Source organism: Oncorhynchus clarkii, chromosome 9 (genome assembly GCF_045791955.1).
Source record: "Oncorhynchus clarkii lewisi isolate Uvic-CL-2024 chromosome 9, UVic_Ocla_1.0, whole genome shotgun sequence".
Classification (NCBI taxonomy): domain Eukaryota; kingdom Metazoa; phylum Chordata; class Actinopteri; order Salmoniformes; family Salmonidae; genus Oncorhynchus; species Oncorhynchus clarkii.
The window spans coordinates 76177331-76249419 of NC_092155.1; the positions used below are offsets into that span (position 1 = coordinate 76177331).

General features: G+C 42.8%; 1 protein-coding gene across 1 annotated transcript; it reads left to right on the forward strand.

The window, feature by feature from the left end:
- Positions 1 to 24535: 24535 nt before the first annotated feature.
- On the forward strand, positions 24536 to 49039 carry LOC139417427 (transcription elongation factor A protein 2-like). The gene is made up of 10 exons (XM_071166709.1): positions 24536 to 24726; positions 29307 to 29369; positions 29549 to 29654; positions 32999 to 33095; positions 36071 to 36225; positions 40370 to 40426; positions 41052 to 41206; positions 42222 to 42368; positions 45141 to 45212; positions 47991 to 49039. The coding sequence occupies exons 1-10, from the start codon at positions 24658 to 24660 to the stop codon at positions 47997 to 47999; spliced, it is 930 nt and encodes a 309-aa protein (XP_071022810.1). The 5' UTR covers positions 24536 to 24657; the 3' UTR covers positions 48000 to 49039.
- Positions 49040 to 72089: the final 23050 nt, after the last annotated feature.

Sequence of the window (72089 nt, forward strand, 5' to 3'; positions counted from 1 at the left end):
AACATATCTCTAAGGTCAGGGCGTGACTTCTGGCTTGACTCCCCCCCCCCCCCCCCCCTCAAATGATTTTACCCATGCTCCTCTATTGTTCCAGATGCTGCTAACAACTTTTATTTTGATGGATATTTTCTAGTGTGAAAAGTAATCATTCTTTTGTAGAGTTTTGGTTTTCTGGACGTTTTGCAAACGCCGATATGGTGTGGTGTAAACACTGATTGACCGTGGAAAGAGGAAGAGACTTACTGACAGCAGGGTAGCCAGCCACATAGGAGAGAGTCAGTCTGAGGTAAGGTGCATGGTGGAGCCCATTGTTTGGTTGTATTACTGTATTTCCTGCCACTGTCCAGGCCAGATCGGCCACCGTTATGTCCCAAATGGCACCCCGTTTCCCTATAGTGTACTACCGGAGCCCTATAGACCCTGGTCTAAAGTAGTGCACTACATAGGGAATAAGGGTACCAATTTGAGACACGACCCCACCACATTCCGCCAGTGTGACTCAAATCTCAGCTTCGGAGACAGGAACATGGTGATATCATCGTTATGGGCTAGCAGAATGAGGACATGAGAACATCTGTCGTGACACGGGTTGGACAACGGGCAAGCTATACACACACACACACACACACACCACACACCACACACACACCACACACACACACACACACATACAAACCACCACACACACACACACAGGATAAACCGACTGCCTCGTTGTTGAAGAGTGGAATCAGAGCCAGCAGCAGAGAGGGTTGTTGAAGGCTGGGCAGAGAGCCAGAGGGTTGTTGAAGGCTGGACTCAGAGCCAGCAGCAGAGAGGGTTGTTGAAGGCTGGACTCAGAGCCAGCAGCAGAGAGGGTTGTTGAAGGCTGGACTCAGAGTAAGCAGCAGAGAGGGTTGTTGAAGGCAGGACTCAGAGTCAGCAGCAGAGAGGTTGTTGAAGGCTGGACTCAGAGCCAGCAGCAGAGAGGGTTGTTAAAGGCTGGACTCAGAGCCAGCAGCAGAGAGGGTTGTTGAAGGCTGGGCAGAGAGCCAGAGGGTTGTTGAAGGCTGGACTCAGAGCCAGCAGCAGAGAGGGTTGTTGAAGGCTGGGCACAGAGCCAGAGGGTTGTTGAAGGCTGGACACAGAGCCAACAGCAGAGAGGGTTGTTTAAGGGTGGACAGAGAGCCAGCAGCAGAGAGGGTTGTTGAAGGCTGGACTCGGAGTAAGCAGCAGAGAGGGTTGTTGAAGGCTGGGCAGAGAGCCAGAGGGTTGTTGAAGGCTGGACTCAGAGCCAGCAGCAGAGAGGGTTGTTGAAGGCTGGGCAGAGAGCCAGCAGCAGAGAGGGTTGTTGAAGGCTGGACACAGAGCCAGCAGCAGAGAGGGTTGTTGAAGGCTGGGCAGAGAGCCAGAGGGTTGTTGAAGGCTGGACTCAGAGCCAGCAGCAGAGAGGGTCGTTGAAGGCTGGACTCAGAGCCAGCAGCAGAGAGGGTTGTTGAAGGCTGGGCAGAGAGCCAGAGGGTTGTTGAAGGCGGTAATCAGAGCCAGCTTCCGAGAGGGTTGTTGAAGGCTGGTTAGAGAGCCAGAGGGTTGTTGAAGGCTGGACTCAGAGTAAGCAGCAGAGAGGGTTGTTGAAGGCTGGGCAGAGAGCCAGAGGGTTGTTGAAGGCTGGACTCAGAGCCAGCAGCAGAGAGGGTTGTTGAAGGCGGGACTCAGAGTCAGCAGCAGAGAGGTTGTTGAAGGCTGGACTCAGAGCCAGCAGCAGAGAGGGTTGTTAAAGGCTGGACTCAGAGCCAGCAGCAGAGAGGGTTGTTGAAGGCTGGGCAGAGAGCCAGAGGGTTGTTGAAGGCTGGACTCAGAGCCAGCAGCAGAGAGGGTTGTTGAAGGCTGGGCAGAGAGCCAGAGGGTTGTTGAAGGCTGGACACAGAGCCAACAGCAGAGAGGGTTGTTTAAGGGTGGACAGAGAGCCAGCAGCAGAGAGGGTTGTTGAAGGCTGGACTCGGAGTAAGCAGCAGAGAGGGTTGTTGAAGGCTGGGCAGAGAGCCAGAGGGTTGTTGAAGGCTGGACTCAGAGCCAGCAGCAGAGAGGGTTGTTGAAGGCTGGGCAGAGAGCCAGCAGCAGAGAGGGTTGTTGAAGGCTGGACACAGAGCCAGCAGCAGAGAGGGTTGTTGAAGGCTGGACTCAGAGCCAGCAGCAGAGATGGTTGTGGAAGGCTGGACTCAGAGCCAGCAACAGAGAGGATTGTTGAAGGCTGGGCAGAGAGCCAGAGGGTTGTTGAAGGCTGGACTCAGAGCCAGCAGCAGAGATGGTTGTTGAAGGCGGGACTCAGAGTCAGCAGCAGAGAGGTTGTTGAAGGCTGGACTCAGAGCCAGCAGCAGAGAGGGTTGTTAAAGGCTGGACTCAGAGCCAGCAGCAGAGAGGGTTGTTGAAGGCTGGGCAGAGAGCCAGAGGGTTGTTGAAGGCTGGACTCAGAGCCAGCAGCAGAGAGGGTTGTTGAAGGCTGGGCAGAGAGCCAGAGGGTTGTTGAAGGCTGGACACAGAGCCAACAGCAGAGAGGGTTGTTTAAGGGTGGACAGAGAGCCAGCAGCAGAGAGGGTTGTTGAAGGCTGGACTCGGAGTAAGCAGCAGAGAGGGTTGTTGAAGGCTGGGCAGAGAGCCAGAGGGTTGTTGAAGGCTGGACTCAGAGCCAGCAGCAGAGAGGGTTGTTGAAGGCTGGGCAGAGAGCCAGCAGCAGAGAGGGTTGTTGAAGGCTGGACTCAGAGCCAGCAGCAGAGATGGTTGTGGAAGGCTGGACTCAGAGCCAGCAACAGAGAGGATTGTTGAAGGCTGGGCAGAGAGCCAGAGGGTTGTTGAAGGCTGGACTCAGAGCCAGCAGCAGAGATGGTTGTTGAAGGCTGGACTCAGAGCCAGCAGCAGAGAGGGTTGTTGAAGGCTGGGCAGAGAGCCAGAGGGTTGTTGAAGGCTGGACACAGAGCCAACAGCAGAGAGGGTTGTTTAAGGGTGGACAGAGAGCCAGCAGCAGAGAGGGTTGTTGAAGGCTGGACTCAGAGCCAGCAGCAGAGATGGTTGTTGAAGGCTGGACTCAGAGCCAGCAGCAGAGAGGGTTGTTGAAGGCTGGACTCGGAGTAAGCAGCAGAGAGGGTTGTTGAAGGCTGGGCAGAGAGCCAGAGGGTTGTTGAAGGCTGGACTCAGAGCCAGCAGCAGAGAGGGTTGTTGAAGGCTGGGCAGAGAGCCAGCAGCAGAGAGGGTTGTTGAAGGCTGGACACAGAGCCAGCAGCAGAGAGGGTTGTTGAAGGCTGGACACAGAGCCAACAGCAGAGAGGGTTGTTTAAGGGTGGACAGAGAGCCAGCAGCAGAGAGGGTTGTTGAAGGCTGGACTCAGAGCCAGCAGCAGAGATGGTTGTTGAAGGCTGGACTCAGAGCCAGCAGCAGAGAGGGTTGTTGAAGGCTGGACTCGGAGTAAGCAGCAGAGAGGGTTGTTGAAGGCTGGGCAGAGAGCCAGAGGGTTGTTGAAGGCTGGACTCAGAGCCAGCAGCAGAGAGGGTCGTTGAAGGCTGGACTCAGAGCCAGCAGCAGAGAGGGTTGTTGAAGGCTGGGCAGAGAGCCAGAGGGTTGTTGAAGGCGGTAATCAGAGCCAGCTTCCGAGAGGGTTGTTGAAGGCTGGTTAGAGAGCCAGAGGGTTGTTGAAGGCTGGACTCAGAGTAAGCAGCAGAGAGGGTTGTTGAAGGCTGGGCAGAGAGCCAGAGGGTTGTTGAAGGCTGGACTCAGAGCCAGCAGCAGAGAGGGTTGTTGAAGGCGGGACTCAGAGTCAGCAGCAGAGAGGTTGTTGAAGGCTGGACTCAGAGCCAGCAGCAGAGAGGGTTGTTAAAGGCTGGACTCAGAGCCAGCAGCAGAGAGGGTTGTTGAAGGCTGGGCAGAGAGCCAGAGGGTTGTTGAAGGCTGGACTCAGAGCCAGCAGCAGAGAGGGTTGTTGAAGGCTGGGCAGAGAGCCAGAGGGTTGTTGAAGGCTGGACACAGAGCCAACAGCAGAGAGGGTTGTTTAAGGGTGGACAGAGAGCCAGCAGCAGAGAGGGTTGTTGAAGGCTGGACTCGGAGTAAGCAGCAGAGAGGGTTGTTGAAGGCTGGGCAGAGAGCCAGAGGGTTGTTGAAGGCTGGACTCAGAGCCAGCAGCAGAGAGGGTTGTTGAAGGCTGGGCAGAGAGCCAGCAGCAGAGAGGGTTGTTGAAGGCTGGACACAGAGCCAGCAGCAGAGAGGGTTGTTGAAGGCTGGACTCAGAGCCAGCAGCAGAGATGGTTGTGGAAGGCTGGACTCAGAGCCAGCAACAGAGAGGATTGTTGAAGGCTGGGCAGAGAGCCAGAGGGTTGTTGAAGGCTGGACTCAGAGCCAGCAGCAGAGATGGTTGTTGAAGGCTGGACTCAGAGCCAGCAGCAGAGAGGGTTGTTGAAGGCTGGGCAGAGAGCCAGAGGGTTGTTGAAGGCTGGACACAGAGCCAACAGCAGAGAGGGTTGTTTAAGGGTGGACAGAGAGCCAGCAGCAGAGAGGGTTGTTGAAGGCTGGACTCAGAGCCAGCAGCAGAGATGGTTGTTGAAGGCTGGACTCAGAGCCAGCAGCAGAGAGGGTTGTTGAAGGCTGGGCTCAGAGTAAGCAGCAGAGAGGGTAGTTGAAGGCTGGGCAGAGAGCCAGAGGGTTGTTGAAGGCTGGACTCAGAGCCCGCAGCAGAGAGGGTTGTTGAAGGCTGGGCAGAGAGCCAGCAGCAGAGAGGGTTGTTGAAGGCTGGACACAGAGCCAGCAGCAGAGAGGGTTGTTGAGGGCTGGTTAGAGAGCCAGAGGGTTGTTGAAGGCTGGACTCAGAGCCAGCAGCAGAGAGGGTTGTTGAAGGCTGGGCTCAGAGCCAGCAGACATTTCTCAGACATGAATGCATAAATGTTCAGTGTGTCATCCCTGTGGGAATGGAACCCATGACCCCAGCATTGATAGATATTATATAATACAATACTGTATTATTAATATTGAATCGTATCACACAATGACCACCACTGTCAGGTTAAGACTGACCGTGAACCAATGAGTCAGTGTTTGACACACTCAGATGAGGTATACAGCACTGGCTTACAGCCACTCTCTTTCATAGAATTCTTAAAAATATATACTTCCTTAGTTCACTGACTTTGGAAGCTATAGCTAGTCATTCTTTCGAAAGGAAAGCTCTGGTACAATAATTATCTTACTGTTGTTACTGTCATTACTGTCATTACTCTTTACTGTCAATACTGCCATTACTGTCAATACTCTTTACTGTCATTACTGTCATAACTAGTTATTACTAATCATTACTGTCATTACTGTCATTACTAATCATTACTGTCATTGCTGTCATTACTCTTTACTGTCATTGCTGTCATTACTCTTTACTGTCATTACTGTCATTACTAGTCATTACTAATCATTACTGTCATTAGTAGTCATTGCTCTCATTACTGTCATTACTAGTCATTACTAGTCATTACTCTTTACTGTCATTACTGTCATTACTCTTTACTGTCATTACTAGTCATTACTGGCATTACTAATCGTTACTGTCATTACTAATCATTACTGTCATTACTAGTTATTAGTAGTCATTACTGTCATTACTAATCATTACTGTCATTACTATCTTTACTGTCATTACTAGTCATTACTGTCATTACTAATTGTTACTGTCATTACCAATCATTACTGTCAATACTAGTCATTAGCAGTCATTACTAATCATTACTGTCATTACTAGCTATTAGTAGTCATTACTGTCATTACTAATCATTACTAGTCATTACTGTCATTACTAGTCATTACTAGTCATTACTAATCATTAATGTCATTACTAGTCATTACTGTCATTACTAGTCATTACTGTCATTATTAGTCATTACTGTCATTACTAATCATTACTGTCATTACTAATCATTACTGTCATTACTATCATTACTGTCATTACTAATCATTACTGTCATTACTGTCATTACTGTCATTACCTGCATTACTAATCATTACTGTCATTACAGTCATTGCTAGTCATTACTGTCACTACTGTCATTACTAGTCATTACTAGTCATTACTGTCATTACTCATCACTGTCATTACTAGTAATTACTGTCATTACTAATCATTACTGTCATTGCTGTCATTACTGTCATTACTAATCATTATTTACATTACTAGTCATTACTAATCATTACTGTCATGACTAGTCATTACTGTCATGACTAATCATTACTGTCATTACTATCATTACTGTCATTACTATCATTACTGTCATTACTGTCATTACTAATCATTACTGTCATTACTAATCATTACTGTCATTTCTGTCATTACTGTCATTACTAATCATTACTGTCATGACTAATCATTACTGTCATTACTAGTCATTACTAGTCATTACTAGTCTTTACTGTCAATACTAATCATTACTGTCTTTACCCTTAACTTCCCATGATCTATTAGAAAAGATTGTTATGATATCCGGTAAGTAGCCTATATTGACTCAGGGATTTCTTCTGCAGTGCAACTCACCTAAAAACCGTAGTCAACATAAACTAAATGTCAACATCAACAACAACATGTCAACCTAAACAACAACATGTTTTGTCTTGTCTGTTTGTGTCTCCAGGCTTGTGAGCCAGTGTGTGTGTGTGTGTGTGTGTGTTTGTGTGTGTGTGTGTGTGTGTGTGAACCAGTGTTTTATGTGCTTTAGTACATGTGTTAGGAATCAAGAACATGTCCTCTCCTCTAATAGACAGAGAGGACTCTAGACAGAGGAGAGGCAGGGAGGATAATGTCGGTTTATCAAATCAGCTTGGATGTCTAAGTCCCTTTTTTTATCATAAGAGAAAGAGAAAGAGAAAGAGAGAGAGAGAGAGAGAGAGAGAGAGAAAGAGAGAGAGAGAGAGAGAGAGAGAGAGAGAGAGAGAGGAGAGAGAAAGAGAGAAAGGGAGAAAGAAAGAAAGAAAGAGAGAGAGAGAGAGAAAATTTCCTAGTTGGTAAAGGCTGGAGTGAAAACTGACTTAGAGCTTCTCAAAATCGCTCACTGAGGTGAGAAAACACCAACACTATGGAGCTTGAAATAGAGACAATTTTAGACAATTAAATCGATGAGTAAATGGAGGACTATCTTTAAAACAAAAAAATATATTTCACATTTATTTAACCAGGTAGGCGGTTAAGAACAAGTTCTCATTTACAACTGCGACCTGGCCAAGATAAAGCAAAGCAGTTCGACACAAACAACAACACAGAGTTACACATGGAGTAAAACAAACAAATAGAAAATGTTTTTATGTACAGTGTATGCAAATGTAGTGAGATTAGGCAATGAATTGGTTCCTAGAGGATACTTCAAGATGATAGGCAGTATTTTTTTATTTATTTAACTAGGCAAGTCAGTTAAGAACAAATTCTTATTTTCAATGACAGCCTAGGAACAACTGTCTTGTTCAGGGGCAGAACGACAGAGTTGTACCTTGTCAGCTCGGGGATTTGAACTTGCAACCTTTCGGTTACTAGTCCAACACTCTAACCACTAGGCTACCCTGCCGGTCCAGTATGATGACTTTGTTGTGCTATAAAGGCCTTTGAAGAAACACCATTTGTATAATCTGTATATCTGTCCTTAAGATGTTATCAACTCATAACATCTTATAAACAACACTAGAAGCCTACTCTGAAGGTTAAACACAAAAAAAATCACACATGATTGACAGTTCAAAAAACGTCATAATGGCTTGCACAATAAAGACAAATCGGTATTTTTTTGCGAGTAGGCCATCTGAAGTATTTCATCATGCAGCGTAGTAAAAGAGGACAGCTTTGAAACGAACTATCTGAAAACTAGTGCCATCTAGTGGTGTAATGAAGCAACTGCCATTGGAGAAATCAACCAAAAGGACTGCCTGGAATAATTCCCATACATTACATAGCATGTATAAATGGCCTACAGTAAAATGGCTAAACAGTTCACGTAACACACAGTCAATGACTTGACCAGATTGCTTGACGGCGTCCCAATACTTTTAGCGTTATTAGTTAAGATACTATAGGACCACTACAATACTTTTACTTTTAGCCTACCGCGTATTAGATGTTGAAGACAGACACACGCAAAGCAAGAAGGCTGTGTGTTCACAGATGAATCTTTCTGCTGAATAACTTTGGTATGACAACAATGTCCTCATCAGTGGGCCCCCGGTGGAGCAGAACATTGTTATGGCCAGGAATAATACAGCCTTGGAAACGGTCGAGAAAAAAATGACCTCACTGCCACTATGGCGGCAGGGCTTCCTCCACAACGCGTGTGTGTGTGTGTGTGTGTGTGTGTGTGTGTGTGTGTGTGTGTGTGTGTGTGTGTGTGTGTGTGTGTGTGTGTGTGTGTGTGTGTGTGTGTGTGTGTGAAGCCTGAACAGTGGCATAGAAGGACTTCCCCCGCTAGCTGAGGTGGAGTTTCCTAACAAAGCAAACACACACACACACACAGACACACACACACACACACACACTACACTGTCAGTGGGTGGCTTACTATCATGGAATTAAATAAAATGAACTGGCAGGCGAACCACCCATCCGCCGCGAGTCAGCCCTAAACAGAGAAACAGCGACGCCCACTGGCTGATGAAGAAAAGGTGTGATTTAGTCTGGTGCCGGAGTTACTTTGTTCTTGAAGAGCATGGAGAGGCCAGACCAGACCCGGCGTCATGATAAATGGACTAAAGGGGCAGTTTAAATCGGAGTTAGTGAGTTCTTGTATATTTGAATTTTGCTTATTGTCACGCTTTACCACAATAAACAAGCTCAAATGCAGAGACTACCGAGACCAATTCGCTTACCACCCCGACAGATGACTCACTCCACACTGCCATTTCCCACCTGGACAAAAGGAACACCTATGTGAGAATGCTGTTCATTGACTACAGCTCAGAGTTCAACACCAGACTACCCACAAAGCTCATCACTAAGCTAAGGACCCTGGAACTGAACACCTCCCTCTGCAACTGGATCCTGGACTTCCCGACAGGCCGTCCCCCAGGTGGTTAAGGGTAGGCAACAACACGTCAGCCACGATGATCCTCAACACGGGGGCCTGTCAGGGGTGCATGCTCAGTCCCCTCCTGTACTTCCTGTTCACCCACGACTGCGTAGGCCAAGCACGACTCCAATGCCATCGTTAAGTTTGCTGACGATGGCCTCCCGGGTGACGCAGTGGTCTAGGGCACTGCATCGCATCGCTAGCTGTGCCACCAGAGACTCTGGGTTCGCACCCAGGCTCTGTCGGCTGCGACAGGGAGGTCCATGGGGCGACACACAATTTGCCTAGCGTTGTCCAGGTTAGGGAGGGCTTGGCCGGTAGGTGTTTCCTCAGACGCATTGGTGTGGCTGGCTTCCGGGTTGGATGCGCACTGTGTTAAGAAGCAATGCAGCTTGGTTGGGTTGTGTATCGGATGACGCATGACTTTCAACCTTCGTCTCTCCCGAGCCCGTACGGGAGTTGTAGCGATGAGATAAGATAGTAGCTACTACAACAATTGGATACCACGAAATTGGGGAGAATTTTTTTTTTTGCTGATGATACAATAGTGGCGGCCCGCCTTTTCCTGTAGTCCACGTGTAGTCCACAGCTGAGCTGAGCTGTGGTCAATGTTGGGGTGGTATGCAAATTGGAGTCGGTCTTGGGTGTCCTAGAGGATGCTGTTGTTGTGAGCCTTCCAAAGCACTTCATGGCTACCAATGTGAGTGCCACGGAGCAGAAATCACTTAGGCAGGTTAACTTCGCTTCCTTGGGCACAGGGACTATGGTGGTCTGCTTGGAACAAGTAGATATTACAGACTCTGTCAGGGATTGAAAATGTCAGTGAAGACACTTGCTTTGAGTACACATCCTGGTAATCTGTCTGGCCCAGCGGCTTTGTGAATGTTGACCTGTTTAAAGGTTTTGTTCAAATCGGCTACCAAGAGCGTTATCACACAGTCATCCAGAACAGCTGGTGCTCTCGTGCATGCTTCAGTGTTGCTTGCCTCGAAGCAAGTATAAAAGGCATTTAGCTCGTCTAGTAGACTCACGTCACTGGGCAGCTCGCGTCTGGGTTTCCCTTTGTAGTCCGTAATAGTTTTCAAGTCCTGCCACATCCGACGAGAGTCAGAGCCGGTGTAGTGGGATTCAATCTTAATCCTGTATTGATGCTTTGCCTGTTTGATGGTTCATCTGAGGGCATAGCGGGATTTCATATAAGCGTTCTTTTGCAAAGTACTGTATTTAATTCAAATAAAATGTTGTATTGTAAAATTTGTTGTAAATTTTGTATTGTAAATTGTTGTATATCTACCTTAGTTGAATGTACTGTCACTCTGGATAAGAGTGTCTGCTAAATTACTCAAGTCTAATGGAAATTAAAATTAACAACTGCAAAGCACACTGGGTATTGTCATTGTTCTTGTTTCGGGATGTGGCTCATCAGAGTAATGCTCAGGATGCTTTGCAGTTGTTACTTTTTACATTAATGTATACATTTACATTTAGGTAATTTCGCAGACACTATTATAACACTGCCATCAGACATTTGATACCAATGTAGGGTGAAAGAGGGCCAAGTTGTGAATCGCTGTAAAGAAATGGTATTGAAAAGTATTTAGCATTTTGAAAATACAAATTACAGCTTTTTGAAAGTATTTGATACAAAACACACGGATGTGTTGTTCATCCCATTGTAATGCAACATACAAAACACACGGATGTGTTGTTCATCCCATTGTAATGCAACATACAAAACACACGGATGTGTTGTTCATCCCGTTGTAATGCAACATACAAAACACACGGCTGTGTTGTTCATCCCGTTGTAATGCAACATACAAAACACACGGCTGTGTTGTTCATCCCGTTGTAATTCAACATACAAAACACACGGCTGTGTTGTTCATCCCGTTGTAATGCAACATACAAAACACACGGATGTGTTGTTCATCCCGTTGTAATGCAACATACAAAACACACGGATGTGTTATTTATCCCGTTGTAATGCAACATACAAAACACACAGATGTGTTGTTCATCCTGTTGTAATGCAACATACAAAACACACGGATGTGTTGTTCATCCCGTTGTAATGCAACATACAAAACACACGGCTGTGTTGTTCATCCCGTTGTAATGCAACATACAAAACACACGGCTGTGTTGTTCATCCCGTTGTAATGCAACATACAAAACACACGGATGTGTTGTTCATCCCGTTGTAATGCAACATACAAAACACACGGATGTGTTGTTCATCCCGTTGTAATGCAACATACAAAACACACGGATGTGTTGTTCATCCTGTTGTAATGCAACATACAAAACACACGGCTGTGTTGTTCATCCCGTTGTAATGCAACATACAAAACACACGGCTGTGTTGTTCATCCTGTTGTAATGCAACATACAAAACACACGGCTGTGTTGTTCATCCCGTTGTAATGCAACATACAAAACACACGGATGTGTTGTTCATCCCGTTGTAATGCAACATACAAAACACACGGATGTGTTGTTCATCCCGTTGTATTGCAACATACAAAACACACGGATGTGTTGTTCATCCCGTTGTAATGCAACATACAAAACACACGGATGTGTTGTTCATCCCGTTGTAATGCAACATACAAAACACACGGCTGTGTTGTTCATCCCGTTGTAATGCAACATACAAAACACACGGATGTGTTGTTCATCCCGTTGTAATGCAACATACAAAACACACAGATGTGTTGTTCATCCCGTTGTAATGCAACATACAAAACACACGGATGTGTTGTTCATCCCGTTGTAATGCAACATACAAAACACACGGATGTGTTGTTCATCCCGTTGTAATGCAACATACAAAACACACGGCTGTGTTGTTCATCCCGTTGTAATGCAACATACAAAACACACGGCTGTGTTGTTCATCCCGTTGTAATGCAACATACAAAACACACGGCTGTGTTGTTCATCCCGTTGTAATTCAACATACAAAACACACGGCTGTGTTGTTCATCCCGTTGTAATGCAACATACAAAACACACGGATGTGTTGTTCATCCCGTTGTAATGCAACATACAAAACACACGGATGTGTTGTTCATCCCGTTGTAATGCAACATACAAAACACACGGATGTGTTGTTCATCCCGTTGTAATGCAACATACAAAACACACGGCTGTGTTGTTCATCCCGTTGTAATGCAACATACAAAACACACGGCTGTGTTGTTCATCCCGTTGTAATGCAACATACAAAACACACGGCTGTGTTGTTCATCCCGTTGTAATGCAACATACAAAACACACGGATGTGTTGTTCATCCCGTTGTAATGCAACATACAAAACACACGGATGTGTTGTTCATCCCGTTGTAATGCAACATACAAAACATACGGCTGTGTTGTTCATCCCGTTGTAATGCAACATACAAAACACACAGATGTGTTGTTCATCCCGTTGTAATGCAACATACAAAACACACGGATGTGTTGTTCATCCCGTTGTAATGCAACATACAAAACACACGGCTGTGTTGTTCATCCCGTTGTAATGCAACATACAAAACACACGGCTGTGTTGTTCATCCTGTTGTAATGCAACATACAAAACACACGGCTGTGTTGTTCATCCCGTTGTAATGCAACATACAAAACACACGGATGTGTTGTTCATCCCGTTGTAATGCAACATACAAAACACACGGATGTGTTGTTCATCCCGTTGTATTGCAACATACAAAACACACGGATGTGTTGTTCATCCCGTTGTAATGCAACATACAAAACACACGGATGTGTTGTTCATCCCGTTGTAATGCAACATACAAAACACACGGCTGTGTTGTTCATCCCGTTGTAATGCAACATACAAAACACACGGCTGTGTTGTTCATCCCGTTGTAATGCAACATACAAAACACACGGATGTGTTGTTCATCCCGTTGTAATGCAACATACAAAACACACGGATGTGTTGTTCATCCCGTTGTAATGCAACATACAAAACACACGGATGTGTTGTTCAGCCTGTTGTAATGCAACATACAAAACACACGGATGTGTTGTTCAGCCCGTTGTAATGCAACATACAAAACACACGGATGTGTTGTTCATCCCATTGTAATGCAACATACAAAACACACGGATGTGTTGTTCAGCCTGTTGTAATGCAACATACAAAACACACGGATGTGTTGTTCAGCCCGTTGTAATGCAACATACAAAACACACGGATGTGTTGTTCATCCCATTGTAATGCAACATACAAAACACACGGATGTGTTGTTCATCCCGTTGTAATGCAACATACAAAACACACGGCTGTGTTGTTCATCCCGTTGTATTGCAACATACAAAACACACGGATGTGTTGTTCATCCCGTTGTAATGCAACATACAAAACACACGGATGTGTTGTTCATCCCGTTGTAATGCAACATACAAAACACACGGATGTGTTGTTCATCCCGTTGTAATGCAACATACAAAACACACGGATGTGTTGTTCATCCCGTTGTAATGCAACATACAAAAACACTCCGAAGCCTTTCTCCCTCTGCTGACAAGTATTTTGCTCCACAATACTCCACTCCGCTCCTACATGAGTGATAAAGGCCCAGTGCACGAATTTGGCGGAGAAATTTTTACAAATATTTCCCGCATTTTTGGATGTGTCAGTTATTCCAAAATAGCTTTGGTGCCTCTAACCCACTAAGGTGTTTCACATGCCAAGCTTACGGTCAGGTTGAAGAAGTGTGTAGGAGGGACAAAGGAATACGTAGAACTTGTGGAAAAAAATGTGTGTCATTTGTGGGGTGCTCATGTTGCTAAGGATCAGAAGATGTGCCCAGTACGAGAGAGACAGGTTGAGATTTCCAGGGTCAGAGTGGAAAAGTGGGTCTTATGTAGTGGCAGTTGGTGGTGTGTAATAGTGGCATTTAGATAGGTGGTGTGTAATAGTGGTATATAGATGGTGGTGTGTAATAGTGGTATATAGATGGTGGTATGTTATAGTGGTATATAGATGGTGGTGTGTAATAGTGGTATATAGTTGGTGGTGTGTAATAGTGGTGTATAGATGGCAGTTGGTGGTGTGTAATAGTGGTATATAGATGGTGGTGTGTAATAGTGGTATATAGATGGTGGTATATAGATGGCAGTTGGTGGTGTGTAATAGTGGTATATAGATGGTGGTGTGTAATAGTGGTATATAGATGGTGGTGTGTAATAGTGGTATATAGATGGTGGTGTGTAATAGTGGTATATAGATGGTGGTATGTTATAGTGGTATATAGATGGTGGTGTGTAATAGTGGTATATAGTTGGAGGTGTGTAATAGTGGTTGGTGGTCTGTAATCGTGGTATATAGATGGTTGTGTGTAATAGTGGTATATAGGTGGTGGTGTGTAGTAGTGGTATATAGATGGTGGTATGCAATAGTGGTATATAGATGGTGGTGTGTAATAGTGGTATATAGATAGTGGTATGCAATAGTGGTATATAGATGGTGGTATGCAATAGTGGTATATAGATGGTGGTATGTAATAGTGGTGTATAGATGGGGGTATGTAATAGTGGTATATAGATGGTGGTATGTAATAGTGGTATATAGATGGTGGTATATAGACGGTGGTATATAGATGGTGGTATGTAATAGTGGTGTATAGATGGGGGTATGTAATAGTGGTATATAGATGGTGGTATGTAATAGTGGTATATAGATGGTATATAATAGTGGTATATAGATGGTGGTATGTAATAGTGGTATATAGATGGTGGTATGTAATAGTGGTATATAGATAGTGGTATGTAATATGTTATATAGATGGTGGTATATAGATGGTGGTGTGTAATAGTGGTATATAGATGGTGGTACGTAATAGTGGTATATAGATGGTGGTATGTAATAGTGGTATATAGATAGTGGTATGTAATAGTGGCATATAGATGGTGGTATATAGATGGTGGTATGTAATAGTGGTACATAGATGGTGGTGTGTAATAGTGGAATATAGATGGTGGTGTGTAATAGTGGTATATAGATGGTGGTATGTAATAGTGGTGTATAGATGGGGGTATGTAATAGTGGTATATAGATGGTGGTATGTAATAGTGGTATATAGATAGTGGTATGTAATAGTGGTATATATATGGTGGTATATAGATGGTGGTATATAGATGGTGGTATGTAATAGTGGTATATAGATGGTGGTGTGTAATAGTGGTGTATAGATGGTATATAATAGTGGTATATAGATGGTGGTATGTAATAGTGGTATATAGATGGTGGTACGTAATAGTGGTATATAGATAGTGGTATGTAATAGTGGTATATAGATGGTGGTATATAGATGGTGGTGTGTAATAGTGGTATATAGATGGTATATAATAGTGGTATATAGATGGTGGTATATAGATGGTGGTATATAGATGGTGGTATGTAATAGTAGTATATAGATGGTATACAATAGTGGTATATAGATGGTGGTATGTAGTAGTGGTATATAGATGGTGGTATGTAATAGTGGTGTATAGATGGGGGTATGTAATAGTGGTATATACATGGTATATAATAGTGGTATATAGATGGTGGTATGTAATAGTGGTATATAGATGGTGGTATGTAATAGTGGTATATAGATGGTGGTATGTAATAGTGGTATATAGATGGTGGTATGTAATAGTGGTGTATAGATGGTGGTATGTAATAGTGGTATATACATGGTATATAATAGTGGTATATAGATGGTGGTATGTAATAGTGGTATATAGATGGTGGTATGTAATAGTGGTATATAGATGGTGGTATATAGATGGTGGTGTGTAATAGTGGTATATAGATGGTGGTATGTAATAGTGGTATATAGGTGGTGGTATGTAATAGTGGTGGTATATAGATGGTGGTATGTAATAGTGGTATATAGATAGTGGTATGTAATAGTGGTATATAGATGGTATATAATAGTGGTATATAGATGGTGGTATGTAATAGTGGTATATAGATAGTGGTATGTAATAGTGGTATATAGATGGTGGTATATAGATGGTGGTGTGTAATAGTGGTATATAGATGGTGGTATGTAATAGTGGTATATAGATGGTGGTATGTAATAGTGGTGGTATATAGATGGTGGTATGTAATAGTGGTATATAGATAGTGGTATGTAATAGTGGTATATAGATGGTGGTATATAGATGGTGGTATATAGATGGTGGTATGTAATAGTGGTGTATAGATGGTGGTGTGTAATAGTGGTATATAGATGGTGGTGTGTAATAGTGGTATATAGATGGTGGTATGTAATAGTGGTATATAGATGGTGGTATGTAATAGTGGTATATAGATGGGGGTATGTAATAGTGGTATATAGATGGGGGTATGTAATAGTGGTATATAGATGGTGGTATGTAATAGTGGTATATAGATGGTATATACTAGTGGTATATAGATGGTGGTATGTAATAGTGGTATATAGATTGTATATAATAGTGGTATATCGATGGTGGTACATAAGAGTGGTATATAGATGGTGGTATGCAATAGTGGTATATAGATGTTGGTATATATATGGTGGTGTGGTATATAGATGGCAGTTGGTGGTGTGTAATAGTGGTATATAGATGGTAGTATGTAATAGTGGTATATAGATGGGGGTATGTAATAGTGGTATATAGATGGTGGTATGTAATAGTGGTATATAGATGGCATTTGGTGGTGTGTAATAGTGGTATATAGATGGTAGTATGTAATAGTGGTATATAGATGGTGGTGTGTAATAGTGGTGTATAGATGGCATTTGGTGGTGTGTAATAGTGGTATATAGATGGTGGTATGTAATAGTGGTATATAGATGGTGGTGTGTAATAGTGGTATATAGATGGGGGTATGTAATAGTGGTATATAGATGGTGGTGTGTAATAGTGGTATATAGATGGTGGTGTGTAATAGTGGTATATAGTTGGCAGTTGGTGGTGTGTAATAGTGGTATATAGATGGCAGTTGGTGGTGTGTAATAGTGGTATATAGATGGTAGTATGTAATAGTGGTGAATAGATGGTGGTGTGTAATAGTGGTATATAGTTGGCAGTTGGTGGTGTGTAATAGTGGTATATAGATGGCAGTTGGTGGTGTGTAATAGTGGTATATAGATGGTAGTATGTAATAGTGGTATATAGATGGTGGTGTGTAATAGTGGTGTATAGATGGCAGTTGGTGGTGTGTAATAGTGGTATATAGATGGTGGTATGTAATAGTGGTATATAGATGGTGGTGTGTAATAGTGGTATATAGATGGTGGTATGTAATAGTGGTATATAGATGGTGGTATGTAATAGTGGTATATAGATGGCAGTTGGTGGTGTGTAATAGTGGTATATAGATGGTAGTATGTAATAGTGGTATATAGATGGTGGTGTGTAATAGTGGTATATATATGGCAGTTGGTGGTGTGTAATAGTGGTATATAGATGGTGGTGTGTAATAGTGGTATATAGATGGTGGTATATAGATGGTGGTATATAGATGGTGGTATGTAATAGTGGTATATAGATGGCAGTTGGTGGTGTGTAATAGTGGTATATAGATGGTAGTATGTAATAGTGGTATATAGATGGTGGTGTGTAATAGTGGTGTATAGATGGCAGTTGGTGGTGTGTAATAGTGGTATATAGATGGTGGTATGTAATAGTGGTATATAGATGGTGGTGTGTAATAGTGGTATATAGATGGTGGTATGTAATAGTGGTATATAGATGGTGGTATGTAATAGTGGTATATAGATGGCAGTTGGTGGTGTGTAATAGTGGTATATAGATGGTGGTATGTAATAGTGGTATATAGATGGTGGTATGTAATAGTGGTATATAGATGGCAGTTGGTGGTGTGTAATAGTGGTATATAGATGGTAGTATGTAATAGTGGTATATATATGGTGGTGTGTAATAGTGGTATATAGATGGTGGTATGTAATAGTGGTATATAGATGGCAGTTGGTGGTGTGTAATAGTGGTATATAGATGGTAGTATGTAATAGTGGTATATAGTTGGCAGTTGGTGGTGTGTAATAGTGGTATATATATGGCAGTTGGTGGTGTGTAATAGTGGTATATAGATGGTGGTGTGTAATAGTGGTATATAGATGGTGGTATATAGATGGTGGTATATAGATGGTGGTTTATAGATGGTGGTATGTAATAGTGGTATATAGATGGGGGTATGTAATAGTGGTATATTGATGGTGGTATGTAATAGTGGTATATAGATGATATATAATAGTGGTATATAGATGGTGGTATGTAATAGTGGTATATTGATTGTATATAATAGTGGTATACAGATGGTGGTACATAATAGTGGTATATAGATGGTGGTATGCAATAGTGGTATATAGATGTTGGTATATAGATGGTGGTGTGGTATATAGATGGCAGTTGGTGGTGTGTAATAGTGGTATATAGATGGTGGTATGTAATAGTGGTACATAGATGGTGGTGTGTAATAGTGGTATATATATGGGGGTATGTAATAGTGGTATATAGATGGTGGTATATAGATGGTGGTATATAGATGGTGGTATGTAATAGTGGTATATAGATGGTGGTGTGTAATAGTGGTATATAGATGGTGGTGTGTAATAGTGGTATATAGTTGGCAGTTGGTGGTGTGTAATAGTGGTATATAGATGGTAGTATGTAATAGTGGTATATAGATGGTGGTGTGTAATAGTGGTATATAGATGGCAGTTGGTGGTGTGTAATAGTGGTATATATATGGTAGTATGTAATAGTGGTATATAGATGGTGGTGTGTAATAGTGGTATATAGATGGTGGTATGTAATAGTGGTATATAGATGGTGGTATGTAATAGTGGTATATAGATGGCATTTGGTGGTGTGTAATAGTGGTATATAGATGGTAGTATGTAATAGTGGTATATAGATGGTGGTGTGTAATAGTGGTATATAGTTGGCAGTTGGTGGTGTGTAATAGTGGTATATAGATGGTAGTATGTAATAGTGGTATATAGCTGGCAGTTGGTGGTGTGTAATAGTGGTATATAGATGGCAGTTGGTGGTGTGTAATAGTGGTATATAGATGGTAGTATGTAATAGTGGTACATAGATGGTGGTGTGTAATAGTGGTATATAGATGGTAGTATGTAATAGTGGTATATAGATGGCAGTTGGTGGTGTGTAATAGTGGTATATATATGGTAGTATGTAATAGTGGTATATAGATGGTGGTGTGTAATAGTGTTATATAGATGGTGGTATGTAATAGTGGTATATAGATGGTGGTATGTAATAGTGGTATATAGATGGCAGTTGGTGGTGTGTAATAGTGGTATATAGATGGTAGTATGTAATAGTGGTATATAGTTGGCAGTTGGTGGTGTGTAATAGTGGTATATAGATGGCAGTTGGTGGTGTGTAATAGTGGTATATAGATGGTAGTATGTAATAGTGGTATATAGATGGTGGTGTGTAATAGTGGTATATAGATGGCAGTTGGTGGTGTGTAATAGTGGTATATAGATGGTAGTTTGTAATAGTGGTATATAGATGGCAGTTGGTGGTGTGTAATAGTGGTATATAGATGGTAGTTTGTAATAGTGGTATATAGATGGTGGTGTGTAATAGTGGTATATAGATGGTGGTGTGTAATAGTGGTATATAGATGGCAGTTGGTGGTGTGTAATAGTGGTATATAGATGGTAGTATGTAATAGTGGTATATAGTTGGCAGTTGGTGGTGTGTAATAGTGGTATATAGATGGCAGTTGGTGGTGTGTAATAGTGGTATTTAGATGGTGGTATATAGATGGTGGTATATAGATGGTGGTATATAGATGGTGGTATATAGATGGTGGTATATAGATGGTAGTATGTAATAGTGGTATATAGATGGTGGTATGTAATAGTGGTATATATATGATATATAATAGTGGTATATAGATGGTGGTATGTAATAGTGGTATATATATTGTATATAATAGTGGTATATAGATGGTGGTGTGTAATAGTGGTATATAGATGGTGGTGTGTAATAGTGGTATATAGTTGGCAGTTGGTGGTGTGTAATAGTGGTATATAGATGGCAGTTGGTGGTGTGTAATAGTGGTATATAGATGGTGGTGTGTAATAGTGGTATATAGTTGGCAGTTGGTGGTGTGTAATAGTGGTATATAGATGGTGGTGTGTAATAGTGGTGTATAGATGGTGGTATGTAATAGTGGTATATAGATGGTGGTATGTAATAGTGGTATATAGTTGGTGGTATGTAATAGTGGTGTATAGATAGATGGTGGTGTGTAATAGTGGTATATAGATGGTGGTGTGTAATAGTGGTATATAGTTGGTGGTGTGTAATAGTGGTGTATAGATAGATGGTGGTGTGTAATAGTGATATATAGTTGGTGGTGTGTAATAGTGGTATATAGATGGCAGTTGGTGGTGTGTAATAGTGGTATATAGATGGTAGTATGTAATAGTGGTATATAGATGGTGGTGTGTAATAGTGGTATATAGATGGTGGTGTGTAATAGTGGTGTATAGATAGATGGTGGTGTGTAATAGTGGTATATAGATGGTGGTGTGTAATAGTGGTGTATAGATAGATGGTGGTGTGTAATAGTGGTATATAGATGGCAGTTGGTGGTGTGTAATAGTGGTATATAGATGGTAGTATGTAATAGTGGTATAAAGATGGTGGTGTGTAATAGTGGTGTATAGATGGTGGTGTGTAATAGTGGTGTATAGATAGATGGTGGTATATAGATGGTGGTGTGTAATAGTGGTATATAGTTGGTGGTGTGTAATAGTGGTATATAGATGGTGGTGTGTAATAGTGGTATATAGATGGTGGTGTGTAATAGTGGTGTATAGATAGATGGTGGTGTGTAATAGTGGTGTATAGATGGGGGTATGTAATAGTGGTATATAGATGGTGGTGTGTAATAGTGGTGTATAGATGGTGGTGTGTAATAGTGGTGTATAGATAGATGGTGGTGTGTAATAGTGGTATATAGATGGTGGTGTGTAATAGTGGTATATAGATGGGGGTATGTAATAGTGGTATATAGATGGTGGTATGTAATAGTGGTATATAGATGGTGGTGTGTAATAGTGGTGTATAGATGGTGGTGTGTAATAGTGGTATATAGATGGGGGTATGTAATATTGGTATATAGATGGTGGTGTGTAATAGTGGTGTATAGATGGTGGTGTGTAATAGTGGTGTATAGATGGGGGTATGTAATAGTGGTATATAGATGGTGGTGTGTAATAGTGGTATATAGATGGTGGTTTGTAATAGTGGTATATAGATGGTAGTATGTAATAGTGGTATATAGATGGTGGTGTGTAATAGTGGTGTATAGATAGATGGTGGTGTGTAATAGTGGTGTATAGATAGATGGTGGTGTGTAATAGTGGTATATAGATGGTGGTGTGTAATAGTGGTATATAGATGGTGGTGTGTAATAGTGGTATATAGATGGTGGTGTGTAATAGTGGTATATAGTTGGTGGTGTGTAATAGTGGTGTATAGATGGTGGTATGTAATAGTGGTATATAGATGGTGGTGTGTAATAGTGGTGTATAGATGGTGGTGTGTAATAGTGGTATATAGATAGATGGTGGTGTGTAATAGTGGTATATAGATGGTGGTGTGTAATAGTGGTATATAGATGGTGGTGTGTAATAGTGGTATATAGATAGATGGTGGTGTGTAATAGTGGTGTATAGATAGATGGTGGTATGTAATAGTGGTATATAGATGGTGGTGTGTAATAGTGGTATATAGATGGTGGTGTGTAATAGTGGTATATAGATGGTGGTGTGTAATAGTGGTATATAGATGGTGGTGTGTAATAGTGGTATATAGATGGTGGTGTGTAATAGTGGTATATAGATGGTGGTATGTAATAGTGGTATATAGATGGTGGTGTGTAATAGTGGTATATAGATGGTGGTATGTAATAGTGGTATATAGATGGTGGTGTGTAATAGTGGTGTATAGATAGATGGTGGTGTGTAATAGTGGTATATAGATAGATGGTGGTGTGTAATAGTGGTATATAGATGGTGGTGTGTAATAGTGGTATATAGATGGTGGTGTGTAATAGTGGTATATAGATGGTGGTGTGTAATAGTGGTATATAGATGGTGGTGTGTAATAGTGGTAGATAGATGGTGGTGTGTAATAGTGGTATATAGATGGTGGTGTGTAATAGTGGTATATAGATGGTAGTATGTAATAGTGGTATATAGATGGTGGTGTGTAATAGTGGTATATAGATGGTGGTGTGTAATAGTGGTATATAGATAGATGGTGGTGTGTAATAGTGGTGTATAGATAGATGGTGGTGTGTAATAGTGGTATATAGATGGTGGTATGTAATAGTGGTATATAGATGGTGGTGTGTAATAGTGGTATATAGATGGTGGTGTGTAATAGTGGTATATAGATGGTGGTGTGTAATAGTGGTATATAGTTGGTGGTATGTAATAGTGGTATATAGATAGATGGTGGTGTGTAATAGTGGTATATAGATGGTGGTGTGTAATAGTGGTATATAGATGGTGGTGTGTAATAGTGGTATATAGATAGATGGTGGTGTTTAATAGTGGTGTATAGATAGATGGTGGTATGTAATAGTGGTATATAGATGGTGGTGTGTAATAGTGGTATATAGATGGTGGTGTGTAATAGTGGTATATAGATGGTGGTGTGTAATAGTGGTATATAGATGGTGGTGTGTAATAGTGGTATATAGATGGTGGTGTGTAATAGTGGTATATAGATGGTGGTATGTAATAGTGGTATATAGATGGTGGTGTGTAATAGTGGTATATAGATGGTGGTATGTAATAGTGGTATATAGATGGTGGTGTGTAATAGTGGTGTATAGATAGATGGTGGTGTGTAATAGTGGTATATAGATAGATGGTGGTGTGTAATAGTGGTATATAGATGGTGGTGTGTAATAGTGGTATATAGATGGTGGTGTGTAATAGTGGTATATAGATGGTGGTGTGTAATAGTGGTAGATAGATGGTGGTGTGTAATAGTGGTATATAGATGGTGGTGTGTAATAGTGGTATATAGATGGTAGTATGTAATAGTGGTATATAGATGGTGGTGTGTAATAGTGGTATATAGATGGTGGTGTGTAATAGTGGTATATAGATAGATGGTGGTGTGTAATAGTGGTGTATAGATAGATGGTGGTGTGTAATAGTGGTATATAGATGGTGGTATGTAATAGTGGTATATAGATGGTGGTGTGTAATAGTGGTATATAGATGGTGGTGTGTAATAGTGGTATATAGATGGTGGTGTGTAATAGTGGTATATAGTTGGTGGTATGTAATAGTGGTATATAGATGGTGGTGTGTAATAGTGGTATATAGATTTTTCTATTCATTAAATCTTTTTGTCTATGTTTGTTCCTGAGATATCTGATTTAAATCTATGTTAAAATTTGCGGACACATTGAATAAGACTGTGTTGATGAGAGTGAAGAGAAGTGGGCCATTTTTTTATTATTTGTTTGTGTGAGTGTGTGTTTCTTTGGAACAGAAAGAGCGTGCTCTGCGCCTCAAGAAGATACCGGTTTGGAACGTGTTGTGTGTGTCTGTGGATCTTCGAAGCAGGGCGCCTAAGAGTGCGTTTGCTTTAGAAGTAAAAACAAAGGACATATTCAAATAATTGGATCAAGTGTTTTGTGGGCACTGACTTACCCGCATGGTGGGTGGAGTGAGGACGCCCACTCAGTCCATTCCCTTCTCACTTGTATTTACGTTTATTTTGAGAGATACCCTGTTAGAGTATTCGTGCCCAAGCCCATGCAGTGTGATAAATGCATAATAGTTGATAATGTGTCAAGTGTACATACGACTGTAGATCACATCGTATGCCAGCTGAGCCTAAATGATGCACTTGTGGTGGTGAACAAGCACACACATTTATTTTACGTTTTCTGTTAGGGTGAAGTAGACTGAGGTGTTGAGAATAAGCATTGTCCAGTAATGACTCCTGGAAGGGAGAGAAGTTGAGGAAGTAATGATAGTAGGAGTAGGATACAACAGATACTCTTATTTGTCAACAGAGGGATCCTGACATGTTACATGTTAAGAAGGTGGATTTTGTAGCGTTTTTAATGACATTGGCTATCAACTCCACAGCACAAACAGAGAGGAAGTCTGAGAAAATAGGTGTCATTTGTGGGCGTGGCTGAGCGGAGGAATCCTACTGATGAACGCTTAGCCCTCACAGGCACCTGAGCCTGTTTAGAGACGTGATTTCAACTGTGACTGAATGAGTGTTTTTGTTGTTGTTGTATGATGTCGAGACCCCCAACCCCTCTTCCCGAAATGAATATTGGATCATTCATTAATGAATTTGTTGTTTCCATACCCCGTACAGCAGGTGGCGCGGCAATACACCAATAGGTATAGTCTGCAACAATGAAGAAAGAAGAAGACGTAGGAACCCGCGCGCCGTGAGGAAACAAGTGGATGGGTTGGGGACTGTGAGGGAAAGGAAAGAGACGATAGAGGGTTTTTTTCCCCAACATAAATGGAGGTTCATCCGTAACGGGAGAGAAGAGCAGCTACAAAAAAATAATACAAGCAAAATGGCGAAAGACCACGAGGTCGAACGCATTGCTAAAAAGCTGGACAAAATGGTGCACAAGAAAAACACGGTAAGTTGGGTTTGCCAGCTAGCGCGGCAGTGGACGCAGGACCAACGCCCCCAGCATCAGAAATCAGGTAGAGGCGAGGCAGTGCAGGAGTACTGTGGTGTTGGTGTGATGCACCTTTGTAGCCATCGAACATTCTGGAAAGCTACTGAAAGGTGTTGGCTATTTGTTGTTCTGAACTCAAAAAAACTAGCTGATTGTTCGGTCGATATGAAATGAAAGGGAATTGTTGCACATTGCAACAGTGTTGCAGCGTAGGTTGTAATAATGGATAGATATAGAAACATTGTTACATTAACGGGTGATGTGTTTTATGAATGGTTGACCACACATCCCAGGCCACTCGTCTTCTCATACTTAGTCAGGCCCAATCGTTGCTTTTTGACGAGTGAAACTGAATTCTGTCGTTGCTGTGTTGTTCGCTACACAGCCCACCCCAGGAAGAAACTGAAGGCCATGGAGGTAGCGTTTGGGGAGGCAGACTAATCAGTGGGATCATTTGATGTCTGTATGGAGCGGCCCACAACGAATCACTTCTATTTCACGGAACTAATCAAATTATTAACACTAACCCCTTCAAGCTAATAGTGTAATTCATGCATTTTATATATGCTATTACAAAAACACAACCAATTTGGTTGTGTTTTTGAAGGTCTTCGGTGGCATTAAAATACATAGTTTAAATATCACAAGCATTTTCATGAGTTTATTTTACCGTAGGAAATGTAAAAACAGTCAAGGGTTCAACACATGACATTCGTGGACTTTCGTCTTAGTTACAACTGTGAAAGAGAAAGGGTTTGTGTTGGAACGCGACAACTGTGAAAGACGAAAGGGTTTGTGTTAGAACGCGACAACTGTGAAAGAGAAGGGTTTGTGTTGGAACGCGACAACTGTGAAAGAGAAGGGTTTGTGTTGGAACGCTACAACTGTGAAAGAGAAGGGTTTGTGTTGGAACGCTACAACTGTGAAAGAGAAGGGTTTGTGTTGGAACGCTACAACTGTGAAAGAGAAGGGTTTGTGTTGGAACGCTACAACTGTGAAAGAGAAGGGTTTGTGTTGGAACGCTACAACTGTGAAAGAGAAGGGTTTGTGTTGGAACGCTACAACTGTGAAAGAGAAGGGTTTGTGTTGGAACGCTACAACTGTGAAAGACGAAAGGGTTTGTGTTAGAACGCGACAACTGTGAAAGAGAAAGGGTTTGTGTTGGAACGCGACAACTGTGAAAGAGAAGGGTTTGTGTTGGAACGCGACAACTGTGAAAGAGAAAGGGTTTGTGTTGGAACGCTACAACTGTGAAAGAGGGAAAGGGTTTGTGTTGGAACGCGACAACTGTGAAAGAGAAAGGGTTTGTGTTGGAACGCGACAACTGTGAAAGAGAAAGGGTTTGTGTTGGAACGCGACAACAGCTTCCTTCTATAACGACACTAAACAAAACGCACCGACCACAAAGACCCGCGGTCAGCAAGACGCCCAGTCAGATGATAAAACACATCAGTAGCCTAAACATCATTATAAGCGTGTCGCTGTGACCGCAGTCAAAAATAGTCCGTTATCTGTTGGAGCATAAACAACGAAAGCTTGTGCGTTGCTGATTCTGCTTGAGCCTGGCTCTCAGTGCTGATAATCGGACAAAAACAGTCCGTTCTTCTCTCCTGTCTCAAGGTTTCGTCTGGGGGGGGCATGGGCACCACCAAAACCGTAAGACTACTTGGATTTGGTGGTCTGATAGAGGCTACATACCATGTAGAGATTTATAATGTCAATGGATCATTACAATAGAATGGCCCGCCATGTTTTTCATTCACAATTAGTGATTACATTGTTTGCTTCCCCATAGGTCATCAACTCACCCTTTCTCCCCCATCGTCATCATCCCCTTCATTTATTTCATTTTGTTTATATGTGTAAAATTTGTTTCGGTTCAGTTTCGAGGCAATTATACGGTCTGGTTATCAACTCTACCATCTACTGGTTATTATCTATCCTAATGCCTTAATCCTAGTTATATGTTCACATCTACCTCAATTACCTCGTACCCCTGTGCATCAACTCAGAAGTGATACTTCCTGTATAAAGCCATGTTATTACCTCGTACCCCTGCACATTGACTCAGTACTGGTACAGTGTGTATAAAGCGATGTTATTACCTCGTACCCCTGCACATCGACTCAGTACTGGTACAGTGTGTATAAAGCGATGTTATTACCTCGTACCCCTGCACATTGACTCAGTACTGGTACAGTGTGTATAAAGCGATGTTATTACCTCGTACCCCTGCACATCGACTCAGTACTGGTACAGCGTGTATAAAGCCATGTTGTTACCTCGTACCCCTGCACATCGACTCAGTACTGGTACTTCCTGTATAAAGCCATGTTGTTACCTCGTACCCCTGCACATTGACTTAGTACTGGTACAGTGTGTATAAAGCCATGTTGTTACCTCGTACCCCTGCTCATTGACTCAGTACTGGTACACTGTGTATAAAGCCATGTTGTTACCTCGTACCCCTGCTCATTGACTCAGTACTGGTACACTGTGTATAAAGCCATGTTGTTACCTCGTACCCCTGCTCATTGACTCAGTACTGGTACAGCGTGTATAAAGCCATGTTATTACCTCATACCCCTACACATTGACTCAGTACTTGTACAGTGTGTATAAAGCCTCGCACCTGTATAAGGCCATGTTATTACCTCGTACCCCTGCACATTGGGGCGGCAGGTAGCCTAGTGTTTAGGGCGTTTTTACAAGGTAAAAATCTGCTGTTCAGCCACTGAACAACAAGTTAACCCGCTGTTTTTTAGGCCGTCATTGAAAATAATAATTTGTTCTTAACTGACTTAACTGACTTCCCTGGAAAAATAAAGGTTTGACTCAGTACTGATATCCTGTGTATTGACTCGGTACTGGTACCCTGTGTATATAGCCAAGTTATCATTGACTCAGTACTGGTACAGCCTCGTACCCCTGCACATCGACTCAGTACTGGTACCCTGTGTATATAGACTCGTACCCCTGCACATCGACTCAGTACTGGTACCCTGTGTATATAGCCTCGTACCCCTGCACATCGACTCAGTACTGGTACCCTGTGTATATAGCCTCGTACCCCTGCACATCGACTCAGTACTGGTACCCTGTGTATATAGCCTCGTACCCCTGCACATCGACTCAGTACTGGTACCCTGTGTATATAGCCTCGTACCCCTGCACATCGACTCAGTACTGGTACCCTGTGTATATAGCCTCGTACCCCTGCACATCGACTCAGTACTGGTACCCTGTGTATATAGCCTCGTACCCCTGCACATCGACTAAGGTTGCAAGAATGGGTCCCCCGAGCTGACAAGGTCAAAATCTGTCATTCTGCCCCTGAACAAGGCAGTTAACACACTGTTCCTAGGCCGTCATTGTAAATGAGATATGTTCTTAACTGAATTGCCTAGTTAAATAAAGATTAAATAAAGGTGTAAAAAAAATAAATTGGCCAAATCGGTGTCCAAAAATACCGATGTCCGATTGTTATGAAAACTTGAAATCGTCCCTAATTAAAATTGGCCATTCCGATCAATCGGTCAACCTCTAATATGTAGCCTATATGATGATGCTGTCTGGCCAAAAATAGTATGACATGTCATGCTAGTCGAGACAGAATCAGATTCATGGGCTGGCTACACATACTAAGACAGAGGGGCGCTGTTTTGCTTTGTCTGAGATTCATGTATCTTTCTGTCTGCTTCGCATCTTGGTCAAATAAATGTCAATATTTTATTTGGATGGGCAAGGAGGTACGATAGAGCGGGACAGGCCCTCCAAGGAGGTACGGTAGAGCGGGACAGGCCCTCCAAGGAGGTACGGTAGAGCGGGACAGGCCCTCCAAGGAGGTACGGTAGAGCGGGACAGGCCCTCCAAGGAGGTACGGTAGAGCAGGACAGGCCCTCCAAGGAGGTACGATAGAGCGGGACAGGCCCTCCAAGGAGGTACGGTAGAGCAGGACAGGCCCTCCAAGGAGGTACGGTAGAGCAGGACAGGCCCTCCAAGGAGGTACGGTAGAGCAGGCCCTCCAAGGAGGTACGATAGAGCGGGACAGGCCCTCTAAGGAGTTACGATAGAGCGTGACAGGCCCTCTAAGGAGTTACGATAGAGCAGGACAGGCCCTCCAAGGCCGGCACATAAAGGCTGCCCTGTCTACAAGCTAACCTTGAGCCTGGATATTTTTTTATCAGGCCACTACCTCTTCTGTCAACCCCTGCCTGGAGGCGAAACCAGAATATTTTACCAGGAGATAAACCTCATAAATCCATACACATTCAGTCCTGCCTCATGGATGACCTGCTGTTACCGCTGACCGTTAACCGGACCAAATTAAGCCCCAGCCGCCTTTAAAAAAATATATATATTTCCTGTATCACCATAGGCCTTTAAAAATTTAATTTTTCAAAAAATCATATTTTCTAGCCTAATATTGTGTTGGAATATGCATACTGCTTGCTCACTAAAAATAGATTTACATTATTGTAGATGGCATCTATTCAATTCAACAGGTGTCAACATTTAGCTGTCTTTTTTCTTCACAGGACGGTGCCATATATCTGCTGAGGGAGTTGAAGATCATTAACATGTCTCTGGAGACTCTACAGGTAGACAGACCTAAGCTTGTTCTCCTCTTGCTGTAGGCCTCTGTCTGAAGAAAATAATATTCTATTACTATGATCAATACAGTGTCTAGTATTTTATCACCACCGGTGTCAGCCCACCAGGATCCGTGAACGCTGTGAGAAACTGTAATGATGAAGCTAAAACACAATGTGTTTGTCAGTCCACCAGGATCGGTATGTCAGTGAACGCTGTGAGGAAGCAGAGTTCAGAGGAAGAGGTCCAGACTCTGGCCAAGTCACTCATCAAGTCCTGGAAGAAACTACTGGGTACGTCTGTCCTGCAGGTCTGCCTCACATCTCATACGACTCGGTCTGTCCTGCAGGTCTGCCTCACATCTCATACGACTGGGTCTGTCTGTAGGTCTGCCTCACATCTCATACGACTCGGTCTGTCTGTAGGTCTGCCTCACATCTCATACGACTCGGTCTGTCTGTAGGTCTGCCTCACATCTCATACGACTCGGTCTGTCTGTAGGTCTGCCTCATACCTGTGAAACATGGTGTCTGTCTGTAGGTCTGCCTCACATCTCATATGCCTCTGTCTGTCTGCAGGTCTGCCTCATACCTGTGAAACATGGTGTCTGTCTGTAGGTCTGCCTAATACCTGTGAAACATGGTGTCTGTCTGTAGGTCTGCCTCACATCTCATACGACTCGGTCTGTCTGTAGGTCTGCCTCACATCTCATACGACTCGGTCTGTCTGTAGGTCTGCCTCACATCTCATACGACTCGGTCTGTCTGTAGGTCTGCCTCATACCTGTGAAACATGGTGTCTGTCTGTAGGTCTGCCTCACATCTCATATGCCTCTGTCTGTCTGCAGGTCTGCCTCATACCTGTGAAACATGGTGTCTGTCTGTAGGTCTGCCTAATACCTGTGAAACATGGTGTCTGTCTGTAGGTCTGCCTCATACCTGTGAAACATGGTGTCTGTCTGTAGGTCTGCCTCATACCTGTGAAACATGGTCTGTCTGTAGGTCTGCCTGTACTGGACAGGTGGGACTTGATTAGAAAATCAGACCTCTCTGGAATGGAAATGTATGTCTCTCCCTTCGGCAAAATATATTTGACCTCAATCCTCTCTAAACGCATGAGGGGAAAAAAACGTGACCCTCCCCTATATCCAAAATAGTCATTAAAACATGACCCTCCCCTATATCCAAAATAGTCATTAAAACGTGACCCTCCCCTATATCCAAAATAGTAATTCAAACATAATTTAATTTGATAGAGCAGTCTGACTGAGCGGTGGTAGGCAGCAGCAGGCTCGTAAGCATTCATTCAAACAGCACTTTCGTGTGTTTTGCCAGCAGCTCTTTGTTTTGCGTCAAGCATTGCGCTGTTTATGACTTCAAGCCTATCAACTCCCGAGATGAGGCTGGTGTAACCGATGTGAAATGGCTAGCTAGTTAGCGGGGTGCGCGCTAATAGCGTTTCAAACATCACTCGCTCTGAGACTTGGAGTGGTTGTTCCCCTTGCTCTGCATGGGTAATGCTGCTTCGAGGGTGGCTGTTGTCGTTGTGTTCCTGGTTCGAGCCCAGGTAGGAAGCTATACTGTTACACTGGCAATACTAAAGTGCCTATAAGAACATCCAATAGTCAAAGGTTAATGAAATACAAATGGTATAGAGGGAAATAGTCCTATAATTCCTATAATAACTACAACCTAAAACTTCTTACCTGGGAATTTTGAAGACTCATGTTAAAAGAAACCACCAGCTTTCATATGTTCTCATGTTCTGAGCAAGGAACTGAAACATTAGCTTTTTTACATGGCACATATTGCACTTTTACTTTCTTCTCCAACACTTTGTTTTTGCATTATTTAAACCAAATTGAACATGTTTCATTATTTATTTGAGGCTAAATTGATTTTATTGATGTATATTATATTAAGTTAAAATAAGTGTTCATTCAGTATTGTTGAAATTGTAATTATTACAAATAAAAAATAAAAAAAACGATTGATTAATCGGTATCGGCTTTATTTGGTCCTCCAATAATCGGTATCGGTATCGGCGTTGAAAAATCATAATCGGCCGACCTCTAAAATCTATTATAGTAGTAGCAAGCTATCAAAGTTGACCTTCGGTCCTCATCGTCTTCGCGATCTCATTCTCAAACTGAACAGAACACAGGCTAGTCCGTCTGTAAAATAATGAGTTTTTTGGACTAGGCCTTCCTAGCCTATATGCCGTGGATCATGTGACTGAGACCACTCTAACTAGCCTATATGCCGTGGATCATGTGACTGAGACCACTCTAGTTAGCCTATAGGTGTTGGATCATGTGACTGAGACCACTCTAACTAGCCTATAGGTTGTGGATCATGTGACTGAGACCACTCTAACTAGCCTATATGCCGTGGATCATGTGACTGAGACCACTCTAACTAGCCTATATGCCGTGGATCATGTGACTGAGACCACTCTAACTAGCCTATATGCCGTGGATCATGTGACTGAGACCACTCTAATTAGCCTATAGGTGTTGGATCATGTGACTGAGACCACTCTAACTAGCCTATATGCCGTGGATCATGTGACTGAGACCACTCTAATTAGCCTATAGGTGTTGGATCATGTGACTGAGACCACTCTAACTAGCCTATATGCCGTGGATCATGTGACTGAGACCACTCTAATTAGCCTATAGGTGTTGGATCATGTGACTGAGACCACTCTAACTAGCCTATAGGTTGTGGATCATGTGACTGAGACCACTCTAACTAGCCTATAGGTTGTGGATCATGTGACTGAGACCACTCTAACTAGCCTATATGCCGTGGATCATGTGACTGAGACCACTCTAATTAGCCTATAGGTGTTGGATCATGTGACTGAGACCACTCTAACTAGCCTATAGGTTGTGGATCATGTGACTGAGACCACTCTAACTAGCCTATATGCCGTGGATCATGTGACTGAGACCACTCTAACTAGCCTATATGCCGTGGATCATGTGACTGAGACCACTCTAACTAGCCTATATGCCGTGGATCATGTGACTGAGACCACTCTAACTAGCCTATATGCCGTGGATCATGTGACTGAGACCACTCTAACTAGCCTATAGGTTGTGGATCATGTGACTGAGACCACTCTAACTAGCCTATAGGTGTTGAATCATGTGACTGAGACCACTCTAACTAGCCTATAGGTGTTGGATCATGTGACTGAGACCACTAACTAGCCTATAGGTGTTGGATCATGTGACTGAGACCACTCTAACTAGCCTATAGGTTGTGGATCATGTGACTGAGACCACTCTAACTAGCCTATAGGTGTTGGATCATGTGACTGAGACCACTCTAACTAGCCTATAGACTCACTTGATATTGCCCAGTATGAGAATCAGAGATGAAGGGTGGCGTCATGCACATTGATATATAGCCTCATAAGCAACTAAATACTCAAACACTGACATTTGGAAATGTATTCTATGACAATTCATTAGACTAGATGATAATAAAAATAAATAATACTAAACCCTCATCTTGACTAACATTTTAAAAAGCCAAAAACCTCCCTAATTTCCCTCCAGGTACCCATTATGTAAATGTTGACCCATCGCCTATATAGATATGAATCAGCTGACTGTGTGTCTCTACAGACGGTTCTGAGGGGAAGGCTGTGGAGGAGAAGAGGAGGGAGGGCTCTCCTCTGAGGTCATCTTCGTCCAAGGACAGTCCTGGATCCAGCGACCGCAGGTGAGACGCCGTGCCAACCCCAGTGTCAGTCATGTAACAAGAGGTAGTTCAGTGAATAACCTTGTCTGAGCACCAAAGACTTGTGTGAGCTCCCTGAACAAATCAAATGTATTTATATAGCCCTTCTTACATCAGCTGATATCTCAAAGTGCCTAAAACCCCAAACAGCAAGCAATGCAGGTGTAGAAGCACAGTGGCTAGGAAAAACTCCCTAGAAAGGCCAAAACCTAGGAAGAAACCTAGAGAGGAACCAGGCTATGAGGGGTGGCCAGTCCTCTTCTGGCTGTACCGGGTAGAGAGGAACCAGGCTATGAGGGATGGCCAGTCCTCTTCTGTCTGTGCCGGGTTGAGATTAGAAACCTAGAGAGGAACCAGGCTATGTGGGGTGGTCAGTTCTCTTCTGGCTGTGCCGGGTGGAGATTCGAAATCTAGAGAGGAACCAGGCTATGAGGGGTGGCCAGTCCTCTTCTGGCTGTGCTGGGTGGAGATTATAACAGAACATGGCCAAGATGTTCAAATGTTCATAAATGACCAGCAAGGTCAAATAATAGTAGCCTATAGTTTGTGAATCATACCTAGGCTTTAGCTCAGCGGGCTAATGTGGAGTCATATGTTGCATAGGTGGTTCAATGAACTACAAGTTGGTGATGGGTAATCTAGCTTGAGCCAAAAGGACTTGGGTTGGGTAGGTAGACGATAGGGTTTAACCTGTAGGTAGACGACGGGGTTTAACCTGTAGGTAGACGACAGAGTTTAACCTGTAGGTAGACGACAGGGTTTAACCGGTAGGTAGACGACAGGGTTTAACCGGTAGGTAGACGACAGGATTTAACTGGTAGGTAGACGACAGGGTTTAACTGGTAGGTAGACGACAGGGTTTAACTGGTAGATAGACGACGGGGTTTAACCTGTAGGTAGACGACGGGGTTTAACCGGTAGGTAGACGACGGGGTTTAACCGGTAGGTAGACGACGGGGTTTAACCTGTAGGTAGACGACGGGGTTTAACCGGTAGGTAGACGACGGGGTTTAACCGGTAGGTAGACGACAGGGTTTAACCTGTAGGTAGACGACAGGGGGTTAACCGGTAGGTAGACGACAGGGTTTAACCTGTAGGTAGACGACAGGGTTTAACCTGTAGGTAGACGACGGGGTTTAACCTGTAGGTAGACGACGGGGTTTAACCTGTAGGTAGACGACGGGGTTTAACCTGTAGGTAGACGACGGGGTTTAACCGGTAGGTAGACGACGGGGTTTAACCTGTAGGTAGACGACGGGGTTTAACCGGTAGGTAGACGACGGGGTTTAACCTGTAGGTAGACGACGGGGTTTAACCTGTAGGTAGACGACGGGGTTTAACCTGTAGGTAGACGACGGGGTTTAACCTGTAGGTAGACGACGGGGTTTAACCGGTAGGTAGACGACGGGGTTTAACCGGTAGGTAGACGACGGGGTTTAACCTGTAGGTAGACGACGGGGTTTAACCTGTAGGTAGACGACGGGGTTTAACCTGTAGGTAGACGACGGGGTTTAACCTGTAGGTAGACGACGGGGTTTAACCTGTAGGTAGACGACGGGGTTTAACCTGTAGGTAGACGACGGGGTTTAACCGGTAGGTAGACGACGGGGTTTAACCTGTAGGTAGACGACGGGGTTTAGCCTGTAGGTAGACGACGGGGTTTAACCGGTAGGTAGACGACGGGGTTTAACCGGTAGGTAGACGACGGGGTTTAACCTGTAGGTAGACGACGGGGTTTAACCTGTAGGTAGACGACGGGGTTTAACCTGTAGGTAGACGACGGGGTTTAACCTGTAGGTAGACGACGGGGTTTAACCTGTAGGTAGACGACGGGGTTTAACCTGTAGGTAGACGACGGGGTTTAACCGGTAGGTAGACGACGGGGTTTAACCGGTAGGTAGACGACGGGGTTTAACCGGTAGGTAGACGACGGGGTTTAACCGGTAGGTAGACGACGGGGTTTAACCGGTAGGTAGACGACGGGGTTTAACCGGTAGGTAGACGACGGGGTTTAACCGGTAGGTAGACGACGGGGTTTAACCTGTAGGTAGACGACGGGGTTTAACCTGTAGGTAGACGACGGGGTTTAACCTGTAGGTAGACGACGGGGTTTAACCTGTAGGTAGACGACGGGGTTTAACCTGTAGTTAGACGACGGGGTTTAACCGGTAGGTAGACGACGGGGTTTAACCTGTAGGTAGACGACGGGGTTTAGCCTGTAGGTAGACGACGGGGTTTAACCGGTAGGTAGACGACGGGGTTTAACCTGTAGGTAGACGGCGGGGTTTAACCTGTAGGTAGACGACGGGGTTTAACCGGTAGGTAGACGACGGGGTTTAACCTGTAGGTAGACGACGGGGTTTAACCTGTAGGTAGACGATGGGGTTTAACTGGTAGGTAGACGACAGGGTTTAACCTGTAGGTAGACGACAGGGTTTAACTGGTAGGTAGAGGACAGGGTTTAACTGGTAGGTAGACGACGGGGGGTTTAACCTGTAGGTAGACGACAGGGTTTAACCTGTAGGTAGACGACAGGGTTTAACTGGTAGGTAGACGACAGGGTTTAACTGGTAGGTAGACGACATGGTTTAACCTGTAGGTAGACGACATGGTTTAACTGGTAGGTAGACGACAGGGTTTAACTGGTAGGTAGACGACAGGGTTTAACCTGTAGGTAGACGACAGGGTTTAACCGGTAGGTAGACGACAGGGTTCAACTGGTAGGTAGACGACACGGTTTATCCTGTAGGTAGACGACAGGGTTTAACTGGTAGGTAGACGACAGGATTTAACTGGTAGGTAGACGACAGGGTTTAACTGGTAGGTAGACGACAGGGTTTAACTGGTAGGTAGACGACGGGGGGTTTAATACCCAGTCAGAATAAATGGAAGGATCAGGGTGACTCATAACACGATGTGACACTTTCTTCTCGCTGTCGCCCTCTTGTCTACCCCAGTAAGAAACAAGAACTGCCGGAGCCCCCGAAGACTCCCACCACACCTACAACCCCCACCACCCTAAAGTTCACCTCCTTCCCTCCCACTCCCGTCACCACTGACAGCGTACGCACCAAGTGCCGAGAGCTGCTGGTGGCTGCCCTGCAGACCGACGGTGAGACAGACCTTACCAAGATGGCCGCCATTATCAGCACATTCCAGAGCTGTATATGTTTATACAGCGGCCTTCAGAAAGTATTCACACCCCTTGACTTTCTCCACATTTTGTTGTTGTGTTGCAGCCTGAATTTAAAATGGATGACATTGACATGTTGATTCTCTGGCCTACACACAATACCCCATAATGTCAAAGTGGAATTATGTTTTTAGAATGGTTTACACTTAAATTAAAAATGACAAGCTGAAATGTCTTGAGTGCAAAAAGTATTCAACCCCTTTGTTATGGCAAGCTTAAATAAGTTTAGGAGTAAAAATGTGCTTAACAAGTCATATACACTACGGGATGGGGTTGAGGTCAGGGCTCTGTGCAGGCCAGTTAAGTTCTTCCACACCAATCTTGACAAACCATTTCTGTATGAGTCTCGCATTGTGCAAGGGGGCATTGTCATGCTGAAACAGGAAAGGGCCTTCCCCAAACTGTGGCCACAATGTTGGAAGCACAGAATCGTCTAGAATGTCATGACAAACAGTTCTTATGCTGATGTTGCTTCCAGAGGCAGGTTGGGACTCTGTAGTGAGTGTTGCAACTGAGGATAGATTATTTTTCAGCACTCGGTGGTCCCGTTCTGTGAGCTGGTGTGACCTGCCACTTTGTGGCTGAGCCGTTGTTGCGCTTGGACATTTCGACTTAACAATAACAGCACTTACAGTTGACCGGGGCAGCTCTAGCAGGGCTGAAATCTGAGGAACTGACTTGTTGGACTGTGCCACGTTGAAAGGCACACTCTTCAGTATGTCCCATTCTACTGCTAATGTTTGTCTATGGAGATTGGCTGTGTGCTCGATTTACTACACCTGTCAGCAATGGGTGTGGCTGAAATAGTTTGAATGGGTGTCCACATACTTTTGGCCATGTAGTGTAATAAGTTGCATGGACTCACTCTGTGTGCAATAAGAGATTGACATTTATTTTTTGAACGACTACCTCATCTCTGTACCCCACAGATAAAATAATCTGTAAGGTCCCTCAATCAAACAGTGATTATCAAACACAGATGTAATCACAAATGCCAGGGAGGTTTTCCAATGCCTCGTAAAGAAGGGCACCTGTTGGTAAAACAAAGCAGACACTGAATATCCCTTTTGAGCATGGTGAAGTTATTAATTACACTTTGTATGCATTATCAATACACCCAGTCAATACAAAGACACAAGCGTCCTTCCTAACTTGGTTGCCGGAGAGGAAGGAAACCGCTCAGAGATTTCACCATGAGGCCAATGGTGACTTTAAAACCGTTACAGAGTTGAATTGTAGTTAGTCTACAATACTAACCTAAATGACAGTGAAAAGAAGAAAACAGAATAAAAATATCCAAAACTTGTATTCTGTTTGCAACGGAAAGTAAAACTGAAAAAAATGTGGCAAAAGAAATGATCTTTATGTCCTGAATAGAAAGTTGTTTGGGGCAAATGCAACACATCACTGAGTACCACTCTTCATAGTTTCAAGCATGGTGGTGGCTGCATCATGTTATGGGTATGCTTGTCATCGGCAAGAACTAGGGAGTTTTTAATAAAAACTCAACTGAATAGATCTAAGCACAAGCAAAATCCTAGAGGAAAACCTGGTTCAGTCTGGGAGATGAATTTCACCTTTCAGCAGGACAACAACCTAAAACACATGGCCACATCTACGCTGGAGTTGTTTACCAGGAAGACCCTGAATGTTTTAGAGTGGCCTAGTTACAGGTTTGACTTAAATCATCTTGAAAATCTATGGCAAGACCAGAAAATGGTTGTCTAGTAATGATCAACAACCAATTTGACAGAGCTTGGAAGAATTTTTAAAAGAGTAATGTGCAAATATTGTACAATCCAGGTGTGCAAAGCTCTTAGAGACTTACCCCATAAAGACTCACAGCTCTTAGAGACTTACCCCAGAAAGACTCACAGCTCTTAGAGACTTACCCCAGAAAGACTCACAGCTCTTAGAGACTTACCCCAGAAAGACTCAGCTGTAATCGCTGCCAAAGGTTATTCTAACATGTATTGACTTAGGGGTGTGAATACACAGGTGTGTGTGTATATACTGAGATCATGTGACAGATGATGTGACACTTAGATTGCACACAGGTGGACTTTATTTAACTAGTTATGTGACTTCTGAAGGTTAATTGGTTGCACCAGATCTTATTTAGGGGCTTCTTGGCAAAGGGGCTGAATACAAATGCACACACCACTTTTCAGTTTATAATGTTTTGTAATTCTTTGAAACAGGTCATTTTTTTTCATTTCACTTCACCTATTTGGACTATTTATTGTTGTTACTATTTTGTGTTTATGTCCGTTACATGAAATCCAAATAAAAAATCAATTTAAATTACAGGTTGTAAAGCAACAAAATAGGAAAAACGCCCAAGGGGGATGAATACTTTTGCAAGGTACTGTAGGCCAGTTAAATGTTGAGATACCCCTCTTCCCGAGGTGTAAATGTTGTTGTGTAATAATATTTTACTGTAACAGTGATTCAGTAGATATTGCGACACCCATTTAACTCAAATGGTGCAAAATAATGCCGTAGGGACGGTGGTCAACATAAGGTCATGTAACACTATATTGAAAGCTCTGATATGTACAATAGTAAATTGTCTGCCTTACAAATACAAACAAAGAACGTTAGGATATCTTAATGCATCTAGGAAATATAGACCTGTAAACAGTTCATTCAGGAAGTATTCAGACCCCTTCCCTTCATCCACATTTTGCTACGTCATGGCTTTATTCTAAAATGGTTTCAATATTTTTTTCCCCCCTCATCAATCTACACACAATACCCTATAATGACATCACAATACCCCATAATGACATCACAATACCCCATAATGACATCACAATACCCCATAATGACATCACAATACCCCATAATGACAAAGCGAAGAAAAAAAATATGTTTTTCAAATGTATTACAAATATAAAACAGAAGTACCTTTACATCATGATGATTTGGCCGATATTGAGTGTGGGTGATTATGGACTGGGGCCACGGCCAGCAGGAGAAGTGGAGAGTGAAGGGGTCCTCAGATTACTTAGAGGCCAGTTAAAGTGTACTCCTAGACTGTGACTAAGACGTGTTGGTGGTTGTGGGGTACATAGTACAACTCCACACATGTACATCTGAAGATGATGCCTGGGCTTCGATGGACAGTAAAAGAGGTGGATCAAGCATGATGCATAAAGACCACTATCTCACAGTCACTCCACCGTAAAACGATCACATACAGCAACTTTCAGGTTGAGGTTGAGACATGTAGGTATTACAGACTGGGTCAGGTTGAGACATGTAGGTATTACAGACTGGGTCAGGGTGAGACATGTAGGTATTACAGACTGGGTCAGGGTCAGGTTGAGACATGTAGGTATTACAGACTGGGTCAGGTTGAGACATGTAGGTATTACAGACTGGGTCAGGTTGAGACATGTAGGTATTACAGACTGGGTCAGGTTGAGACATGTAGGTATTACAGACTGGGTCAGGTTGAGACAAGTAGGTATTACAGACTGGGTCAGGTTGAGACAAGTAGGTATTACAGACTGGGTCAGGTTGAGACAAGTAGGTATTACAGACTGGGTCAGGTTGAGACAAGTAGGTATTACAGACTGGGTCAGGTTGAGACATGTAGGTATTACAGACTGGGTCAGGTTGAGACAAGTAGGTATTACAGACTGGGTCAGGTTGAGACATGTAGGTATTACAGACTGGGTCAGGTTGAGACAAGTAGGTATTACAGACTGGCGTTAAGATATCCTAATGTTGGTTGTTTGTGTATGAATGACGACTTGTATTCCACATTTGATCTCTAACATCACAACTTGCAATATTGGGTTTACATGACCTTATGACCCCCTTCAGCCATACATGATTATTCTGCACTTTTTAAGTTAAAGAATGTGTCACAATCTATCAACTTAACCACTTTTGTAGTGAAATGTTTTTATACAACCATTTTAATATAAGGGAGACCTTGGATAGAGGGGTAAACATGGTAGTGTTTTGTTCTACCTCGAGTAACGGTATCTCAATCTAAAGCCCCTGTTTTTGAGGATTGACCAATAGCTGACTACTCTGTTTGATATTCCAGATGACTACAAGCCCATTGGAGCAGACACTGACAACCTGGCTGCTCAGATTGAGGACTATATCCTTTCCACCTGTGATCTTGTGGTGTGGTGAGGACCAGACGCATTGTAATAGTGTGAGGACAGAGTTGTTCTTGTTGTCGTTCTGTTTCTGGTGGTGTGGTGAGGACCAGACGCATTGTAATAGTGTGAGGACAGAGTTGTTCTTGTTGTCGTTCTGTTTCTGGTGGTGTGGTGAGGACCAGACGCATTGTAATAGTGTGAGGACAGAGTTGTTCTTGTTGTCGTTCTGTTTCTGGTGGTGTGGTGAGGACCAGACGCATTGTAATAGTGTGAGGACAGAGTTGTTCTTGTTGTCGTTCTGTTTCTGGTGGTGTGGTGAGGACCAGACGCATTGTAATAGTGTGAGGACAGAGTTGTTCTTGTTGTCGTTCTGTTTCTGGTGGTGTGGTGAGGACCAGACGCATTGTAATAGTGTGAGGACAGAGTTGTTCTTGTTGTCGTTCTGTTTCTGGTGGTGTGGTGAGGACCAGACGCATTGTAATAGTGTGAGGACAGAGTTGTTCTTGTTGTCGTTCTGTTTCTGGTGGTGTGGTGAGGACCAGACGCATTGTAATAGTGTGAGGACAGAGTTGTTCTTGTTGTCGTTCTGTTTCTGGTTCTCCTTCACTCTCCCTGCTTCACGTATCTACCAGGAGTTTAAGTCTACAGACCAGAAGTACAAGTCCAGACTGAGGAGCCGTATCTCCAACCTGAAGGACCAGAAGAACCCAGACCTCAGACGCAACGTCCTCGCTGGAAACATCTCTGCTGACCGTATCGCTAACATGGCCGCTGAGGTAAATGGGGGGGTCTGTGTGCGGGGGGAGGTGTGTGTGTGTGTGGGGACCGTGGGGGGGAGGTGGGGTGGGGGGGGAGCGTGGGGGGGAGGTGTGTGTGTGGGGACCATGGGGTGGGGTGAGGGTGAGTGTGTGTCTTTGTGGGTGGGGGGGGGGAGCGTGGGGGGAGGTGTGTGTGGGGAGCGTGAGCTGGAGGTGTGTGTGGGGACCGTGGGGGAGAGGTGGGGTGGTGGGTGGGGGGGGCGTGGTGGTGTGTGTGTGTGGGGAGCGTGGGCGGGAGGTGTGTGTGTGGGGACCATGGGGTGGGGTGGGGGTGTGGGGGGGGGGAGCGTGGGCGGGAGGTGTGTGTGTGGGGACCGTGGGGTGGGGTGGGGGTGTGTGTGGGGGGGGGCGTGGGCGGGAGGTGTGTGTGTGGGGACCGTGGGGGGGGGGGGGGGGGGGGGGGTAGCGTGGGCGGGAGGTGTGTGTGTGGGGTGGGAGTGTGTGTAGTGTGAGAGAGAGAGGAGTCTGTGTATTTCCTGTTCTAATAGTAAGGCATCGTGCTTCAGTTCAGCTGGTGTCTAAACCAGGCCCCAACCAAACTAGTGAGCTCGCATAATCCCTTAAAAGACCCCTTCGCTTGAAAAACAGAGACGTCGTAAACTAAGATAACTACATTTGTACATCTAACAGAGATGTTTGGTGCAGTATTTCTCAATGGATTGTTTTTGACATGAAAGCGAGTCGTCTCTCGTTGAATTACAACAAAAAACTTCATTGTAGAATACCGTTACTGTTGACCAATCACAGAACGAAGGGGGCGTGGACTTCAGCTACCGACTTCGGCTTTCCTTTCCTTTTTTTTTCTTTCCGGAACAGTCCGAGGAAAAAAAACAAACAATGCGAATCATTCGGACGGCGCTTGACAGGCGTTTTGAAATATAAGGGTTTTACTGTAAAACTGTGTGGTTTGCGTGCGCTTCATCTCTGACGCTGAGACCGTCCTGTAAGGTTCTGTCTGTGTGTGACCCAACAGGAGATGGCGAGCGCGGAGCTGAAAGAGATGAGGAAGACCTTGACCAAGGACGCCATCAGAGAGCACCAGCTGTCTAAAGTGGGCGGGACCGAGACGGACATGTTTCAATGTGGCAAATGCAGGGGCAAGAACTGCACCTACACACAGGTACTGACATGGTGAACTGCACCTACACACAGGTACTGACATAGTGAACTGCACCTACACACAGGTACTGACATAGTGAACTGCACCTACACACAGGTACTGACATAGTGAACTGGACCTCTACACAGGTACTGACATAGTGAACTGGACCTCTACACACAGGTACCGACATGGTGAACTGGACCTATACAGGTACTGACATAGTGAACTGGACCCCTACACAGGTACTGACATAGTGAACTGGACCTACACACAGGTATCGACATAGTGAACTGGACCTCTATACAGGTACTGACATAGTGAACTGGACCTCTATACAGGTACCGACATAGTGAACTGGACCTCTATACACAGGTACTGTGTATAGACATAGTGAACTGGACACAGGTACTGACATAGTGAACTGGACCTCTACACAGGAACTGACATAGTGAACTGGACCTCTATACAGGTACTGACATAGTGAACTGGACCTCTACACAGGTACTGACATAGTGAACTGGACCTCTATACAGGTACTGACATAGTGAACTGGACCTCTACACAGGTACTGACATAGTGAACTGGACCTCTACACACAGGTACTGACATAGTGAACTGGACCTCTACACAGGTACTGACATAGTGAACTGGACTTATAAACAGGTACTGACATAGTGAACTGGACCTCTATACACACAGGTACCGACATAGTGAACTGGACCTATACACACAGGTACTGACATAGTGAACTGGACACAGGTACTGACATAGTGAACTGGACACAGGTACTGACATAGTGAACTGGACACAGGTACCGACATAGTGAACTAGACACAGGTACTGTCATAGTGAACTGGGATGGTACTTCCAGGTTTCCTCCAGACGTGATGCTTGGCATTCAGGCCACAGTGTTCAATCTTGGTTTTATCAAGCCAGAGAATCTTATGTCTCATGGTCTCATAGGCGCCTTTTGGAAAACTCCTAGCGGGCTGTCATGAGCCTTTTACTGAGGAGTGGCTTCCGTATGGCCACTTTACTATAAAGGCCTGATTGGTGGAGTGCTGCAGAGATGGTTGTCCTCCTGGAAGGTTCCCCCATCTCCACAGAGGAACTCTGGAGCTCTGTCAGAGTGACCATCAGGTTCATGGTTACCACCCTGACTAAGGCCCTTCTCCCCCGATTGCTCAGTTTGGCCGGGCGGCCAGCTCTAGAAAGAGTTTTGGTGGTTCCAAACTTCTTCCATTGAAGAACGATGGAGACCACTGTGTTCTTGGGGACCTTCAATGCTGCAGAAATGGTTTGGTACCCTTCCCCAGATCTGTGTATCGACACAATTCTGCCTCGGAGCTCTAGGGACAATTTCTTGGACCTAATGGCTCAGACCTTATATAGACAGGTGTGCGCCTTTCCAAATCATGTCCAATCAATTGAATTTGAGACAGGTGAACTCCAATCAAGTTGTAGAAACATCTCAAGGATGATCAATGGAAACAGGATGAACATGAGCTCAAGTTACAGTCTCTTAGCAAAGGGTCTGAATACTTATGTAAATAAGGCATTTACATTTTTTATTTTTAAGAAATTAGCAAACATTTCTAAAAACCTGTTTTTGCTTTGTCATTATGGGGTATTGGGTGTAGATAGATTTTATTTTTATTTTTTATTTTACCTTTATTTAACTAGGCAAGTCAGTTAAAGAACAAATTCTTAATTTTCAATGACGGCCTAGGAACAGTGGGTTAACTGCCTGTTCAGTATGCACTTTTACCAAATAGGGCTATCTTCTGTAAAGCACCCCTACCTTGTCACGACACAACTGACTGGCTCACACGCATTTAAGAAGGAAAGAAATTCCACAAATTAACTTTTAGCAAGGCACACCTCTTAATTGAAATGCATTCCAGGTGACTACCTTTATGAAGCTGGTTGAGAGAATGTCAAGAGTGTGCAAAACTGTCAAGGCAAAGGATGGCTACTTTGAAGAATTCAAAATATATTTAGATTTTTTTTAACACTTTTTTGGTTACTACATGACTCCATATGTGTCATTACATAGTTTTGATGTCTTCACTATTATTTCACTGTAACGGTTCTCTTTTGGTGAAGGAGAGGCGGACCAAAACGCAGCGTGGTGGTTATTCATGTTTTTTAATAAAAACACTATACATGAATAAACTAACAAAAACAATAAACGTGGAAAACCAAAAACAGCCCTATCTGGTGCAAAACACAGAGACAGGAACAATCACCCACAAACACACAGTGAAACCCAGGCTACCTAAATATGGTTCCCAATCAGAGACAATGACTAACACCTGCCTCTGATTGAGAACCATATCAGGCCAGACATAGAAATAGACAAACAAGACATCCAACATAGAATGCCCACTCAGCTCACACCCTGACCAACCAAAACATAGAAACATACAAAGCAAACTATGGTCAGGGTGTGACATTCACAATGTAGAAAATAGTAAAAATAAAGTAAACCATTGAATGAGTATGTGTGTCCAAACTTTTGACTGGTATTGTATTTATAGATATTTATTTTGGGGTGAAAAATGACTGTAAAATCATCTGAAATATGTGATCATGTCTCAATGTAATTTTATGTAAGGTTATTTTCAAATACAATCTCTTTTTTAGACTTAGTTGTAATCAATTTGTAGTGTACACATTATTATCATTATGCCCCGTGCCCCTGAACATCCGCTCCGACAAAAATCTTCCCACGGCTGAATTGAGTTGCCTACCCCTGCTGTACACGCTGTCGTTCTCTGTGTTTTCTAGGTGCAGACGCGCAGTGCTGACGAACCCATGACTACATTCGTACTGTGCAACGGCTGTGGCAATCGCTGGAAGGTAGGCTGTGTATCCTGCTCCCTAGTTATATACACTACCCTAGTTATACACACTGCCCTGCTCCCTAGTTATATACACTACCCTGCTCCTTAGATATATACACTACCCTGCTCCCTAGTTATATACACTACCCTGCTCCCTAGTTATATACACTACCCTGCTCCCTAGTTATATACACTACCCTGCTCCCTAGTTATACACACTACCCTGCTCCCTAGTTATATACACTACCCTGCTCCCTAGTTATATACACTACTCTGCTCCCTAGTTATATACACTACCCTAGTTATATACACTACCCTGCTCCCTAGTTATATACACTACCCTGCTCCCTAGTTATACACACTACCCTGCTCCCTAGTTATATACACTACCCTGCTCCCTAGTTATATACACTACCCTGCTCCCTAGTTATATACACTACCCTGCTCCCTAGTTATATACACTACCCTGCTCCCTAGTTATATACACTACCCTAGTTATATACACTACCCTAGTTATATACACTACCCTGCTCCCTAGTTATATACACTACCCTGCTCCCTAGTTATACACACTACCCTGCTCCCTAGTTATATACACTACCCTGCTCCCTAGTTATATACACTACCCTGCTCCCTAGTTATATACACTACCCTGCTCCCTAGTTATATACACTACCCTGCTCCCTAGTTATATACACTACCCTGCTCCCTAGTTATATACACTACCCTGCTCCCTAGTTATATACACTACCCTGCTCCCTAGTTATACACACTACCCTGCTCCCTAGTTATACACACTACCCTGCTCCCTAGTTATACACACTACCCTGCTCCCTCGTTATACACACTACCCTGCTCCCTAGTTATACACTCTACCCTGCTCCCTAGTTATACACACTACCCTGCTCCCTAGTTATACACACTACCCTTCTCCCTAGTTATACACACTACCCAGCTCCCTAGTTATACACACTACCCTGCTCCCTAGTTATACACACTACCCTTCTCCCTAGTTATACACACTACCCTGCTCCCTAGTTATATACACTACCCTGCTCCCTAGTTATACACACTACCCTGCTCCCTAGTTATACACACTACCCTGCTCCCTAGTTATACACACTACCCTGCTCCCTAGTTATACACACTACCCTGCTCCCTAGTTATACACACTACCCTGCTCCCTAGTTATACACACTACCCTGCTCCCTAGTTATATACACTACCCTGCTCCCTAGTTATACACACTACCCTGCTCCCTAGTTATATACACTACCCTGCTCCCTAGTTATACACACTACCCTGCTCCCTAGTTATACACACTACCCTGCTCCCTAGTTATACACACTACCCTGTTCCCTAGTTATACACACTACCCTGCTCCCTAGTTATACACACTACCCTGCTCCCTAGTTATATACACTACCCTGCTCCCTAGTTATAGACACTACCCTGCTCCCTAGTTATATACACTACCCTGCTCCCTAGTTATATACACTACCCTGCTCCCTAGTTATACACACCACCCTGTTCCCTAGTTATACACACTACCCTGCTCCCTAGATATATACACTACCCTGCTCCCTAGATATATACACTACCCTGCTCCCTAGATATATACACTACCCTGCTCCCTAGATATATACACTACCCTGCTCCCTAGATATATACACTACCCTGCTCCCTAGATATATACACTACCCTGCTCCCTAGATATATACACTACCCTGCTCCCTAACTTTGTCTTGTAGGAGTTAGGATCGATAAGGGTTTGGGGCATCTTGCTGAGTTCCACATGGACCCTCTTCTCTAGATATATACACTACCCTGCTCCCTAACTTTGTCTTGTAGGAGTTAGGATCGATAAGGGTTTGGGGCATCTTGCTGAGTTCCACATGGACCCTCTTCTCTAGATATATACACTACCCTGCTCCCTAACTTTGTCTTGTAGGAGTTAGGATCGATAAGGGTTTGGGGCATCTTGCTGAGTTCCACATGGACCCTATTCTCTAGATATACACACTACCCTGCTCCCTAACTTTGTCTTGTTGGAGTTAGGATCGATAAGGGTTTGGGGCATCTTGCTGAGTTCCACATGGACCCTCTTCTCTAGTTATACACACTACCCTGCTCCCTAACTTTGTCTTGTAGAAGTTAGGATCGATAAGGGTTTGGGGCATCTTGCTGAGTTCCACATGGACCCTCTTCTCTAGATATTAACCAATTGGAACGGTAGTTGTATGTATGGTGGTTCACGTTGTGATTTGGTTAGGTGGAATGTTTACCAATATTGCTTCCACTTATCCACTTTTGTCAGATCAGTAGTCATGTGTATACGGGGTAGAGGTAAGGGGTTCATTTGGAATCCAACATATGACTAATGAGAGGTACCTAACCTTGACTTGCTTTGATTTGTAAATAAGGGCTAGGTAGATGTAGGGGAAGTGGGATCATGGTGATTCTGGCTGTGGCTTGCTCGCTCAGCCCTTTTGCAGTACCACAGTGTCACCACCAGATGGCAGCAGACATTGGCCAAGCAGTGGTGACTTTACCTTGGTTACGAATGTAGTGGTAACCGTGTAGACTTTTAATGAAGTTATACATTCTCTCACATCAGGATAATACCACACACCAACCAGATACAAAAAAAAACATCTCTCTCTCTCATGTATTCTCACATTTAGGTAATTTAGCAGACGCTCTTATCCAGAAGGACTTGCAATCAGTGAATTCAACTGAGGTAAATCAACCACACGTATAACCTTTCCTGAAATCTTTTCTCCTTCCACTCCAGTTCTGTTGAGGAGAAGATGATGATTTGCTACAAGATGAGCTGACACGGAGAGAGAAGAACCGGGACCTATTTTGTTACAACTGCAAATCTTCTTTTTTTTTTATTTTCCTTATTTTGTTGTTTTTATTTTGTTTTGATACCTCATAAATCTGGAATATATTTTGAGAAAATGTCATTTCTATGATATAGAGCTAGTCTAGTATTTTAATTTCTATGATATGCAGCTTGTCTAGTATTTTAATTTATATGATATGGAGCTTGTCTAGTATTTTAATTTCTATGATATGGAGCTAGTCTAGTATTTTAATTTCTATGATATGGAGCTCGTCTAGTATTTTAATTTCTATAATATGGAGCTCGTCTAGTATTTTAATTTCTATGCTATGGAGCTCGTCTGGGTATCTTTTCTGGTTCTGCTATCTTACCACAACCTCTTATTGAATGTCATGTTTGGCTTGACAACGAGTTGACAAGAGCACCAACCGATCTCTGAATCCGATCTCTGAATCCGATCTCGGAATCCGATCTCGGAATCCGATCTCGGAATCCGATCTCGGAATCCGATCTCGGAATCCGATCTCAGAAACCGATCATAGAAACCGTTATCGGTACCAGGCTGAAGTTAAGCACTTATTCTTAAAAACAAGGTTTTGGTTTGATGTTTATTAGTTTAAGCTATATCTTACAACAACAACAAAAAAGCTTTTGTTTTTTGGCATTAGGGAACATAGTGGTGCCTTTTTTCGCCTCTCTGTGCCACAAATGATTATTTTGCTATTAGTTTTATACACTTGCTGTAGGTAGAGTATATGCACTCTTAATTAACGGTTGTATCCCAAATGGCACCTTATTCACTATATAGGGCACTAAAAATAGTGCACTATAAAGGGAATATGGTCTAAAATAGTGCACTATAAAGGGAATTGGGTGCCATTTGGGATACACCCCTGCTGTATATAGAACAAGCCGTTGTTTGGAGTCATTCTGAATCTACTGTCTTACATACACGCTGCACAGGTTCTTATTAAAGACTTCCATTTAGGTTTAAATTATTCTGTTAAAATGAACAAATGAATGAAACTGGAGGTTCTGCTAGAAGATGTAGAGTGTCAGAGGAGTGGAATGAGAAAGGGATGAGCCAGTTGTCAGTTTCTCCTCTTGTCCTTCTCTGATCGTACGCTAGTAAAAGGTTAGCGGGGACTGGAGAAGTAGCCTAATCGTACGCTAGTAAAAGGTTAGCGGGGACTGGAGAAGGATCCTAATCGTACGCTAGTAAAAGGTTAGCGGGGACTGGAGAAGTAGCCTAATCGTACGCTAGTAAAAGGTTAGCAGGGAACTGGAGAAGTAGCCTAATCGTACGCTAGTAAAAGGTTAGCAGGGGACTGGAGAAGTAGCCTAATCGTACGCTAGTAAAAGGTTAGCGGGGACTGGAGAAGTAGCCTAATCGTACGCTAGTTAAAGGTTAGCGGGGACTGGAGAAGTAGCCTAATCGTACGCTAGTTAAAGGTTAGCAGGGGACTGGAGAAGTAGCCTGATCGTACGCTAGTTAAAGGTTAGCGGGGACTGGAGAAGGATCCTAATCGTACGCTAGTAAAAGGTTAGCGGGGACTGGAGAAGTAGCCTAATCGTACGCTAGTTAAAGGTTAGCAGGGGACTGGAGAAGTAGCCTGATCGTACGCTAGTTAAAGGTTAGCGGGGACTGGAGAAGGATCCTAATCGTACACTAGTAAAAGGTTAGCGGGGACTGGAGAAGTAGCCTAATCGTACGCTAGTTAAAGGTTAGCGGGGACTGGAGAAGTAGCCTAATCGTACGCTAGTTAAAGGTTAGCAGGGGACTGGAGAAGTAGCCTGATCGTACGCTAGTTAAAGGTTAGCGGGGACTGGAGAAGGATCCTAATCGTACACTAGTAAAAGGTTAGCGGGGACTGGAGAAGGATCCTAATCGTACACTAGTAAAAGGTTAGCGGGGACTGGAGAAGTAGCCTAATCGTACGCTAGTAAAAGGTTAGCAGGGAACTGGAGAAGTAGCCTAATCGTACGCTAGTAAAAGGTTAGCAGGGGACTGGAGAAGTAGCCTAATCGTACGCTAGTAAAAGGTTAGCGGGGACTGGAGAAGTAGCCTAATCGTACGCTAGTTAAAGGTTAGCAGGGGACTGGAGAAGTAGCCTGATCGTACGCTAATTAAAGGTTAGCGGGGACTGGAGAAGGATCCTAATCGTACGCTAGTAAAAGGTTAGCGGGGACTGGAGAAGTAGCCTAATCGTACGCTAGTTAAAGGTTAGCAGGGGACTGGAGAAGTAGCCTGATCGTACGCTAGTTAAAGGTTAGCGGGGACTGGAGAAGGATCCTAATCGTACACTAGTAAAAGGTTAGCGGGGACTGGAGAAGGATCCTAATCGTACGCTAGTTAAAGGTTAGCAGGGGACTGGAGAAGTAGCCTGATCGTACGCTAGTTAAAGGTTAGCAGGGGACTGGAGAAGTAGCCTGATCGTACGCTAGTTAAAGGTTAGCGGGGACTGGAGAAGTAGCCTAATCGTACACTAGTAAAAGGTTAGCGGGGACTGGAGAAGGATCCTAATCGTACACTAGTAAAAGGTTAGCGGGGACTGGAGAAGGATCCTAATCGTACGCTAGTTAAAGGTTAGCGGGGACTGGAGAAGGATCCTAATCGTACACTAGTAAAAGGTTAGCGGGGACTGGAGAAGGATCCTAATCGTACACTAGTAAAAGGTTAGCGGGGACTGGAGAAGGATCCTAATCGTACACTAGTAAAAGGTTAGCGGGGACTGGAGAAGGATCCTAATCGTACACTAGTAAAAGGTTAGCGGGGACTGGAGAAGGATCCTAATCGTACACTAGTAAAAGGTTAGCGGGGACTGGAGAAGGATCCTAATCGTACACTAGTAAAAGGTTAGCGGGGACTGGAGAAGGATCCTAATCGTACACTAGTAAAAGGTTAGCGGGGACTGGAGAAGGATCCTAATCGTACGCTAGTTAAAGGTTAGCGGGGACTGGAGAAGTAGCCTAATCGTACGCTAGTTAAAGGTTAGCGGGGACTGGAGAAGGATCCTAATCGTACACTAGTAAAAGGTTAGCGGGGACTGGAGAAGGATCCTAATCGTACGCTAGTAAAAGGTTAGCGGGGACTGGAGAAGGATCCTAATCGTACGCTAGTAAAAGGTTAGCGGGGACTGGAGAAGGATCCTAATCGTACACTAGTAAAAGGTTAGCGGGGACTGGAGAAGGATCCTAATCGTACACTAGTAAAAGGTTAGCGGGGACTGGAGAAGGATCCTAATCGTACACTAGTAAAAGGTTAGCGGGGACTGGAGAAGGATCCTAATCGTACACTAGTAAAAGGTTAGCGGGGACTGGAGAAGGATCCTAATCGTACACTAGTAAAAGGTTAGCGGGGACTGGAGAAGGATCCTAATCGTACACTAGTAAAAGGTTAGCGGGGACTGGAGAAGGATCCTAATCGTACACTAGTAAAAGGTTAGCGGGGACTGGAGAAGGATCCTAATCGTACACTAGTAAAAGGTTAGCGGGGACTGGAGAAGGATCCTAATCGTACACTAGTAAAAGGTTAGCGGGGACTGGAGAAGGATCCTAATCGTACACTAGTAAAAGGTTAGCGGGGACTGGAGAAGGATCCTAATCGTACACTAGTAAAAGGTTAGCGGGGACTGGAGAAGGATCCTAATCGTACACTAGTAAAAGGTTAGCAGGGACTGGAGAAGGATCCTAATCGTACACTAGTAAAAGGTTAGCGGGGGACTGGAGAAGGATCCTAATCGTACACTAGTAAAAGGTTAGCGGGGACTGGAGAAGGATCCTAATCGTACACTAGTAAAAGGTTAGCAGGGGACTGGAGAAGGATCCTAATCGTACACTAGTAAAAGGTTAGCGGGGGACTGGAGAAGGATCCTAATCGTACACTAGTAAAAGGTTAGCGGGGACTGGAGAAGGATCCTAATCGTACGCTAGTAAAAGGTTAGCGGGGACTGGAGAAGGATCCTAATCTTACACTAGTAAAAGGTTAGCAGGGGACTGGAGAAGGATCCTAATCGTACACTAGTAAAAGGTTAGCGGGGACTGGAGAAGGATTCTGATATCCAAGCCTACTTTCTTCCGTTGTTGAAACAATGATAAAACGTATCAAAAATGTTGGTTGGATTTCAGGCTACTGGAGAAGAGGGCATCCTGACAAAAACGCTCGACTGGTTTGAAAAGTTTTGTCATGCAAGTGATTTATTTTGTATGTAAACATTTGTCCTCCCAATGGGTACTAGTGTCAATTGAATTAAAAACAGTAGGGAGTGTGGAAAGAGACTGGGGGTCCTGGTAAGTTCTTGTTAGCACTTGTAAACACTTTTTTATTTAACTAGGCAAGTCAGTTAAGAACAAATTCTTATTTACAATGAAGGCCTATCTCCGGTCAAACCCTAACCCGGACGACGCTGGGCCAATTGTGCGCTGCCCTATGGGACTTCCAATAAAGGTCGGTTGTGATACAGCCTGGAATTGAACCAGGGTTTGTAGTGACAGGTTCTAGCACTGAAATGCCTTAGACCGCAAGCCACTCGGGAGCCCGAAATCAACTGGGCCACGTGCAGTTCAGTAAATCAACTGGGCCACGTGAGGTTCAGTAAATCAACTGGGCCACGTGAGGTTCAGTAAATCAACTGGGCCACGTGAGGTTCAGTAAATCAACTGGGCCACGTGGGGTTCAGTAGATAAACTGGGCCACGTACAGTTCAGTAAATCAACTGGGCCACGTGGGGTTCAGTAGATAAACTGGGCCACGTACAGTTCAGTAAATCAACTGGGCCACGTGCAGTTCAGTAAATCAACTGGGCCACATGAGGTTAAGTAGATAAACTGGGCGGGCCACGTGCAGTTCAGTAAATCAACTGGGCCACGTGAGGTTCAGTAGATAAACTGGGCCACGTACAGTTCAGTAAATCAACTGGGCCACGTGAGGTTCAGTAGATAAACTGGGCCATGTACAGTTCAGTAAATCAACTGGGCCACGTGAGGTTCAGTAGATCAACTGGGCCACGTACAGTTCAGTAAATCAACTGGGCCACGTGAGGTTCAGTAGATAAACTGGGCCATGTACAGTTCAGTAAATCAACTGGGCCACGTGAGGTTCAGTAGATCAACTGGGCCACGTATAGTTCAGTAAATCAACTGGGCCACGTGAGGTTCCATAGATCAACTGGGCCACGTACAGTTCAGTAAATCAACTGGGTCACGTACAGTTCAGTAAATAAACTGGGCCACGTACAGTTCAGTAAATCAACTGGGCCACGTGAGGTTCCATAGATCAACTGGGCCACGTACAGTTCAGTAAATCAACTGGGCCACATGCAGTTCAGTAAATCAACTGGGCCACGTGAGGTTCCATAGATCAACTGGGCCACGTACAGTTCAGTAAAAAACTGGGCTACGTACAGTTCAGTAAATCAACTGGGCCACGTACAGTTCAGTAAATCAACTGGGACACGTACAGTTCAGTAAATCAACTGGGCCACGTACAGTTCAGTAAATCAACTGGGCCACGTACAGTTCAGTAAATCGACTGGGCCACGTACAGTTCAGTAAATCAACTGGGCCACGTACAGTTCAGTAAATCAACTGGGCCACGTGAGGGTTCAGTAAATCAACTGGGCCACGTACAGTTCAGTAAATCAACTGGGCCACGTACAGTTCAGTAAATCAACTGGGCCACGTACAGTTCAGTAAATCAACTGGGCCACGTACAGTTCAGTAAATCAACTGGGCCACGTACAGTTCAGTAAATCAACTGGGCTACGTACAGTTCAGTAAATCAACTGGGCCACGTACAGTTCAGTAAATCAACTGGGCCACGTACAGTTCAGTAAATCAACTGGGCCACGTACAGTTCAGTAAATCAACTGGGCCACGTACAGTTCAGTAAATCAACTGGGCCACGTGAGGGTTCAGTAGATCAACTGTTCTAGAGCAGACATGTAGAACAAGGAACCATGTCAGAGAAGCATATTTCTATCTGAACGTTGGAAAACGTTGGAAAACGTTGTGACCCGCTGAACACGCACCACCTATGCAAACAAGGTGAAAGACCCAAGGATGGTCCATCTACATGACGGAATGTTTGCATATCACTTCATCATAGAATATAAAACCTTCCAAAAAGTTGATGTACGTTTCCCATCACTTCTCACCAAATCAACTGAAAAGTTTGCTGTGGAAAAACCCAAAAGAGGGACAAACCTCTAGCCAATTCAACTCTACTACATGTTGCATGACATCTCAGCTCTACTACATGTTGCATGGCATCTCAGCTCTACTACATGTTGCATGACATCTCAGCTCTACTACATTTGTCATGACATCTCAGCTCTACTACATTTTGCATGACATCTCAACTCTACTACATTTGTCATGACATCTCAGCTCTACTACATTTGTCATGACATCTCAGCTCTACTACATTTTGCATGACATCTCAGCTCTACTACATTTTGCATGGCATCTCAACTCTACTACATGTTGCATGACATCTCAGCTCTACTACATTTGGCATGACATCTCAACTCTACTACATTTTGCATGGCATCTCAACTGACATCTCAGCTCTACTACATTTGTCATGACATCTCAACTCTACTACATTTTGCATGACATCTCAGCTCTACTACATTTGTCATGACATCTCAGCTCTACTACATTTGTCATGACATCTCAGCTCTACTACATTTTGCATGACATCTCAGCTCTACTACATTTTGCATGACATCTCAGCTCTACTACATTTGTCATGACATCTCAACTCTACTACATTTTGCATGACATCTCAACTCTATTACATTTTGCATGACATCTCAGCTCTACTACATTTGTCATGACATCTCAACTCTACTACATTTTGCATGACATCTCAACTCTACTACATTTTGCATGACATCTCAGCTCTACTACATTTGTCATGACATCTCAACTCTACTACATTTTGTATGACATCTCAGCTCTACTACATTTGTCATGACATCTCAACTCTACTACATTTGTCATGACATCTCAACTCTACTACATGTTGCATGACATCTCAACTCTACTACATTTGGCATGACATCTCAGCTCTACTACATTTTGCATGACATCTCAGCTCTACTACATTTTGCATGACATCTCAACTCTACTACATGTTGCATGACATCTCAACTCTACTACATTTGGCATGACATCTCAACTCTACTACATTTTGCATGACATCTCAGCTCTACTACATTTTGCATGACATCTCAGCTCTACTACATTTGTCATGACATCTCAGCTCTACTAAATTTTGCATGACATCTCAGCTCTACTACATTTTGCATGACATCTCAACTCTACTACATGTTGCATGACATCTCAACTCTACTACATTTGGCATGACATCTCAACTCTCCTACATTTTGCATGACATCTCAGCTCTACTACATTTTGCATGACATCTCAGCTCTACTACATTTGTCATGACATCTCAGCTCTACTACATTTTGCATGACATCTCAACTCTACTACATTTGTCAAGACATCTCAGCTCTACTACATTTGTCATGACATCTCAGCTCTACTACATTTTGCATGACATCTCAGCTCTACTACATTTTGCATGGCATCTCAACTCTACTACATTTTGCATGACATCTCAACTCTACTACATTTGTCATGACATCTCAGCTCTACTACATTTTGCATGACATCTAACCTCTACTACATTTGTCATGACATCTCAGCTCTACTACATTTGTCATGACATCTCAGCTCTACTACATTGTGCATGACATCTCAGCTCTACTACATTTTGCATGGCATCTCAACTCTACTACATTTTGCATGACATCTCATCTCTACTACATTTGTCATGACATCTCAGCTCTACTACATTTGTCATGACATCTCAGCTCTACTACATTTTGCATGACATCTCAGCTCTACTACATTTTGCATGGCATCTCAACTCTACTACATTTTGCATGACATCTCAACTCTACTACATTTGTCGTGACATCTCAGCTCTACTACATTTTGCATGACATCTAACCTCTACTACATTTGTCATGACATCTCAGCTCTACTACATTTGTCATGACATCTCAGCTCTACTACATTTTGCATGACATCTCAGCTCTACTACATTTTGCATGGCATCTCAACTCTACTACATTTTGCATGACATCTCATCTCTACTACATTTGTCATGACATCTCAGCTCTACTACATTTGTCATGACATCTCAGCTCTACTACATTTTGCATGACATCTCAGCTCTACTACATTTTGCATGGCATCTCAGCTCTACTACATTTTGCATGGCATCTCAGCTCTACTACATTTTGCATGACATCTCAGCTCTACTACATTTTGCATGACATCTCAGCTCTACTACATTTTGCATGGCATCTCAGCTCTACTACATTTTGCATGGCATCTCAACTCTACTACATTTTGCATGACATCTCAACTCTACTACATGTTGCATGGCATCTCAGCTCTACTACATTTTGCATGACATCTCAGCTCTACTACATGTTTCATGGCATCTCAGCTCTACTACATTTTGCATGACATCTCAGCTCTACTACATGTTGAATGGCATCTCAGCTCTACTACATTTTGCATGACATCTCAGCTCTACTACATTTTGCATGACATCTCAGCTCTACTACATGTTGCATGGCATCTCAGCTCTACTACATTTTGCATGACATCTCAGCTCTACTACATGTTGCATGACATCTCAACTCTACTACATGTTGCATGACATCTCAGCTCTACTACATGTTGCATGACATCTCAGCTCTACTACATGTTGCATGACATCTCAGCTCTACTACATGTTGCATGACATCTCAACTCTACTACATGTTGCATGACATCTCAACTCTACTACATTTTGCATGACATCTCAGCTCTACTACATGTTGCATGACATCTCAACTCTACTACATGTTGCATGACATCTCAACTCTACTACATTTTGCATGACATCTCAACTCTACTACATTTTGCATGACATCTCAGCTCTACTACATTTTGCATGACATCTCAACTCTACTACATTTGTCATGACATCTCAACTCTACTACATTTTGCATGACATCTCAGCTCTACTACATTTTGCATGACATCTCAGCTCTACTATATTTGTCATGACATCTCAACTCTACTACATTTTGCATGACATCTCAGCTCTACTACATTTGTCATGACATCTCAGCTCTACTACATGTTGCATGACATTACAGCTCTACTACATTTTGCATGACATCTCAACTCTACTACATGTTGCATGACATCTCAGCTCTACTACATTTGGAATGACATCTCAACTCTACTACATTTTGCATGGCATCTCAACTGACATCTCAGCTCTACTACATTTGTCATGACATCTCAACTCTACTACATTTTGCATGACATCTCAGCTCTACTACATTTGTCATGACATCTCAGCTCTACTACATTTGTCATGACATCTCAACTCTACTACATTTTGCATGACATCTCAGCTCTACTACATTTGTCATGACATCTCAGCTCTACTACATTTTGCATGACATCTCAGCTCTACTACATTTTGCATGACTTCTCAGCTCTACTACATTTGTCATGACATCTCAACTCTACTACATTTTGCATGACATCTCAACTCTACTACATTTCGCATGACATCTCAGCTCTACTACATGTTGCATGGCATCTCAGCTCTACTACATTTTGCATGACATCTCAGCTCTACTACATTTTGCATGACATCTCAGCTCTACTACATGTTGCATGGCATCTCAGCTCTACTACATTTTGCATGACATCTCAGCTCTACTACATGTTGCATGACATCTCAACTCTACTACATGTTGCATGACATCTCAGCTCTACTACATGTTGCATGACATCTCAGCTCTACTACATGTTGCATGACATCTCAGCTCTACTACATGTTGCATGACATCTCAACTCTACTACATGTTGCATGACATCTCAACTCTACTACATGTTGCATGACATCTCAGCTCTACTACATGTTGCATGACATCTCAACTCTACTACATGTTGCATGACATCTTAGATCTACTACATTTTGCATGACATCTCAACTCTACTACATTTTGCATGACATCTCAGCTCTACTACATTTTGCATGACATCTCAACTCTACTACATTTTGCATGGCATCTCAGCTCTACTACATTTTACATGGCATCTCAGCTCTACTACATGTTGCATGGCATCTCAGCTCTACTACATTTTGCATGACATCTCAGCTCTACTACATGTTGCATGGCATCTCAACTCTACTACATGTTGCATGGCATCTCAGCTCTACTACATTTTGCATGACATCTCAGCTCTACTACATGTTGCATGGCATCTCAGCTCTACTACATTTTGCATGACATCAGCTCTACTACATTTTGCATGACATCTCAGCTCTACTACATGTTGCATGGCATCTCAACTCTACTACATGTTGCATGGCATCTCAGCTCTACTACATTTTGCATGACATCTCAGCTCTACTACATGTTGCATGGCATCTCAGCTTTACTACATTTTGCATGACATCTCAGCTCTACTACATGTTGCATGACATCTCAGCTCTACTACATGTTGCATGGCATCTCAGCTTTACTACATTTTGCATGGCATCTCAGCTCTACTACATTTTGCATGGCATCTCAGCTCTACTACACTTTGCATGACATCTCAGCTCTACTACATTTGTCATGACATCTCAGCTCTACCACATTTTGCATGACATCTCAGCTCTACTACATTTTGCATGGCATCTCAACTCTACTACATTTTGCATGACATCTCAACTCTACTACATTTGTCATGACATCTCAGGTCTACTACATTTTGCATGACATCTAACCTCTACTACATTTGTCATGACATCTCAGCTCTACTACATTTGTCATGACATCTCAGCTCTTCTACATTTTGCATGACATCTCAGCTCTACTACATTTTGCATGGCATCTCAACTCTACTACATTTTGCATGACATCTCATCTCTACTACATTTGTCATGACATCTCAGCTCTACTACATTTGTCATGACAACTCAGCTCTACTACATTTTGCATGACATCTCAACTCTACTACATTTTGCATGGCATCTCAGCTCTACTACATTTTGCATGGCATCTCAGCTCTACTACATGTTGCATGACATCTCAGCTCTACTACATTTTGCATGGCATCTCAGCTCTACTACATTTTGCATGGCATCTCAACTCTACAACATTTTGCATGACATCTCAACTCTACTACATGTTGCATGGCATCTCAGCTCTACTACATTTTGCATGACATCTCAGCTCTACTACATGTTGCATGGCATCTCAGCTCTACTACATTTTGCATGACATCTCAACTCTACTACATTTTGCATGACATCTCAGCTCTACTACATTTTGCATGACATCTCAACTCTACTACATTTTGCATGGCATCTTAGCTCTACTACATTTTGCATGGCATCTCAGCTCTACTACATGTTGCATGACATCTCAGCTCTACTACATTTTGCATGACATCTCAACTCTACTACATTTTGCATGACATCTCAGCTCTACTACATTTTGCATGACATCTCAACTCTACTACATTTTGCATGGCATCTCAGCTCTACTACATTTTGCATGGCATCTCAGCTCTACTACATGTTGTATGACATCTCAGCTCTACTACATTTTGCATGACATCTCATCTCTACTACATGTTGCATGGCATCTCAACTCTACTACATGTTGCATGGCATCTCAGCTCTACTACATTTTGCATGACATCAGCTCTACTACATGTTGCGTGACATCTCAGCTCTACTACATGTTGCATGGCATCTCAGCTCTACTACATTTTGCATGGCATCTCAGCTCTACTACATTTTGCATGGCATCTCAGCTCTACTAGATTTTGCATGACATCTCAGCTCTACTACATTTTGCATGGCATCTCAGCTCTACTACATTTTGCATGGCATCTCATCTCTACTACATTTGTCATGACATCTCAACTCTACTACATTTTGCATGACATCTCAGCTCTACTACATTTGTCATGACATCTCAACTCTACTACATTTTGCATGACATCTCAACTCTACTACATTTTGCATGACATCTCAGCTCTACTACATTTGTCATGACATCTCAACTCTACTACATTTTGCATGACATCTCAACTCTACTACATTTTGCATGACATCTCAGCTCTACTACATTTGTCATGACATCTCAGCTCTACTACATTTTGCATGACATCTCAACTCTACTACATTTTGCATGACATCTCAGCTCTACTACATTTGTCATGACATCTCAACTCTACTACATTTTGCATGACATCTCAACTCTACTACATTTTGCATGACATCTCAGCTCTACTACATTTGTCATGACATCTCAGCTCTACTACATTTGTCATGACATCTCAACTCTACTACATTTTGCATGACATCTCAGCTCTACTACATTTTGCATGACATCTCAGCTCTACTACATTTTGCATGACATCTCAGCTCTACTACATTTTGCATGACATCTCAGCTCTACTACATGTTGCATGACATCTCAGCTCTACTACATTTTGCATGACATCTAAACTCTACTACAGGTTGCATGACATCTCAACTCTACTACATTTGGCATGACATACATTTTGCATGACATCTAAACTCTACTACTCTGACACTACATACATTTGCATGACATCTCAGCTCTACTACATTTTGCATCAGCTCTACTACATTTTGCATGACATCTCAACTCTACTACATGTTGCATGACATCTCAACTCTACTACATTTGGCATGACATCTCAACTCTACTACATTTTGCATGACATCTCAGCTCTACTACATTTTGCATGACATCTCAGCTCTACTACATTTGTCATGACATCTCAGCTCTACTACATTTTGCATGAGATCTCAACTCTACTACATTTGTCATGACATCTCAGCTCTACTACATTTTGCATGACATCTCAACTCTACTACATTTGTCATGACATCTCAGCTCTACTACATTTTGCATGACATCTCAACTCTACTACATTTGTCATGACATCTCAGCTCTACTACATTTGTCATGACATCTCAGCTCTACTACATTTTGCATGACATCTCAGCTCTACTACATTTTGCATGGCATCTCAACTCTACTACATTTTGCATGACATCTCAACTCTACTACATTTTGCATGGCATCTCAGCTCTACTACATTTTGCATGACATCTCAGCTCTACTACATTTTGCATGGCATCTCAACTCTACTACATTTTGCATGACATCTCAGCTCTACTACATTTTGCATGGCATCTCAGCTCTACTACATTTTGCATGGCATCTCAACTCTACTACATTTTGCATGACATCTCAACTCTACTACATGTTGCATGGCATCTCAGCTCTACTACATTTTGCATGACATCTCAGCTCTACTACATGTTGCATGGCATCTCAGCTCTACTACATTTGTCATGACATCTCAGCTCTACTACATGTTGCATGGCATCTCAGCTCTACTACATTTTGCATGACATCTCAGCTCTACTACATTTTGCATGACATCTCAGCTCTACTACATGTTGCATGGCATCTCATCTCTACTACATTTTGCATGACATCTCAGCTCTACTACATGTTGCATGACATCTCAACTCTACTACATGTTGCATGACATCTCAGCTCTACTACATGTTGCATGACATCTCAGCTCTACTACATGTTGCATGACATCTCAGCTCTACTACATGTTGCATGACATCTCAACTCTACTACATTTTGCATGACATCTCAGCTCTACTACATGTTGCATGACATCTCAACTCTACTACATGTTGCATGACATCTCAACTCTACTACATTTTGCATGGCATCTCAGCTCTACTACATTTTGCATGGCATCTCAGCTCTACTACATGTTGTATGACATCTCAGCTCTACTACATTTTGCATGACATCTCATCTCTACTACATGTTGCATGGCATCTCAACTCTACTACATGTTGCATGGCATCTCAGCTCTACTACATTTTGCATGACATCAGCTCTACTACATGTTGCATGACATCTCAGCTCTACTACATGTTGCATGGCATCTCAGCTCTACTACATTTTGCATGGCATCTCAGCTCTACTACATTTTGCATGGCATCTCAGCTCTACTAGATTTTGCATGACATCTCAGCTCTACTACATTTTGCATGGCATCTCAGCTCTACTACATTTTGCATGGCATCTCATCTCTACTACATTTTGCATGACATCTCAGCTCTACTACATTTGTCATGACATCTCAACTCTACTACATTTTGCATGACATCTCAGCTCTACTACATTTGTCATGACATCTCAACTCTACTACATTTTGCATGACATCTCAACTCTACTACATTTTGCATGACATCTCAGCTCTACTACATTTGTCATGACATCTCAACTCTACTACATTTTGCATGACATCTCAACTCTACTACATTTTGCATGACATCTCAGCTCTACTACATTTGTCATGACATCTCAGCTCTACTACATTTGTCATGACATCTCAACTCTACTACATTTTGCATGACATCTCAGCTCTACTACATTTGTCATGACATCTCAACTCTACTACATTTGTCATGACATCTCAACTCTACTACATTTTGCATGACATCTCAGCTCTACTACATTTTGCATGACATCTCAGCTCTACTACATTTTGCATGACATCTCAGCTCTACTACATTTTGCATGACATCTCAGCTCTACTACATGTTGCATGACATCTCAGCTCTACTACATTTTGCATGACATCTCAACTCTACTACAGGTTGCATGACATCTCAACTCTACTACATTTGGCATGACATCTCAGCTCTACTACATTTTGCATGACATCTCAGCTCTACTACATTTTGCATGACATCTCAACTCTACTACATGTTGCATGACATCTCAACTCTACTACATTTGGCATGACATCTCAACTCTACTACATTTTGCATGACATCTCAGCTCTACTACATTTTGCATGACATCTCAGCTCTACTACATTTGTCATGACATCTCAACTCTACTACATTTGTCATGACATCTCAACTCTACTACATTTTGCATGACATCTCAGCTCTACTACATTTTGCATGACATCTCAGCTCTACTACATTTTGCATGACATCTCAACTCTACTACATGTTGCATGACATCTCAACTCTACTACATTTGGCATGACATCTCAGCTCTACTACATTTTGCATGACATCTCAGCTCTACTACATTTTGCATGACATCTCTACTCTACTACATGTTGCATGACATCTCAACTCTACTACATTTGGCATGACATCTCAACTCTACTACATTTTGCATGACATCTCAGCTCTACTACATTTGTCATGACATCTCAGCTCTACTACATTTGTCATGACATCTCAACTCTACTACATTTTGCATGACATCTCAGCTCTACTACATTTGTCATGACATCTCAGCTCTACTACATTTTGCATGACATCTCAGCTCTACTACATTTTGCATGACTTCTCAGCTCTACTACATTTGTCATGACATCTCAACTCTACTACATTTTGCATGACATCTCAACTCTACTACATTTCGCATGACATCTCAGCTCTACTACATGTTGCATGGCATCTCAGCTCTACTACATTTTGCATGACATCTCAGCTCTACTACATTTTGCATGACATCTCAGCTCTACTACATGTTGCATGGCATCTCAGCTCTACTACATTTTGCATGACATCTCAGCTCTACTACATGTTGCATGACATCTCAACTCTACTACATGTTGCATGACATCTCAGCTCTACTACATGTTGCATGACATCTCAGCTCTACTACATGTTGCATGACATCTCAGCTCTACTACATGTTGCATGACATCTCAACTCTACTACATGTTGCATGACATCTCAACTCTACTACATGTTGCATGACATCTCAGCTCTACTACATGTTGCATGACATCTCAACTCTACTACATGTTGCATGACATCTTAGCTCTACTACATTTTGCATGACATCTCAACTCTACTACATTTTGCATGACATCTCAGCTCTACTACATTTTGCATGACATCTCAACTCTACTACATTTTGCATGGCATCTCAGCTCTACTACATTTTACATGGCATCTCAGCTCTACTACATGTTGCATGGCATCTCAGCTCTACTACATTTTGCATGACATCTCAGCTCTACTACATGTTGCATGGCATCTCAACTCTACTACATGTTGCATGGCATCTCAGCTCTACTACATTTTGCATGACATCTCAGCTCTACTACATGTTGCATGGCATCTCAGCTCTACTACATTTTGCATGACATCAGCTCTACTACATTTTGCATGACATCTCAGCTCTACTACATGTTGCATGGCATCTCAACTCTACTACATGTTGCATGGCATCTCAGCTCTACTACATTTTGCATGACATCTCAGCTCTACTACATGTTGCATGGCATCTCAGCTTTACTACATTTTGCATGACATCTCAGCTCTACTACATGTTGCATGACATCTCAGCTCTACTACATGTTGCATGGCATCTCAGCTTTACTACATTTTGCATGGCATCTCAGCTCTACTACATTTTGCATGGCATCTCAGCTCTACTACACTTTGCATGACATCTCAGCTCTACTACATTTGTCATGACATCTCAGCTCTACCACATTTTGCATGACATCTCAGCTCTACTACATTTTGCATGGCATCTCAACTCTACTACATTTTGCATGACATCTCAACTCTACTACATTTGTCATGACATCTCAGGTCTACTACATTTTGCATGACATCTAACCTCTACTACATTTGTCATGACATCTCAGCTCTACTACATTTGTCATGACATCTCAGCTCTTCTACATTTTGCATGACATCTCAGCTCTACTACATTTTGCATGGCATCTCAACTCTACTACATTTTGCATGACATCTCATCTCTACTACATTTGTCATGACATCTCAGCTCTACTACATTTGTCATGACAACTCAGCTCTACTACATTTTGCATGACATCTCAACTCTACTACATTTTGCATGGCATCTCAGCTCTACTACATTTTGCATGGCATCTCAGCTCTACTACATGTTGCATGACATCTCAGCTCTACTACATTTTGCATGGCATCTCAGCTCTACTACATTTTGCATGGCATCTCAACTCTACAACATTTTGCATGACATCTCAACTCTACTACATGTTGCATGGCATCTCAGCTCTACTACATTTTGCATGACATCTCAGCTCTACTACATGTTGCATGGCATCTCAGCTCTACTACATTTTGCATGACATCTCAACTCTACTACATTTTGCATGACATCTCAGCTCTACTACATTTTGCATGACATCTCAACTCTACTACATTTTGCATGGCATCTTAGCTCTACTACATTTTGCATGGCATCTCAGCTCTACTACATGTTGCATGACATCTCAGCTCTACTACATTTTGCATGACATCTCAACTCTACTACATTTTGCATGACATCTCAGCTCTACTACATTTTGCATGACATCTCAACTCTACTACATTTTGCATGGCATCTCAGCTCTACTACATTTTGCATGGCATCTCAGCTCTACTACATGTTGTATGACATCTCAGCTCTACTACATTTTGCATGACATCTCATCTCTACTACATGTTGCATGGCATCTCAACTCTACTACATGTTGCATGGCATCTCAGCTCTACTACATTTTGCATGACATCAGCTCTACTACATGTTGCATGACATCTCAGCTCTACTACATGTTGCATGGCATCTCAGCTCTACTACATTTTGCATGGCATCTCAGCTCTACTACATTTTGCATGGCATCTCAGCTCTACTAGATTTTGCATGACATCTCAGCTCTACTACATTTTGCATGGCATCTCAGCTCTACTACATTTTGCATGGCATCTCATCTCTACTACATTTGTCATGACATCTCAACTCTACTACATTTTGCATGACATCTCAGCTCTACTACATTTGTCATGACATCTCAACTCTACTACATTTTGCATGACATCTCAACTCTACTACATTTTGCATGACATCTCAGCTCTACTACATTTGTCATGACATCTCAACTCTACTACATTTTGCATGACATCTCAACTCTACTACATTTTGCATGACATCTCAGCTCTACTACATTTGTCATGACATCTCAGCTCTACTACATTTTGCATGACATCTCAACTCTACTACATTTTGCATGACATCTCAGCTCTACTACATTTGTCATGACATCTCAACTCTACTACATTTTGCATGACATCTCAACTCTACTACATTTTGCATGACATCTCAGCTCTACTACATTTGTCATGACATCTCAGCTCTACTACATTTGTCATGACATCTCAACTCTACTACATTTTGCATGACATCTCAGCTCTACTACATTTTGCATGACATCTCAGCTCTACTACATTTTGCATGACATCTCAGCTCTACTACATTTTGCATGACATCTCAGCTCTACTACATGTTGCATGACATCTCAGCTCTACTACATTTTGCATGACATCTAAACTCTACTACAGGTTGCATGACATCTCAACTCTACTACATTTGGCATGACATCTCAGCTCTACTACATTTTGCATGACATCTCAGCTCTACTACATTTTGCATGACATCTCAACTCTACTACATGTTGCATGACATCTCAACTCTACTACATTTGGCATGACATCTCAACTCTACTACATTTTGCATGACATCTCAGCTCTACTACATTTTGCATGACATCTCAGCTCTACTACATTTGTCATGACATCTCAGCTCTACTACATTTTGCATGAGATCTCAACTCTACTACATTTGTCATGACATCTCAGCTCTACTACATTTTGCATGACATCTCAACTCTACTACATTTGTCATGACATCTCAGCTCTACTACATTTTGCATGACATCTCAACTCTACTACATTTGTCATGACATCTCAGCTCTACTACATTTGTCATGACATCTCAGCTCTACTACATTTTGCATGACATCTCAGCTCTACTACATTTTGCATGGCATCTCAACTCTACTACATTTTGCATGACATCTCAACTCTACTACATTTTGCATGGCATCTCAGCTCTACTACATTTTGCATGACATCTCAGCTCTACTACATTTTGCATGGCATCTCAACTCTACTACATTTTGCATGACATCTCAGCTCTACTACATTTTGCATGGCATCTCAGCTCTACTACATTTTGCATGGCATCTCAACTCTACTACATTTTGCATGACATCTCAACTCTACTACATGTTGCATGGCATCTCAGCTCTACTACATTTTGCATGACATCTCAGCTCTACTACATGTTGCATGGCATCTCAGCTCTACTACATTTGTCATGACATCTCAGCTCTACTACATGTTGCATGGCATCTCAGCTCTACTACATTTTGCATGACATCTCAGCTCTACTACATTTTGCATGACATCTCAGCTCTACTACATGTTGCATGGCATCTCATCTCTACTACATTTTGCATGACATCTCAGCTCTACTACATGTTGCATGACATCTCAACTCTACTACATGTTGCATGACATCTCAGCTCTACTACATGTTGCATGACATCTCAGCTCTACTACATGTTGCATGACATCTCAGCTCTACTACATGTTGCATGACATCTCAACTCTACTACATTTTGCATGACATCTCAGCTCTACTACATGTTGCATGACATCTCAACTCTACTACATGTTGCATGACATCTCAACTCTACTACATTTTGCATGGCATCTCAGCTCTACTACATTTTGCATGGCATCTCAGCTCTACTACATGTTGTATGACATCTCAGCTCTACTACATTTTGCATGACATCTCATCTCTACTACATGTTGCATGGCATCTCAACTCTACTACATGTTGCATGGCATCTCAGCTCTACTACATTTTGCATGACATCAGCTCTACTACATGTTGCATGACATCTCAGCTCTACTACATGTTGCATGGCATCTCAGCTCTACTACATTTTGCATGGCATCTCAGCTCTACTACATTTTGCATGGCATCTCAGCTCTACTAGATTTTGCATGACATCTCAGCTCTACTACATTTTGCATGGCATCTCAGCTCTACTACATTTTGCATGGCATCTCATCTCTACTACATTTTGCATGACATCTCAGCTCTACTACATTTGTCATGACATCTCAACTCTACTACATTTTGCATGACATCTCAGCTCTACTACATTTGTCATGACATCTCAACTCTACTACATTTTGCATGACATCTCAACTCTACTACATTTTGCATGACATCTCAGCTCTACTACATTTGTCATGACATCTCAACTCTACTACATTTTGCATGACATCTCAACTCTACTACATTTTGCATGACATCTCAGCTCTACTACATTTGTCATGACATCTCAGCTCTACTACATTTGTCATGACATCTCAACTCTACTACATTTTGCATGACATCTCAGCTCTACTACATTTGTCATGACATCTCAACTCTACTACATTTGTCATGACATCTCAACTCTACTACATTTTGCATGACATCTCAGCTCTACTACATTTTGCATGACATCTCAGCTCTACTACATTTTGCATGACATCTCAGCTCTACTACATTTTGCATGACATCTCAGCTCTACTACATGTTGCATGACATCTCAGCTCTACTACATTTTGCATGACATCTCAACTCTACTACAGGTTGCATGACATCTCAACTCTACTACATTTGGCATGACATCTCAGCTCTACTACATTTTGCATGACATCTCAGCTCTACTACATTTTGCATGACATCTCAACTCTACTACATGTTGCATGACATCTCAACTCTACTACATTTGGCATGACATCTCAACTCTACTACATTTTGCATGACATCTCAGCTCTACTACATTTTGCATGACATCTCAGCTCTACTACATTTGTCATGACATCTCAACTCTACTACATTTGTCATGACATCTCAACTCTACTACATTTTGCATGACATCTCAGCTCTACTACATTTTGCATGACATCTCAGCTCTACTACATTTTGCATGACATCTCAACTCTACTACATGTTGCATGACATCTCAACTCTACTACATTTGGCATGACATCTCAGCTCTACTACATTTTGCATGACATCTCAGCTCTACTACATTTTGCATGACATCTCTACTCTACTACATGTTGCATGACATCTCAACTCTACTACATTTGGCATGACATCTCAACTCTACTACATTTTGCATGACATCTCAGCTCTACTACATTTTGCATGACATCTCAGCTCTACTACATTTGTCATGACATCTCAGCTCTACTACATTTTGCATGACATCTCAACTCTACTACATTTGTCATGACATCTCAGCTCTACTACATTTGTCATGACATCTCAGCTCTACTACATTTTGCATGACATCTCAGCTCTACTACATTTTGCATGGCATCTCAACTCTACTACATTTTGCATGACATCTCAACTCTACTACATTTGTCATGACATCTCAGCTCTACTACATTTTGCATGACATCTCAACTCTACTACATGTTGCATGGCATCTCAGCTCTACTACATTTGGCATGACATCTCAGCTCTACTACATTTTGCATGACATCTCAGCTCTACTACATTTGTCATGACATCTCAGCTCTACTACATTTTGCATGACATCTCAGCTCTACTACATCCGTCATGACATCTCAACTCTACTACATTTTGCATGACATCTCAGCTCTACTACATTTTGCATGCCATCTCAGCTCTACTACATTTTGCATGACATCTCAGCTCTACTACATCCGTCATGACATCTCAACTCTACTACATTTTGCATGACATCTCAGCTCTACTACATTTTGCATGACGTCTCAACTCTACTACATTTTGCATGACATCTCAGCTCTACTACATTTTGCATGACATCTCAACTCTACTACATTTTGCATGGCATCTCAGCTCTACTACATTTTGCATGGCATCTCAGCTCTACTACATGTTGCATGACATCTCAGCTCTACTACATTTTGCATTACATCTCAGCTCTACTACATGTTGCATGGCATCTCAACTCTACTACATGTTGCATGGCATCTCAGCTCTACTACATTTTGCATGACATCTCAGCTCTACTACATGTTGCATGGCATCTCAGCTCTACTACATTTTGCATGACATCTCAGCTCTACTACATGTTGCATGACATCTCAGCTCTACTACATGTTGCATGGCATCTCAGCTCTACTACATTTTGCATGGCATCTCAACTCTACTACATTTTGCATGGCATCTCAGCTCTACTACATTTTGCATGACATCTCAGCTCTACTACATTTTGCATGGCATCTCAGCTCTACTACATTTTGCATGGCATCTCAGCTCTACTACATTTTGCATGACATCTCAGCTCTACTACATTTTGCATGACATCTCAGCTCTACTACATTTTGCATGACATCTCAGCTCTACTACATTTTGCATGGCATCTCAGCTCTACTACATTTTGCATGACATCTCAGCTCTACAACATTTTGAATGGCATCTCAGCTCTACTACATTTTGCATGGCATCTCAGCTCTACTACATTTTGCATGACATCTCAGCTCTACTACATTTTGCATGACATCTCAGCTCTACTACATTTTGCATGACATCTCAGCTCTACTACATTTTGCATGCCATCTCAGCTCTACTACATTTTGCATGACATCTCAGCTCTACTACATTTTGCATGGCATCTCAGCTCTACTACATGTTGCATGGCATCTCAGCTCTACTACATGTTGCATGGCATCTCAGCTCTACTACATGTTGCATGGCATCTCAGCTCTACTACATGTTGCATGGCATCTCAGCTCTACTACATGTTGCATGGCATCTCAGCTCTACTACATTTTGCATGACATCTCAGCTCTACTACATGTTGCATGGCATCTCAGCTCTACTACATTTGGCATGACATCTCAGCTCTACTACATTTTGCATGACGTCTCAGCTCTACTACATGTTGCATGGCATCTCAGCTCTACTTCATTTGGCATGACATCTCAGCTCTACTACATTTTGCATGACATCTCAGCTCTACTACATTTGTCATGACATCTCAGCTCTACTACATTTTGCATGACATCTCAGCTCTACTACATGTTGCATGGCATCTCAGCTCTACTACATTTTGCATGGCATCTCAACTCTACTACATTTTGCATGGCATCTCAGCTCTACTACATTTTGCATGACATCTCAGCTCTACTACATTTTGCATGGCATCTCAGCTCTACTACATTTTGCATGGCATCTCAGCTCTACTACATTTTGCATGACATCTCAGCTCTACTACATTTTGCATGACATCTCAGCTCTACTACATTTTGCATGACATCTCAGCTCTACTACATTTTGCATGACATCTCAGCTCTACTACATTTTGCATGGCATCTCAGCTCTACTACATTTTGCATGACATCTCAGCTCTACAACATTTTGCATGGCATCTCAGCTCTACTACATTTTGCATGGCATCTCAGCTCTACTACATTTTGCATGACATCTCAGCTCTACTACATTTTGCATGACATCTCAGCTCTACTACATTTTGCATGACATCTCAGCTCTACTACATTTTGCATGCCATCTCAGCTCTACTACATTTTGCATGACATCTCAGCTCTACTACATTTTGCATGGCATCTCAGCTCTACTACATGTTGCATGGCATCTCAGCTCTACTACATGTTGCATGGCATCTCAGCTCTACTGCATGTTGCATGGCATCTCCGCTCTACTACATGTTGCATGGCATCTCAGCTCTACTACATGTTGCATGACATCTCAGCTCTACTACATTTGTCATGACATCTCAGCTCTACTACATGTTGCATGGCATCTCAGCTCTACTATATGTTGCATGGCATCTCAGCTCTACTACATTTTGCATGACATCTCAGCTCTACTACATGTTGCATGGCATCTCAGCCCTACTACATTTGGCATGACATCTCAGCTCTACTACATTTTGCATGGACATCTCAGCTCTACTACA

Bases quoted from the DNA above. Each gene is read 5' to 3' on its own strand.
- LOC139417427 (XM_071166709.1), top strand. From the start codon at position 24,658: ATGGCGAAAGACCACGAGGTCGAACGCATTGCTAAAAAGCTGGACAAA. The intron at 29,370-29,548 runs GTAGACAGACCT...TGTGTTTGTCAG, and splicing joins TGTCTCTGGAGACTCTACAG to TCCACCAGGATCGGTATGTC. The intron at 29,655-32,998 runs GTACGTCTGTCC...GTGTCTCTACAG, and splicing joins GTCCTGGAAGAAACTACTGG to ACGGTTCTGAGGGGAAGGCT.